The sequence below is a fragment of the Thamnophis elegans genome, chromosome 6 (assembly GCF_009769535.1).
Source record: "Thamnophis elegans isolate rThaEle1 chromosome 6, rThaEle1.pri, whole genome shotgun sequence".
NCBI classification, from domain to species: Eukaryota; Metazoa; Chordata; class Lepidosauria; order Squamata; family Colubridae; genus Thamnophis; species Thamnophis elegans.
Genome location: NC_045546.1, coordinates 81977405 through 82049493, shown reverse-complemented (window position 1 = coordinate 82049493; position 72089 = coordinate 81977405).

Sequence of the window (72089 nt, the reverse complement as noted above, 5' to 3'; positions counted from 1 at the left end):
GGGGAGATCGTTCCAGAGGGCCGGAGCAGCCACAGAGAAGGCCCTCCCCCGGGGAGTCGCCAGCCGACATTGGCCGGCAGATGGAATTCGGAGGAGGCCTAGTCTGCGGGATCTAATAGGTCTTTGGGAGGTGATTGGCAGGAGGCGGTCTCTCAAGTAACCATGATTGAATCATTTTCAATGAAAATGATTGAATCATTTTCCAATAATTTTTTGCCTCATTGCACGTCCACCACATATGATAAAAAGTGCCTGGTGTTTTTTTTTTACACTTCCTAATTGTTGCAAAAGTTGATTGTTCACAGTGCAAAATGGAAGAGAATGGACATTTGGTACCCTCTTGGTCAGAAATTGTAACTTTATGTTGGGGATGATTTTGGCAGATACGCTTCCTCCTGTCACCCAAGGCCATTCCCACATATCATCCCAGGGATGCAGAATTGTGGCTGATAGGATAACATCCTCCCCTATCTTATGCATATGGGGCATATTTGAACAGGTCTTACATTTCATGAAATTTGGAAGAAGTGCTTTGGATTTCATGTGAATGTATCCCCTCTCTAATATTTATTAAAGCAGTCCATTTTTTTTTCCAGATTCAAAATAACTCTGGTTGAGCCAGTAAATGCAACTAAAGTGTGTGTCATTGCTTTTTTATTTCCTTTGTGACCTTGTTTGTGTTTGCTATTTCACCTGACTCCTTCTCTCAGCCGGCCTCAAAGACATATGAAGTGTTAATTTTCATAAGTGTTGAGGTGGGAAATATGTGTAAATACAATCTAAAGCTTTATATGTAAAGGCCAACCTGCCATTTGCTTAAGTGATAATCTTGTCAACATCTGATATTACCATTTTCTCCAGAATGGGAGAGGTGTTTATTGGCATTTGTATCAGAGGTTCCAAAATAATTTGTCTAGTTGTGGATATTGGATCTCAAAATGAGCATCATTTATTGCTCCATCTTAGTAACCCAAAGTGGTTACTAATTATATTTCTTTCCTTATTATCAAATAATTGATAATTGATAATTGATACTTGATACTTGATACTTGATACTTGATACTTGATAATTGATACTTGATACTTGATACTTGATACTTGATACTTGATACTTGATACTTGATAATTGATAATTGATAATTGATAATTGATACTTGATACTTGATACTTGATACTTGATACTTGATAATTGATAATTGATACTTGATACTTGATAATTGATAATTGATACTTGATACTTGATACTTGATACTTGATACTTGATACTTGATACTTGATACTTGATACTTGATACTTGATACTTGATCATTGATCATTGATCATTGATCATTGATCATTGATACTTGATACTTGATACTTGATAATTGATAATTGATAATTGATAATTGATAATTGATAATTGATAATTGATAATTGATAATTATTAACTAGCAATGTCAATATTTTTCAGATTGTTTTAGATTTTAAATGGTTATTTTGTTAACACTTATTAATACATTTCTGTTTAGAGACAGTTATAAAGGTAACCGTCTTGGGCCTGTGGAGAGGAGACGTGAGGGAAATAGTAAATAATAATTTTATAATAATAATAGTAAATAATAATTATAGTAAATAATTTTTAGCTAACTACAGTAACAATAAAGAAATGTTAATGGACAATATTTAATGATATATACAGGTGTGTTGTACTGGTAGAAGTAAAACGGACAGAAGTGTTAATCTGTGAGTCTTGGGGGGGAGGAGAGGGAATGTTAGATAACCTTTTAATCAACCTTTTTTATATAATATGGTATAAAGATGTAAAGTTATGACAAATTCATTGAGACGGGGGGGGGTTGTGTCCTTAAAACCATAATTAAATGAAAATTGTGGTATAGTGATAGTAAAATATATAAATTCTATAATGTGAATGAAATGTATGTAATGTTTGTGGAAGAAACACACGAAATGTACCTGTAACCAATGGATACGCTTTCTACAAGATGTAATGAAAGATAGTTTTTTTTTCTTTTGTGTTTCTCTTCAATAAAAACAATAAAAAAATTTAAAAAAGAAAAGCAATTAATTACATCACAGGGATAAATTACTACACAGTCTGACACCACAATCACAAGAAGCATACAAGGGATAGCATCAGGCGAGAATATTTAAAATTAAACAAGAAACTGAACTTGCCAGCAACATAGAAACCATATTTAGATGCCAACATCACAGCCTTCTTGGAGACTCAAAAGTTTTATTTATTTTTTTTCTTACTCTTGATCTTAACGAAAAGGCTGGAAAGCGATTGTTGCTAAATTTACCAGATAGTCATTCGGCAAGCTATCTTTTTCAACGATCCTAATCATCTTCAGGCCTCATTTTTGTCAGCCATCATACTGTACGTTGGATTTTTTTCTGACTAATCTTGGAATAAACTTCACCACCTCATTTAAGGATTTTTTCCTGAAACAAACAAGACACACAGTTGGATGAAGTCTTTCTGGATTTTTGAAGGAATATTTACTCCAATCTGAAACTTTCTCATATAGGTAGTCCTCAACTTACACACACACACACACACACACACACTCTCTCTCTCTCTCACACACACACACACACTCACACTCACACACACACACACACTGTTTCCCTCTATTCATTTCATATAATGAGATTTAAAAAAATAAAAACCTGCAATCATCATCCTTTCTGATTTACTTGGTTGCAAATAACAAGCCACAAGGTGGAGCTCGCAGGTAGTCAAAATTAATTTAAACTACCATTATATGCGGGAGGAGCCAATTTAAAGCCAGTTTCCTTGGGTTCGCCTCAATCATGAATATTATCAAAATAGAGTTCTCGGTTTACGACTTGAATTGCCACTGACATATTCGGATCATGCCTTCTAATCTCACAGCTCTGGTAATTTAAATGTTATTTGTTATATAAGGCCTTTTTGTTATTCACAAAGATTCTGTTGTTGGTCTTGGTCATTGTCAGGGCCGGATTTTCCTATAGGCTAACTGTAGTAATAGCAATAGCAGTTAGATTTTTTACCGCTTCATAGGGCTTTCAGCCCTCTCTAAGCGGTTTACAGAGTCAGCATATCGCCCCCAGAGTCTGGGTCCTCATTTTACCCACCTCGGAAGGATGGAAGGCTGAGTCAACCTTGAGCCGGTGAGATTTGAACAGCCGAACTGCAGAACTGCAGTCAGCTGAAGTAGCCTGCAGTGCTGCATTTAACCATTGCGCCACCTCAGCTCCCCTCTTAAGGAGCCTAGGGCCTCAAGATCAAGAGGGGCCTACATTCAAATTGTTAGCAAAATTAAAATTACACTATTCTAAAAACAGTGAACACTAAAACACTGAACCGAAAATAAGGAGAAATTCTACGCATATGACTAATAAACAAACATAAAAATGTATTGGTTAAGATCGTTCCAGCGCCGCGGCAGTTGGGGAGCCCGCCCACATTCCCGGCACTGGCGGTCGGGCGAGAGGCACGGCCGCTCCCAGTAGTAGCTGCCCCGTCGACGCGGAGCCCACCAGCGGCCAGGCAGGTGATGGCGAGGGGGCCGAGCCGGGCAACTGAGCGCAGCAGGAGAGGCGGCTGGCCTCGCTGCCTTTGCCGCAGAGCAGAGCCGCCCTCCGTCGGGAGGCCAGCTATATATATTGATCTATATTGATATATATCACAGTAATGATGTATTTTATTGTCTCTCATGTAATTTACAAACTTAAAAATGGGAGGTGAAAGGGCCTCATAAGTGGAATAGCCTAGGGCCTCTTTTCATCTAAATCCGGCCCTGGTCATTGTTTTTGCTTTTAGTGTTTGTATTGTTTTAGGATTTGGTTAATTTTGCACTGTATTTGCCCAATCCTTAAAAAGAAACTATTAAGTATATGAAGTGACAAGGGAGGTTTAAATTTAGCAGCTGGCTTCTCATAGAGTCTGAAACCAATTTGGGTTGAGAGGCGATGACTGGTCCAAGCAACCCCCAGCTGGGTCTCATCATTCCTGGTTCCAGCACTTTTATCAACTCTGGCTCTCAAATTTGTTGATTCTAAAATATCCGAACTAACAATAGTCTAAATACCCATCTGGCAAAATTTGGAACCAAATTACTGGAGACTTTTTCATATAGTTTCCTTAATTCCTCTCTTTTTAGGAATGTCCAAACCTTGGCAGCTTTAGGCCTTGTGGGTTTCAATTCCCAGAATTCCCCAGCCAGTCATACTGAAAAGTCACCAAGATCCTTCCAAGCAGCAGACGTGCCCACTGAAAATCAAGTAGAGATGCCCCCTGGAATCGTTACAATAATGTAACAGCTATCTGAAACTTTTCTCACTGACACTTAAATTTCCATGGGTGGATGCATTTGTCAGGGAGTAGCATAGCAGCTGAAAAGCGAGATCCTGGAAAAATAAACTCAGAGTGACATGTGAGATCAAATTCTTACCCAGAGGACTGTTGGAATGGGAGACACGGCTTAATTCCTAAGTCGTGCTTTGAAATCTTACCCCATTTTTCCAGAGGGATTTATTTTCAACGTATATTTTTAGGTGCAAAATTTGATAATTGGATCTAGAGAAAGGACCTCAGACTTTTACAATGAATGTCATGCATGCCACCAGCTGTCTGATACGGTGAAAGAAAGGAACATCTAATAACTACAGCTCATGCCTATATAAGGCAGAGGGCAGACCTGATTCTAATTAAGACTCTTACACAGGTCTTAAACACATCAAACTACCAAGCTATTTATAATATTACATTAATAAAGATAAATGCATGTATTCTTACACTCTCTTATTTTGATTGTTAATACGCACACGTCATTAGAAAGGAAGGGAACAGAAATAATCAGAATATATTTGATAAACTATGGTAAGCAGCCTGCAGATTACATGCAATTCTAAAAGCCGTTTCATTTGGCATGCAAAATTGGAAGGAAAATGCTTGGTAGCCATTTAGCAGTTAGTGCTGTGTTGAATATGATATAGAAAACAAGCTGTTGTATGAAATAATCTAGGGAAGTATGAAATTAAAATTTACGAGCGGCTTTTCTATTCATTTTTCAAAGCTATTGGGCAATTTATTTCTTTTAAATTTTGCATTTTCCTTGGTAACGCAAGGGCTGTAAATTTTATGCACACATAAAGATGGACAGAAACGCACCATTAACTAATACTGGCAGACATATATATGAATTTACCTTGTTTATCCTTGTTCTGGTGCTCTTGAAAGCATATTGCAGGCCAAAGCTATTAGGGTATCTTTATGAATGTATATCTCACCTACTTCTCTTTGTATCGTAAGTAGAATGGCACAACAGCATTTCAGGGAAGATACCTGGCGCGTGCCAATCTAGCTGAGCAGGTGAAATGGGCAAGTTCCCACAAGGGGAGGTCATTCTATAAATAACTTGGCACCATGGCATGGGATTTTAAAGGTAATAACCAACACTTGGAATTGCATCTTCAGATAAACTGGAAATCAATGCTGCTGTCACAGAAGTGGTGCAATACTAGCAAACTGCGGAGTGCCCAGAATTGAGCACGCTGCAGCATTCTGGACTTGTTGCAATTTTTGGACAGGACAGACCCCATGTTGTAATGGTATGTGGGGAAAACCTTGGGAGACCAGGTGAAGGGAAGAGTCAGATGAAAACCCGTAGCTGCATAGTGGGTAGAGCAAGAGGCTCATAAGGGACCCTCCCTGAGAAATTTGGGCTGTCAAAGTAATAGCAAAGGATTGTGTTTTCAGATTGTATTGATCAGCTGGGAGATTCAAATCCAGGAAGCCCCCATTGACACTTGCACAACATCTGCCCAATAACTTTAACACCCATTCCAGTGGTGGGTTTCAAAAATTTTTCGAACCTACTCTGTGGGTGTGGCCTCCTTTGTGGGAGTGGCTTGCCAGCCATGTGACCTGATGGGAGTGGCTTGCCGGCCATGTGTTTTCTTTCTTTCTTTCTTTCTTTCTTTCTTTCTTTCTTTCTCTCTCTCTCTCTCTCTCTCTCTCTCTCTCCTTCCTTTTGTCTCTCTGTCCCTTTTTACTTGAGTATCAAAGGAATTTTGTTATTCATCTTTTAGTTACTAGTTGCTCAGAGTTATTTTATATAACACAGACAGCTATTCAAACCAAATCAATAAATAATAGCAATAGCAATAGCAGTTAGACTTATATACCGCTTCATAGGGCTTTCAGCCCTCTCTAAGCGGTTTACAGAGTCAGCATATTGCCCCCAACAACAATCCGGGTCCTCATTTTACCCACCTCGGAAGGATGGGAGGCTGAGTCAACCCTGACTTCACCCACTGTTGTCTTCTTAGAAACCATGGTGCTAAGTACACATAAAAGTTGAAAAAAAGGTGCTTAGGGAACAGGGTTCCTAAAAAAGGCTCAGGATGGGGTTCATGGAGTAAACAGTTCAAAGTTTGATTGGTTGCTGTTGTTTCAGCAAAGTCCATAAGATATAAATCCATCCTCTGTCCAAACGTTTCAATTGCTCATCCTCAAAATCAAGAGCTGCCGACTTTCCTTTAAAAGCCTTCTGCAGTCATCCTTCCAGCAAAACCAATAGGTGTGCTTATTCCTTCCAGTTCAGATCAGTAATAGGATAAGAGGTTTTGAGCTCTGCAAAACTCTTGGATCTGATTTAGTCATTCGTGTTGACTTAGAGCCAGATAGATCAAAGGGGATACACAGGTCAGGAGGTTTTCTTTTGCTACCTGCTAGTTGAAGTCACAAGATGTCAACTTGTGACTTGCCACTGTTGCAACAAGATGTATTGCAAGTGCATTGAAGATGTTGTTTAAGTGACGTGTTTTGCAAAATTCGCATCACCCCGAATGCCTGGAAAGGATTCTTCACAGAAAGCATACATTAATTTTAACTGTGCGCTTCAGATTTCAGCTGAAATGTGCCAGAGAACATCTGGTTCTCAGGATTACAAGGGTGGAGAGAACTTTTATCAAGGCCATCGTGGCTGCAAAAATCTGGACATTCACTAGATAGCAGCAGAGACAGGAAACAAATTCTGGTGTTAGCCTTAACCCACATATTCAGATTTGAAACCCAAGGGTTGAGGAATTGGTAGAATAGAGGAAAGAAAATGATTCCCAGATAGTGAACTGTCTCAGGAGTTTTCATTTAATTATGCTATTTGTAGAACTTGCACATTAATTGCAAAACTTATCTGTTAGTAACAACTTGGGTATCATTCTCTTCCTCTCCATCTCATTCCTATAGCAAACCATATTACATTTGTACCTCTTGGTTACTTCTACACACTTAGTATTCCTGGTTCAAAAGTTTTATTTCTTTTAAAACAAACATTTCATCATTCCTCAATCAGTAAGACATCGAAGTACGATTTTTTTGTGTGTCAAAATAATTCTAGTTTACCACCAAATTCTTGTCTAGCCTAATGTATACCCCTCCCTCTCTCCCCCTCCCCCCCAACCCCCCTCCTCCTCCCCCCCCCGACTTCCCAGAACCCGTACACGGTATGGATTTCTAACAAACACAGTCTAAAATCTATTGAGAAAAAAAAGAAATAAAGAAATTAATAACATTCTACATTGACCTTAGCTTCTTCTTGCTGAACTAACTTTAAACAATTTAAATCATTTCTGATCTTAAGCATAGGCTAACTGGAATTTCTTGGTCCCATATTTATTTTGTATATAGTCAATCCAGTTTTTCCAGTCTCGTTTATATCTCTCATTTGAGTGATCTTTAATATATGCCGATATTTTAGCCATCTCGGCTAAGTTTGTGACTTTCAATGTCCATTCTTGAATTGTAGGCAAGTCTTCCTTCTTCCAGTATTGCACCACCAACAGTCTTGCTGCCATTATTAGGTGCAGAATCAAGTTAGTCTCTACCACTGTAAAGTCAGTACATATACCTAGCAAAAATAACCGAGGAGTAAACTTTATCCTTCTTTTAAAGATATTTTGCATAACCCACCATATTTTTATCCAGAATGCCTTAACCTTTTGGCAGGTCCACCATATATGATAATATGTAGCATCGAGAGAACCACACCTCCAACATTTAGGCTGTACATTCGGATACATACACACTTAGTATTCCTATAAACAAAAAGTTATTTTGTATATTGGACAGCTATTACCGGTATAAGATATAAGACCCTTTTTATTTAGGAAAAAAAGTAAAACAACCAACTAATCTGTGTTGAGATCACTACTACAGTTACTGTAAGAAATTTAAAGGAAGAATTAATATCTGAGTGTGTTTGTGTGTGTGTGTGTGTGTATGCATGTGTGTGTCTGTATGCAAATCTAGCTTGGAACTGTGTGTTTTCTACAAATATATGTTGTTTCTGCCCCTTAGAAAATTAAATTAGAATTAATACTATTGTATTTGGACCAAAATCCCCCTGATCAAGACTACCAGCCAAATTGCAAAACAACAATCAATTGCAAGATGGTAGTAAAGAGATTTTAAAAAAATAATAATGATATTGCTCTCTGGTTATAGTCTAGCCTTTTGCAGCTCAGATCCAGTAGCTTTAACATCAGACCATAAAACATTGACAAAACTTGTTGTCTTTCTTACGTGTTTGAGAAGAATAAGGTTGGAAAATATATAAACAGGAAATTCCTTCCAGAAGATAAGCAGCTACTCAATTCCAGCATTCAGCTATCGTGCAATTAAAATGCATGGATTGCTTATGCTCCACTCTCATGAATACTCAGCATATTTCATATATACCCAAAGGAAATTCTTAGATTACAATCCACCAAAATGTTTTAAGAATTCATATGCTCATGAAAAAGTAAGATCTTTGTCAAATTTATTTATTCCTTATCTGCCCATCTCACTTTTATGTGACACTTAACGGTTATGTTTTTTTTACCACATAAATATTTGTGCCATAGGAGAGTATCTAATACTTAAGTCTTATTTACATTAATTCATTCACTTCATTTACACAATTCGTTTCTTTTTTAAGGTTGGAGAAAAATATGACTAAACCTCATCCATAAATTATGAGTTAAAATTTACTTTCGTGAACAAGTTTATGTTTAGAAAAAGTTTTCAACCTGCGATTTTTAATTTTTATACTTTATCTTATTCCAAGGTTTAAAAAAGAATCCCAGAAAAAAACTCTACAAAAATATGGATGTATTAATTATAATTCTAAAGGTAAAGGCTTCCCCTGACCAGTCATGTCCAATTGTCAGGGGTGGTGCTCAACTGAGGGAACCAAAGACATTTTCCAAGGTCATGTGGCTTGCATGACTATATGCACAGAATGCTGTTACCTTCCCACCAAAGTGGTACCTATTTATCTAGTCCCATTTGCATGCTTTCAAACTATTAGCTGGACAAAAGCTAGAACAAGTAACAGGAGGTCACCTATTTTAAACCAAGAGAAACAGTTAAGGTAGTAGAAAAAGAAAAATAGAGAAAAAAAGATCAGTCATACACTTCAAACGGAGAAATGGGAAGCGTTGCAATCACTTCAATCCACAAAACATTGTTACAAGCAGGAACAAAAAAAACTTTCTAAGGCAGCCCAATAGGGATTAAATTCGCCGCTTTGTTCTTGCTTAGAGGACTAAATTATTATTTTTTAAAATAATTTTTAAAAAGGGTTTCTTAGGGCAATCTTGAGAAAGAAAGAAAAAAACCTCACCAGCTTTCACTTCTGCTTTTCCTTCGGGAGCTGTCTCCAACTATGTCAGCCTGGGAGCTGTCTGTTTCCCACCAGTTGGAAGCGCTACCCTTGGGTCGATCAGGGACTTTGCGGTGTCCCTGCGACCAGCAAGGTTTTGTCTTCCCAGTCACCGTCTCTTCGGGACGGTTTAAGTCCTGCTGGACCGTCCAAAGACAAAAGTGTCATCGGCGGGGTTGGACAGTCGAGTCTGCACGATGTGCCATCGCGACGTTGGCTCCTTCTTCCATGAGGTCATCTATTGTGAGGTGCTCAGGTCTTGTACCTAGGTTTCAGCTTTACAGATGTCAAGCTCGATGTCCCTAACCATTGAGCCATCATGCCACACACACCCCCAGTGGTGGGTTTTAAAAATTTTTGGGCCTTCTTCTGTAGGTGTGGCCTGCTTTCCGGGTCCACTGGTGAAACCTCTTCTAACCGGTTCGGTAGATTTGACGAACCGGTTCTACTGAATAGGTGCGAACTGGTAGGAAACCACCTCTGCACACCCCCATTATAATTCTATTCCTGCTTAATTGAGAGTACATCCTATGAGATCTAATCAACATGGAGACTGAGTTATAAAAGTATCAAACTTGATTTTAACAATTTTGCTATTTTGGGTTTCAGCAAAAGACGAGCAAGAAACCACAAGTGTAAAGGTCTTCCTGACTGATGATTCTTCGTTAGGTGAACACCTAAAAATATAAATCACCCTTGCCACAAGCATGACAAATTTAGGTCCAAGGTTCCAGTGAGCATCATTTTTGAGGTATCGGTTGCCGCTATGCCTGTGAATATCTTAATCTCACAGAAGCAAGGGGCATCTGATATAGATCAAAGCAGGTAGATCAATCAAAGTCAAGTCACAGCAAGGGGGAAAATATCAAGGAAGCAGCAGATGAAAACAGATCTTTGCACAGCTGCAGCCGTGTTCGGCTGCTTGAAAAGCTGTGTCTGTTTGTTTTATTTGGTAATATTTATAAGCCACCAATCCATGCAGACCTTGGGTGGCAGGCAACAGCTCAAAATCTGATGCATTAAAAGCATTAAACGATCAGTCACTCAACTGATCATGATGATCTCCAAACCAAAATTATAAGCCAACGGTTGCTGAAATAATATCAATTACTCTCAATTAACAAGGAAGGTTGGGTCCATCTATACTTTTATGAGTGAAACTTCTTCTCAATTGGGATCACAACTGAGAAGGCCTCGGCAAGGAGCCAAAGTCAATCCAATTCAAGTTTATTTTAAGTATGACCCATTCATATATATTGGTATCCAATGAGTTAATTAGACGGTTAAAGAGTCCTCTTATCTGATTCTGTGAGTAAGAAGGAAATTCTGCTGGGTTCACTAGCTGAACAAGAGATAAATGGCAAAGTTTTTCCTTCGGTCTTCTAGGATTTTGAATGAGAATGTAACATTCCCCTTGTACATCGGAATGCTGAAACATACCCTGAAGATTATTATTTTTGTGCCTGTTAAATCATTACAAACTCCAAGATAATAAACATTCTAAACTAAGATAATTAGCAAAATTAAAGGGGGTGCAAGATAATACACGTTCTAAGCTAAGATAATTAGCAAAATTAAAGGGGGTACAATTTCAAGTCAAGAGGCCTTTTGAATTACTTGGGGGTTTTTTTGTGTTAAGTGTTTATGCAATTTGACCAATTCCACCAAGGGAAGAGAATTCTTTGGGGTAGATAATGATAGTGTGGCTAGAAGCAAATGAATTGCACAAAGCCTTAGACAAAGGCTTCTCCAAGAGTGATTAAAATACCAACCGACATCTGCAACAGGCCTGTGCTGAGCAATAATGATTGGGCATTTGATTCATTCATCCATCACTGGAAACACCACTTTCCTTAAGGCAGGAGAATGTATGCAATCATTAGCCTTTGGATGATAATTTAATTAGTTACGGGTAAATTGTAACCTTTACCATATGAAGCCTCACTCAATGAGTCACAGTTGGAAATCCTTGTAATTCTTGTTTGGAGGTTGTTGTCTATTCAGCCTGAGAAATAAAAGTTTCTTCTTATTAAAAGAACTATCCATAGATATTCAATATGCGGGTTGTCAGTGCAATTTGTGGATATTAGAAAACACGTGTTCAATATCCAGGATAAAATGAAATTATTTTAAGAATCTATCCCTTCTATTTGTAATTAGACAAAGGAACTTTAAATGTCTAAGTTCCAATGCATGGAAATATGCTATAAGAGGCCTGGTATTTACACACCCCTAATCTAGGAATCTTATAGGATTAGTAAAGCATCCTTTCAACAGGAAGTAGAGAACAAGGAGCAATTCTTACAGCCTAGGCAATCTTTTAAATCCAAGTGATGAAGAACACAACTGAATTTTGTCAGCATTCCTCTATGTTTAATTTGCTAAAATAATGTTGGGGAAATTTTGATTTTTGTATTGCTCTGCTACAGTGTTCACTGTAATGTAGAAAAACTCTTGTTAGTTTAATCTCAATCATAATATTTAAAATCTGGGGTTTTTTATTTAAAAAAAAAGCATTTTCCAGAATATTGATATAGAAATAAAAATATTGGTGGAGTACAATAATGATAATTTTCCATCCTCCATAGACAGTATTGAATGTGCATTTTTCGACCTTCAGTTCAATCTTGACGTGGCAATTTCAGAAGTTGCTTGCCATTGCTTTTCTTCCTTGGACTGAGAGAGAGTGAGTGGCCCAAAGTCATTCTTTGTGCCTAAGACAGAATTAGAACTCATAGGCTCCTATTTTCCAGTCTAATCTCTTAACCTTTACACCAGTGGTGGGTTTCAAAAATTGTTCGAACCTACTCTGTGGGTGTGGCCTCCTTTGTGGGAGTGGATTGCCGCCCATGTGACCAGATGGGAGTGGCTTGCTGCCCATATGAAGATGCCGACAACACTTGTCAGAACCACCTTAAATTACCTCACACACAGCACTGGCATGCATAAGAATAGGATGCAAACTTGTTTTTTAAAAGGCATCTTTGGTTTGCGTTAAAACAACTTCAACACACGCAATGTTCTGATTGCACCACAAACGCAGTAGTCATCCTTACCTTTCACAGAGGCACTGAGTTTTATAAATATGAGCATGATAGTGTAGAATAATCATATCCAAGGACCAGTGGTGGGTTTCAAAAATTTTTGGAAGCTCTTCTGTAGGTGTGGCCTGCTTTCCGGGTCCACTGGTGGAACCTCTTCCAACCGGTTCGGTAGATTTGACGAACCGGTTCTACCGAATAGGTGCGAACTGGTAGGAACCCACCTCTGGTTTACACCAAACTACCTATCAGAACCATGGCTGCTCTGATTTTGCCTTAACTGAAAATCATGTCCTACTAGATGTTTAACTACTGAAAGGATCATTTATTGCAAACTCACAAACCTCACCCAAAAGAGCAGAGATTCACACCAAGATTAACATTTGACCAACAATCAAGAACCAAATAGTACCCCAATCAAGAAACTGCCAAACAAGCTACAGTAGTAGTGAACAGCCCAACCAAAGAACTACCAAGACAGAGGTGGGTTCCTACCAGTTCGCACCTATTCGGTAGAACCATTTCGTCAAATCTACCGAACCGGTTAGAAGAAGTTCCACCAGTGGACCCGGAAAGCAGGCCACACCTACAGAAGAGGTTCCAAAAAATTTTGAACACCCCCCCCACACACACACAGACAGACAGACAGACAGACAGACAGACTCACTCACACAGAGAGAGAAAGAGAAAGAAAGGAAGAAAAGAAAAAAAGAAAGAAAGAAAGAAAGAAAGAAAGAAAAAGTGAGAGAGATGAAAGAAAAAAGGAAAAAGGGATTGAGAGACAAAAGGAAGGAAAGAGAGAGAGAGAGAGAGAGAGAGAGAGAGAGAGAGAAAGAAAGAAAGAAAGAAAGAAAGAAAGAAAGAAAGAAAGAAAGAAAGAAAGAAAAACACATGGCTGGCAAGCCACTCCCACCAGGTCACATGGCCGGCAAGCCACTCCCACAAAGGAGGCCACAGCCACAGAGTAGGTTCAAAATTTTTTTGAAACCCACCACTGTACCAAGACCTCTCCCACCAACACTGACAGGGCAAAGCCACTAGAATATAAAATGAGAGCAAACCCCACTCCTTACTAGCATTGATGATGTTACCTAGTTTGGATAATGAAATGTCTGCAAGAAACCAACCAAGCTCACAGAACACCAAGGAACCGGCGTGACAAACTTTTTGGGGACTTCAAATCTTCAAGGAAAGGGGTTGAAATACTACCTTCCGAAAAGAATAAAAAGCTTGGTGAGTCACAGCAGGCATGCCAAGAGGTTCCTATCTACAAGGTTGATTGTCTGTCAGTTTGGATGAGATGACACTTAAGCAGTCCCATGATGTAGAACCGACTCGTGAAATGTTGATGATCATGTGTGCCCTAGTTGACAGAAACCTGATCATCTAATTTTGAGAGGCTAAAGTTATTAGAGAATGTTTATTTCCTTGTTTATCCCTGGATCTGTCACAGATTCCTGACATATATAACCCAGCCAAGTTCTGATCTTGTGTTACTAAATATGTTGGCACTACTCTCTCTCTCTCTCTTTTTTTTTATGCCAATATAGAACATGATACCCACTTGCCTGGCCTGTCATATCACATGTACTGCTATCTTGATAGGCATCCACTTCAAAGTCACAGCACTATTGTTGCTTAATACTAAATTTATACGGAAATGACAAGGAGTGTGAAAATTGATTATAATCTTTCTTGGAGCTACTACTGTAGGGAATTTCCCAGTTTACCTTACATCATAAGAAATCCTGGAGAGAGGATTTTTTTCCCCATCTTATTTCTCTAGCCTCTCAATGTGAACTGCTGTAATATCTTTGTTTTAAAATTATCATAGTCGCCTGTTCTGACCCCCCCCCTCGTCCCACACCAACACACTCCAAGCCAAAGATAAGTTACGGCATTTAATGAACAGACAGACAGGTCCTTGGCAGCAAACCAGCACAGACAAGCTTGGGCAGCAATCCAGCACAGATAGGTCGTGGCAGGAATCCAGCCTGCCAAGCTCACAATAATGTTCTCCAACATTAGTTCCTGTGTTGACTTCTGCAAGAGGGGCGTGTGCACAAGCAGTCCTTTTATAGTCTGGAGAGGAGCCTAATTACCACCAGCTGAGTGCAATTACCTCCTGTAACTGTGCAACTGTTCCTGACACCTATTAGCTCTTCAGTGCCGGGCATCCAGGAACAACTCACTGCTGACCTCAGGCTCACACTCCCTTGTCTCCTCCCCATTGGTCCAAGGCTCAGGCACCTCCTGATGGCCAGCCAGCCTCTCTGTGCCCTGCTCGGAGTCGGAACCCTGTCCAGGGTCCTCCACATCCTCCAGAGCTGACTCAGAGGGCCCCTCGCTGTCGGAGTCTGGTGGCAACTCCAACGGCTCCTGCTGGGCCACAACAGTCACCCATTTAAAAATCCATACTCTACATTACTCTTTATTAAAATCAACTTAAAGCTTGCATGCGCTTTGGCATCCTTTTGTATGATCCTAATAAAAATGTCAAAGAGCAAATCTGGTGCAATGGCTAAAGCACCAGGCTAGGGACTCCCACTAGTGAGTTTTAGTCTCACTTTAAGTAGAAAGCCAGCTGGGTGACCTTGGGCCAGTTACTCTCTCTCAACCCTAGAAAGGAGGCAATGGCAAACCCTTCAAAAATCTTGCTAAGAAAATTGCAGGGACATGTTCAGACACTCGCCAGGAGGTACGCACACACAGACACATGTTCTGTCCCCCCTTCTCCGCTCGTTAACAGACGGTAGGCAAACAACTTAAAAGGAATTTTTTTATCAGTTCTCGGCTCAGACTGGCTTCGAGCCCAAAAATAACATAAATACAGTCTCTGACCAGATAACAGAATACAAAACAAATCTCTCTTATGGCAACACAAGTTGAACAAAACGAAAGCAAAGCACTTCTTCCAAAGTCTCTACGAATCAGGGTTACAGAAATCAAAGCACTTCTCCAAGTGTATCTTCTTGAATCAGGGTTACAGAAAACAAAGCACTTTTCCAAGTGTATCTTACATAAACCACGACTGATGATCAATCAATGTTGAACGAACCAAGGAACGTTGACTCCTGCAACTAGGGCATGGCACCATCCGTCCTTTTATCCCCCGGAATATCCCCTAACGAGCCCCAGCTGCATAGTTAATCTTGCATCCTGAAAAGACTCACAGAAGACTGCTGCTGAGTCACAACAGACACATATCTTGATTTTTGAAGTGTAACATGTAAGTGTCTACGTGCTTGTGTATACACAGTATATGTAAATGACATCTAATTAAATGGATAAAGATCCAGAAAGATTTTATCTGTATTATCATAGCCTGAAGAAGGTTTCATATCTGAGACCAAGTGCTTCCTGATTTGGGATTGATTAAATTATCATCTGAATTAATACTGTAATCAGCAACACGATCTTGGAAAGATAAAATTAATCACAATTACATCAACGCAATGGAATAAATGAATTTAGATAATGAAATTAAGCCAGACTCCCCTTGCAGCCCTAACCCTAAACTTTGCCTAAATCATGACTATATTTCCATCAGCAACAGCAGTGGTAAAATAATTCTCTCTTGTCATTGCACATTGCTTGCCCTTATTTTGTATTTTGATTTTTTGTACAAGCATACATATAGGGACACAGGATGGGAGAGAAGGTTACAAAGTTGGATTGACATTTATAGTACAGAGCCCTTTTTTGGAATTTGAATGTTATTTGAGTGTCATGACCAGTGGTGGGTTTCAAAAATTGTTGGAACCTACTCTGTGGGTGTGGCCTCCTTTGTGGGAGTGGCTTGCCACCCATGTGACCGGATGGGAGTGGCTTGCTGCCCATGTGACCGGATATGAAAGGAAGGTCGGTCCAAGTAGCTATTCAGAAGTTAGTGGTTAGGAGCAATGATAAAGCAAGATATGGAATTAAAACCAGAAATATTTTGTTGGCTATTTGAAAGGGAGTATAATATATATTTAATTTTACACATGTTAGCAGCTGCTGGAATTGTGTTTGCACAACAGTGGAAAAACAGAGATATGTAAATGAATAAATATTGCAATGTGCAGGAATAAATAAATTGACAATGAAAACCAAGAAGGCTTTGAATACCTTTTCACGTGGGATTGGTTTTAGCAATTGACAACTAACGGAAACAGAAATTAGAAATCCAAAAGTATGAAAGAAAACACCAATTATGTAAGGAAAGGTCCCTAAAATGTACAAGGAAATATTACTAGATCATTATTAATGCGTAGATAACTGTGGGACATTACACACCCACCCACACCCATACACAAACTATGACAGTGCCACTGTGGGACATTACACACCCACCCACACCCATACACAAACTATGACAGTGCCACCCAGTGGTGGGTTTAAAAAAAAATTGGAACCTCTTCTGTAGGTGTGGCCTGCTTTCTGGGTCCACTGGTGGAACCTCTTCTAACCGGTTCGGTAGATTTGACAAACCAGTTCTACCGAATAGGTGTGAACTGGTAGGAACCCACCTCTGGTCATGACCCCCATCCCATTGGCCTCACCACCTCTGGAGATTACAGAAAATGAGATGCAAGAACTATTTCACAAACCTAAGCCAGGAAAAACACCAGGCCCAGACAAGATAACTCCTTCTTGCTTAAAAGCCTGTGCTGACCAACTGGCTTCCATCTTCAGACGCATCTTTAATAAATCACTAGAGATGTGCTATGTTCCTTCTTGCTTCAAACGCTCTACTATCATCATCTCAGTGCCAAAGAAACGCTCCATCAAGGAACTGAATGACTTCAGACTGGTTGCTCTGACATCTGTAGTCATTGTCAGGGTGGAAATTCAGCCCTGTGCTTAATGGAGGATGAACCGTGGTTTTACCTTGAAGTATACTCTATAATCAAGAAAAATAAATCTGAGATATATTCTAAGAAAACACGTTTTATTGTAAAATAAATAACAAACAAACTTACTAGCTATGTTTACATTTTGGCAGAGTTCCTCACCTATCTTCTTGGCAGGCGAAAAGAACAGAAAGAGAAAGAGAGAAAAATGCATAGTGAGTTTTACAGATAAGAGTCAGTCTACCGTATATCTCAGAGTATAAGCACAGCTGGCAAAACAAAAAAGTGCAGTGAGAGTTGTGAAAAACTTTGAAAAGCTAGTGCTGGCCAGAGGTGGGATTCACTTACCTTTCCTACCAGTTTACAAATGTGAGCGCACCTGTGCCTCATCTGTGCATGCACACCGCCTTCTGCATATGCATAGTGCTTGCACATTACGTCGGGGTGGGTGGGCGGAGCCTCCCGCAGCCACCACTACAGGTTCGCCCAAACCAGAGAGAACTAACTGAATAACTACCTATGCAGCTGGCCCACCTGAAAACCATCACAGACCCGCTGTTAAGACCCCTTGCAATTTGCCTACCAAGGAAATAGATCAACAGATGATGCTGTTCATATGACTCTGCACTACATCGTACCACATCTTGAATCTCTAAAGACCTACGCAAGAGTCCTCTTTATAGACTTCAACTTCAACTCCACATTCAACTTCAACTCCACATTCAATACCATCATTCCAGATATTCTTCTAACTAAACTAAATCAGCTAGCTCTACCTGACCACACTTGTAAATGGTGTCAGCGTTCCAAGTATCATGTAGAATTAAATCAGAGTCCAAGGCTTAACGATCCTTAAAGTTCCAATTTAATAAATCAGACATCTTAGCACATCTGTGTTAATCCCAATTCTGGAAATGACATCATAATCCCACCCAGTTAAAAGTTCGTGATCTTGTCCCCACACCCACAATCCATCACATGGTCCAATCTTCTTCTTCTACGCTGGCGTCTCCACCCAGCTGCTTCCGGTCAGGTGTAAAAATGCGGAGACAAAAGATGACCTTGGTCTTCTAGAAAAGAATGACAATAACACATTCCACATTCTGGTGGAACCTCTTCTAACCGGTTCGGTAGATTTGACGAACCGGTTCTACCGAACTGGTGTGAACTGGTAGGAACCCACCTCTGGCTTCTAGTAAAGAATGAAAACAATACATTCCACAATCCTACTCCTGTCTATTCCCCCCTCCCATCAACTGTACTAATGAAACAGCATAATGAAATAAGAGAAAGTGTGGCAGGCCAAAATTCTAAAAGGAATATAATTGCAGGCCTGACAAATGGATCATAAGCTTCCTAACAGACAGGAAGTAATAGGTGAAGTTAGGCAAAATCACAGACGTTACCTATACAATTAGCACAGGACACACACACCCTCCCCCAGGACTGTGTGCTGTCTCCGTTTCTCTCTATACATCAATGACTGCATCTCAAAAGATCCCTCTGTTAAAGTACTGAAGTTTGCAGATGATACAACAGTGATTGGTCTCATTTGAGACAACAACGAATCTGCATACAGGCAGCAGGTTGAACAACTAGCCTGGTGGGGCAACCAGAACAATCTTGAACTAAACACACTCAAAACTGGACAAATGGGATCTATACTAATCCTCCTATACCGGTGATGGCGAACCTTTCTAGCACCAAGTGCCCAAACCAGACTTCACATGCATGCTTTCATGCCCAAGCCCATAGACAAGACAATTAAATCCAACTTAGTCCTTCATTTATTTACATCCAATGGGCAGAATCTTGCCAAACTAAAGCTGTAACTTTTTAAGTTACAGCCTCTTTCTGAGAAATTCTATGGTGTGGTGACCCTGATCCTCTTCCTTCCTCCCCCATCCAACTCAGGACTGCAATCCTTTGATTTGGGTCTCCTTCTAGAAAAGGTCTGACATACAAAATTTTCCCACTCTGCCGCCGCAGGTGCACATCCCATCACAATTACAGAATAATAAACACATTAAAATAATCCTAGGAGCCATAACCCAAAATTTATTATATAACAGCACTGGATTCACAGGGGTAAATTAATGATAAGGGACATAGAAAGCTAGAAGGAAATTGTTTATTACATTCTGGTCATTTTTTTTCTTTTAGAAGTAGGCAATTCTTGGGTAATCAAACCCATTTTTAACATGAGAAGCCGAGGACCCAGAGGTGGTATCTCATTGCTTCAGCATGGTTTATGAGAACCGGATTTTAAATTTTCATATTACGGCTAATCAAAAAATACTTCTTTTTTCTACTTAGTGGGGCCAGGCCTTTCAGTGATAGCTTTCCTTTGCTTGCTGAATCCTGAGGCGGGTGGATGGATGGAATGTCAGTAAGAAGGAAGCCTGACTGGTACAAGACATATACCATATTTTTCGGAGTATAAGATGCACCAGAGTATAAGACGCACCAAGGTTTTGAAGAGGCATTTTTAAAAAAAATGTAGGTAGATAGATAGAGGGATAGAGAGGGAGAGAAAGAGAGAGAAATACAATAGGTAGGTAGGGAGAGAGAGAGAGTAGGTAAGTAAGTAGGTAGATAGAGGGATAGCAATAGCAATAGCAGTTAGACTTATATACCGCTTCATAGGGCTTTCAGCCCTCTCTAAGCGGTTTACAGAGTCAGCCTATCGCCCCCACAGTCTGGGTCCTCATTTCACCCACCTCAGAAGGATGGAAGGCTGAGTCAACTTTGAGTCGGTGAGATTAGAACCGCTGACCTGCAGATAACAGTCAGCTGAAGTGGCCTGCAGTACTGCACCCTAACCACTGCGCCACCTCGGCTCTAGAGGTGAGAGAGAGAGAAAGAGAGAGAGAGACAGAGAGAGAGACAGAGAGAGAAATACAGTAGGTAAGTAGGGAAAGAGAGAGTAGGTTTGACATACAAAATGTTCCCACTCTGCCGCTGCAGGTGTACATTCCATCACAATTGCAGAATAATAAACACATTAAAATAATCCTAGGAGCCATAACCCAACATTTATTATGATTTTAAAACAATATTTACAATTAGTCCTCACTGTGTCATTCTGTGTTATATGCCTATGTAGTTCTCGGGCAGCTCTGTTTCAAGAGAGCAGAGTTCATAAGCCTGCCTGCAGAAATCCAGAGCCATCTGTTTTGATCCTCCTTCAGAGCTAAACAGAGATAAAGTCATAGATCAAGGACAGTCTGTCTGAAGAGAAGTCTAGAAGGTGAAAACGAAGTTGGATCATAAAGGAGAGATGGGCAGTAAGTGGAAAATCTTCAGTTGTTAAATCAAAAAAAAAAATTGGCACAGATGAATTTGCAAAAGTAAAAAGATTTCATCTGCTGATTTCCAGTCAACCCAGTGGAATCCATGAAGATTTAGCTTTAGAGCTTAGTCTGTTTTATCAGTATTTTTTTTCCTTTTGATGACCCTCCAATCCCTTAATTAAGATTAGAATCAGGTCGACTGAATGAAGCTGGGTGTTTACTGGCTGGAAGCCTTTCCTGACGCCAACATGGAGTTCACAGCAGATGTTTCCGCTTGGTGCCCTGAAAGAGAAACATCTGCTGCCATCTAGGATTGAACTCTCATCCTTCTGAGGGGGAGGCGAGTGCCTTCACCACTAGGCCATCATGCAGCTCTGTGTTTTACTATATTTAAAAACAAATAGTAGGTACGGGATGCTCTAGAGATCTCCAAATTAATGGCCTACTTTATATATCCTGAGCTGGTACTTTCCAGGTGTGCTGATATTATAAATGTCCAGTCATATGTAAAAGGCACCAGGAAGGTGGCCCACACAGTGGCCACAGTATTATAAAATTTATTGTGATAGTTATGTTGCATAAGAGATATGGTATGACTCAGTGGTAGGTTTCAAAAATTGTTCGAACCAACTCTGTGGGTGTGGCCTCCTTTGTGGGAGTGGCTTGCCGCTCATGTGACCGGATGGGAGTGGCTTGCCGCCCATGTGACCAGATATGAAGATGACGACGACACTTGTCAGAAGCACCTTAAATTACCTCACACACAGCACTGGCATGCATAAGAATAGGATGTAAACTTGTTTTTTAAAAGGCATCTTTGGTTTGCGTCAAAACAACTTCAACACACACAATGTTCTGATTGCACCACAAACGCAGTAGTCATCCTTACCTTTCACAGAGGCCCTGGGTTTTATAAATAGGAGCATGATAGTGTAGAATAATCATATCCAAGGACCAGTGGTGGGTTTCAATTTTTTTTGGAACCTCTTCTGTAGGTGTGGCCTGCTTTCCGGGTCCACTGGTGGAACCTCTTCTAACCGGTTCGGTAGATTTGACGAACCGGTTCTACCGAATAGGTGCGAACTGGTAGGAACCCACCTCTGTAGTGACTGGAATAGTAGGAATTACTTTGCATAAAAGAAGAAAATTGAAGCAGATTATTCCTCTGAGCAGCTTTTCAGCTGATCTCCCTATTCTTACATGCTGTACATGATGACCTCACAAGTTAAGGGCATGGATACTATACACCTGTCTGTCTTTTTCTTAAATCTATGTGTTGGATAGTAAAAGAGCTTTTAGGGGGGCGAGCAAATTTATTACAGGTGAAAAGTGCCCTTCATTCTTTCACCCTATATTTCTCTAGTCAAGACGAATTCCACTTCTAGCAAGTATAAAATAAACACTCTGGATTTTGGATTTGATGTCTTCCAACTTGGGGGGAAAAAAGCATGAATGTTTGAATTTGTAGAGAGGATACCTGATGGAAATATTTTATTCGCATGCTTTCTTGACTTGGAAAGCCGACAGCCCAAGTTTGAGACCCGAGCATCATGCCAAAGGGGTAAGTGCCGTTTGCCTAGCTATCTTTGCCTAGCTCCTGCCCACCTTGTAGTTTGAAAATTGCAAATTGTGTGTAGATGAATAGGTACCACTTCAGCGGGGAGGAAACAGCGCTCCGCAACATCATGCTGGCCACATGATGGTGGAAACATCTTCGAATAGCGCTGTCTCATTGGCCTTGAAACAGAGATGAGTGCTACCCTTATAGTCGGCAATTACTAGCGGAGTAAAATCTGCAGGGACTCCTTCCCTTCCCTTTTTTTCTTAGTGGGGCCAGGCCTTTCAGTGATAGCTTTCCTTTGCTTGCTGAATCCTGAGGCGGGTGGATGGATGGAATGTCAGTAAGAAGGAAGCCTGACTGGTACAAGACATATACCATATTTTTCAGAATATAAGATGCACCAGAGTATAAGATGCACCAAGGTTTTGAAGAGGCAATTTTTTTAAAAAAGTAGGTGGATAGATAGAGGGATAGAGAGGGAGAGAAAGAGAGAGAAATACAATAGGTAGGTAGGGAGAGAGAGAGAGAGAGTAGGTAGGTAGATAGGTAGATATTTCCAGGTGTATTTATCCATGTGCTGGAGAAGGAAATCGCTGACAATCTGCAGCACCTAAGATTTTGTTTCTGCTGGCACAGCACTCATCAATCAGTTAAAGAGCTTTCCAAAAAGGAAAAAAAGTTTTTGTACTCTGCAAACCTCCCCAAAACAGCCCATTTTTCGCAAAAATTGACACTTTTTAAAAAAAGGCATGAATAGCCTTGGGGGGAGGAGAGTGCTCCTGGGGGGAGGCAAAAACGAGCAAAAAATGGCCCATTTTTTGCGAAAACGGGCCCAGTTTTTGTCAAAAACATTGCATGCATAGCCTTATGGAGGCTTATAGAGTGCTGCTGGGGGCTGGAGGGAAAAAACAGCTCTTTTTGCTCATTTCTGCCCTCCCCAGCCCCCAGGAGCTCTCTGAAAGCCTCCATAAGACTATGCACGGCCATTTTGGTGAAGGGGGCGGGGCTTTGGGAGGCAAAAAATGCTGTATTCAGTGTATAAGACGCACCCAGGTTTTCAGCCTCTTTTTTGAGGAAAAAAGGCGTGCCTTATACTCTGAAAAATACGGTATGTGCATGCTTCCACCCACCAACATCGCAGTAACATTGGCAGCTTTTCCAATAAATGTGGTTAATTCAAAGAAGTTTTCACATATCAATCATATTTACAAGAATTCTAAATGATGGCTGGAAATGAGAATTGCTTATTCTAGATACACGGGGAATCAGATATACTGGCCTCATGGTCAACTGAGACCCCCTGTAATTCGGAGAAGCAGCCATAGACTTATCAAGAATATTGTATGAGAAACCCCAGACAAATGTAGCTTATTGTTCAAATCATAGCAGGCTGTCTTACTAAATGAATTATTTCTTCTTTTATGCCTAGCCTTTTAAGCTCAGAGTTGCACATAGAAAATACACAGCTGCCTCTGAGCTCCAAATGGACCAAGCTCTGTCTTAGCTGCTTTTGCAGTCATCAGATTCATAGTATTAAACATACAACACAGGAGATAGGGACTATTTCTTGTGAATGTCCTTACAAAGCTGCAGATAATTCCAACAGATGGTGGATATTTTAATTTGCTTTGAAGTCCATCCCCTCCTATGAAAAAGAGATGGAATCTGCAAAGCAAGAAATTTTCAAACGTCCAGAAAGTTACCGCTTGTTTTGTTATGCACTTAAATACAGTTTTCCAAAAGCTTCACAGAAGCACACGGAGGAAAACTTGGCTGTTGATCGCAACCAAGCAGCTCTATTTCTCCATTTAATGGCTCGGGCTATTTTAAGTTTTTCCAACAGGGAGGTTGACAAATATTTTCCTTGGCTTTAACTCTTTTAAACATTGCCATCCATTCAATTTTTTTTTCCCCAGCCAATTTTAGCTTTCGGATATCAGTTGATTCATAAAAGGAAGATTAACAAAAACATTTCACGTCGGACTAAAAAAATAATATATTTAATGATCCCAAAGCTATACTCCTAGCAAACAAAGATAAACAGAGACAATAGCTTTCTGTCTAAAAAGGAGATTTCTCTCTCCAACACAAGCCTGCAGCATGCCAAACCTTCTTCTTCCAGCGACTTGAATCTCTCTTTGTGCCTAAATCGGAGTCAACAGGATGCTGCTTCGTTATTATCCCCTTCCTGGAGGCAATTTCCTTTGATTGCAAGGTTCTTCGGGTGCTGCGAGCATCTGTCCTTCTACTTCTGAAGTCGATCCTTTGTTGCTCGGCCCTTAACAGGACAGTCTTCGAAGCCGTATATGGTATTATTAATGGAGCTTTCAGAGTTGTTTACTGGCCTTGTGGATTCCAACCAATTCTGTTTGTAAACGAGGGGGAAAGTGAAGCATGAAGACCAAGTCTGCTGCGACAGTCGTGTCTAAGGTTGCAGCAGGGCCATTTTAAATGAGGGTGAAAGGGGCAAAGGGATCCCGTAACAGTGCTCTTATAATTTCAGTGTTTACTTTATTGCTTGAATGAAAATATAAATCTGTTCCGACCCCCCTTGTTCCACACCAAAGCATACTCCGAGCCAAAGATAAGTTACGGCATTTAATTAACAGACAGGTCCTTGGCAGCAAACCGGCACAGACAAGCTTGGGCAGCAATCCAGCACAGATAAGCCATGGCAGCAATCCAGCCTGCCAAGCTCACAATAATGTTCTCCAACATTCGTTCCTGCGTTGACTTCTGCAAAAAGGGGCATGTGCACAAGCAGTCCTTTTTATAGTCTGGAGAGGAGCCTAATGACCACCAGCTGGGTGCAATTACCTCCTGTATTTGCGTAATTGTTCCTTATGCCTATTAGCTCTCCGGTGCTGGGCATCTAGGAACAACTGCCTTGGCTCCTCCCCACTGCTGATGTCTGGATCACTCTCCCTTGTCTCCTCCCCACTGGTCCAAGGCTCTGGCGCCTCCTGGTGGCCAACCAGCCTCTGTGCACCCTGCTCGGAGTCAGAACCCTGTCCAGGGTCCTCCACATCCTCCAGAGCCGACTCATAGGGCCCCTCGCTGTCGGAGTCTGGTGGCAGCTCCAACGGCTCCTGCTGGGCCACAACATAAATCCAAGAGACATTTCATTTTTGGAAATTTCCCCTCACTGGACAAAAAACAATGGAGAAAAATTCACATTGACACGGACAGCAAAAAGGAGGAAGGTTGCAGATTTCATTCCACCCTGGACTTCTCCAAGTATCAAAAAGGATCTGAATTATAGCCACTTTTCTCAGTTTGTTTTCATTTCACTACTCTTAAATTTTCTAATCCCATTCTGCACATCCACAAGGCCCTGGATTACATGGACAAAACATCACAGCTTTTTTTTTTTTTAAACCCAATACTTTCCAAAAGATATGAGAAGTATTATGAGTAAATTGCAACGATTTGTGTATCCATTGCCAGAATGGCTTACTATGATATTAAAACTAGAGAATCCAGGTGATACAGTTTTGGAAGCAAGAGGAGATGAGTGTCATACACAATGAGACCCAATTTTGACTGCAACTGTTGGATGTTTGCTGAAAATAGCAGTTAGGGTAGGGCAAGGGCCAAGATATTTTCACAAACAAGATTTAGCATGTTCAAAGGGCATGTTTTACAACTTTCCGAGAACACATTGCGTGAACAAAAAGTGTGAAGCACTATTCAAATTCAAAAAGCAGAATTATATTCTGGACTCCAAGCGAGTCCTATTTCCTGGGAATCAAACTGATTTTAGTGGAGGCTGAATGTTTTACTCTTCCCCGTACCATATGCAATGTGTACTTCCAACTAAAATAATGTTGCAAGATCTCTTTCTCTAGCTTCCTTCAGGAAAGTCATTCTGTTGTTTCTAACTCTGCAATGTCCTACTTCAGGGAACTGTGGGGCCAGAGAGATAAATCTGCCACAGAAACAGTTAACCAGAGAAATGATTATTTAGAAATGGCTCTGGCAGCTTTCTGCAATGTGGTATCCTCCAGATGTGGTGGGGTTGCGACATCCAGAATTCCCAACTAGCATCTCTGTTGGTGGAGAGTTGGCCATGGCGACAGATTTGTTATTTGAGTACGGACTACCCAAAAACAACTGCAGCAAGTAGCAGAGTTGATTATGTTCCGTTTTCTCAGAACTGAAGAAGAATTCAGGCCTTTAGAAAAAAAATCTCTCTAAAATACCACAGGCTGAAAGAAGAGTTTAAGCAGCCTGCTCGCCCCTTGCTCTGGGGCAATCGAACCCATTAACCAAATAAACTTGTTCTTGGTGGACAGAACTGGTGATCAGTGAGGATACTGGATTAGTCTTTGCCAGCTACCAAACTATATTATGGAAGGGAATACATCCCTGTTGCCTTGCTTCTAAATCAAACTCAGTTTGTAGTGGTGAAAGAAATGTCCTTCTTGGTTCGGCTCCAAATGGGGAAAAAGATACTGGAGACATGGAGGCTGCTTGGAAAGATGGTTTATTGGTAGACAGGCCCACAAGGCTTGAGCCCTGAACAGAAAAGGTGATCACATGCTTCAATGTTGGTGGAGAAGAAGCGAAGGAAAGACTGAGATGCTGAGTCCCTGGTTTTATGCCCTCTCTGGCCTTTGATCTTGAGCGTGTATCTGATTGGTTGTGCAGGGGCAACTCTCTAGGCTGCGTTTTGAATCCAGGTTTGGTTGAGTTCTCAGATGCCATGTGGTCAATTGAGCTAAGGGCCAATATTATCATGCCTTAATCCCAATCCCCGGAGTTGAAGGGGAGAACTCTTTATTATGTAAAGGGCCTGGCTTGGCTTTCTTAATGGCCCATTGACAAAGTGGGTGGAGGCAGGAAGCTACAGGGAGCTATTCTCTTTATAAAACATTTTTCTTCCTTTTCACATCCAGGGAAATATAATGTTCTGCCTTTTCAATATTACCTAGGATATTTCATTTTTTCTGGGAGAGGGCTGGGTGATAACTTTCCACAGTTGCTTAAATTCTACAGTTGTACTTATACAAAATAAAGTTGGTTCAAATCTTTAGTGACATGCCTTCACCAATAGTCTGTATTCCCCATCTGTATGAGTCCATATCAGTGGTGGGTTTCAAAAATTTTTTGAACCTACTCTGTGGGTGTGGATTCCTTTGTGGGAGTGGCTTGCAGGCCATGTGACCTGGTGGGAGTGGCTTGCCAGCCATGGGTGTTCTCTCTCTCTCTCTCTCTCTCTCTCTCTCTCTCTCTCTTTCCTTCCTTTTGTCTCTCTGTCCCTTTTTCCTTTTTTTCTTTCATCTCTCTCACTTTTTCTTTCCTTTTTTCTTTTTTCTTTCTTTCTTTCTTTCTTTCTTTCTTTCTTTCTTTCTTCCTTTCTTCCTTTCTTCCTTTCTTTCTCTTTCTCTCTCTGTGTGACTCTGTGTGTGTGTGTGAGTGAGTGAGTGGTGGGTTTCAAAAAATCTTGGAACCTCTTCTGTAGGTGTGGCCTGCTTTCCGGGTCCACTGGTGGAACCTCTTCTAACCGGTTCGGTAGATTTGACGAACCGGTTCTACAGAACTGATGCAAACTGGTAGGAACCCACCTCTGGTCCATATAACAAGAAGCAAATAACCGTATTTGGACTCTCGCATGATTTCATTTCCGGTTGAAAACCAGGGCTGCATTTGCTAATCCTGTCTCATCTTTCTGGTGTAAAATGTTCAACATGACTTCAGTTCTATTTGTTCCTTCAGGGTGTTCCCCCCCCCTTCCTCCCCTATTTCTGCAAACCTCGAGCTTCCCACAAACAAGCAAATGTTTCTCTTATTTCTCTACAGCCCCATTTTGGCTGCAGTCCCGCTGGCACTTATTAGGTGAGTTTGCTATTGGAAGGAGTGATGTGCTTGGCTGAAATTAAACTGTTTCAGTGAATTAGGTATCAGTATGAGACTGGGAGCAGAATGTTAGACATAAACTCAACTGACATTAACCAAACATCTGTGTAATAAGTGGTTTAAGCAATGCTGCTCTTTCTGTTTGCTAAACATTGAGTGAACTTCAAAACCCAGGCTCTCCTCAGTGCTATCTGGAAGGTTGCTTTTTTTTTTTAAAAAAATTCTCACCATTTGTTTAGTAAGGTCCAGAGGTGGGTCCCTACCAGTTCGCACCTATTCGGTTGAACCGGTTCGTCAAATCTACCGAACTGGTTAGAAGAGGTTCCACCAGTGGACCCGGAAAGCAGGCCACACCTACAGAAGAGGTTCCCAAAATATTTTGAAACCCACCACTGGTCCTTGGATATGATTATTCTACACTATCATGCTCATATTTATGAAACTCAGTGCCTCTGTGAAAGGTAAGGATGACTACTGCGTTTGTGGTGCAATCAGAACATTGCGTGTGTTGAAGTTGTTTTAACGCAAAGCAAAGATGCCTTTTAAAAAACAAGTTTACATCCTATTCTTATGCATGCCAGTGCTGTGTGCGAGGTAATTTAAGGTGGTTCTGACAAGTGTCGTCGGCATCTTCATATCCGGTCACATGAGTGGCAAGCCACTCCCATCTGGTCACATGGGTGGCAAGCCACTCCCACAAAGGAGGCCACACCCACAGAGTAGGTTCAAACAATTTTTGAAACCCACCACTGGTAAGGACCATGCATATTGATTAGGGTTGAAGTAATAACCTTAATTGATATTTAACTGTGACTTTACTTGTTTAGAAATGAATCTGCATTTTACAAAACGTTTTTCTTGTAAGGATTGACTAGGAATACAAGATATGATAATATGTTTAAAGAGCTTCCTACAGACAAATGCACCGTTTTATGGAACATAGAATCATAGGGGTAGAAGGTACCTTGGAGATCTTCTAGTCCAACCCCCTGCTCAAGCAGAAGATTCTGTATCTTTCCTGCTTTTCAGAACAAAAATCCTCCCGTGGATATTTTATTTTGTAATGGCAAGTTTGTTTTCTATACCAATGACTTTGTCATTCAACTCTGAGGAACATATGGGAGATTTATTAAAACAGAAGCGGTTCTGTTAGTGAATGTCAGGTGGTGGAAAACACTGAAGAAACAGTTGCAAGAAAAAGTATGCGAACCCCTTGGGATTACGTGGAGTTTTGCATGAATTGGTCATAAAATGTGCTCTGAACTTCATTTCAGTCACAACAATAGAAAAACACAATCTGCTGAACATAATACTACACAAACATTAGATGCTGCCATGGTCTGTCATACCGTGGACACATAAACATCAAGGCTTTTGGAGATACTTTTGTAACCCTTTCCAGCTTCATGCAAGTCAACAATTCTTGATTGTAGGTCTTCTGAGAGCTCTTTTCTGCGAGGCATGGTTCACATCAGACAGTGCTTCTTGAAACCAGTAAACCCAAAACAGGTGTGTGTTTTTAAAGGACAGAACAGCTGTCAGCAACACATCCAATATCATCACACTGATTGGAGTCAAGGTTGGCTCACTCCTGGCTCCAATTAGCTCTTGGAGAAGTCATTAGGCTAGGGGCTCACATACTTTTTCCTCCCTGCACTGTGAATGTTTAAATGTTATGTTCAATTAAACCATGGCAACATCTAATGTTTGTGTAATATTATGTTCAGCAGACTGTGTTTTTCTATTGTTGTGACTTAGATGCAGTTCAAAGCACATTTTATGACCAATTCATGCAAAACTCCACGTAATCCCAAGGGGTCCACATACTTTTTCTTGCAACTGTATCTATTGGTTTTTAAAATTTGCCAGAATGCTTTACAATGGCAAGATGTTGTAGTTCTCTAACCAGTTACACTTGAATGTCAGAATTCTACTTTTACCATTTGAGGGAAGGGCAGAATATTAGCAAAGAATATATGCTCACAATGTAGCTTTGAAATATTTTTGCCCAGCAAAAATAAAAAAATAAAAATCAGAAGAGACATATACTGGTAGTCCTTGACTTACAACGACAATTGAGCCAAAAATTTCTGTTGCTAAGTAAGACAGCTGTTGAGTGAATTCTACCACATTTTATGACCTTTCTTACCACAGTTGTTAAGGGAATTGCTGCATTTGTTAAGTTAGTAATACAATCTGAACCGCCAAATTGCCGACCTTTCTGATTGACAAGCTCAGCATCTTAGCCACTGAGCCACCGCATCCCTTAAACCAGTGTACCATACTGTAACGCAGTATGTGAGGACACTTTTTATCGACTTAAAGTTGAGTTTCAAACATCAGTACTAAATGAACAAAGATCTTTAGGGTGTGTAGAACAGCTGGGTTTGTAGAGTTGTTGGGAATCAAACTGGTGCTCTAATGTTCACCTGCCTTCCAGGTAAGAAAGTTAAGAACAGAAATGAACAGTATGAATAAAACAACTATCAGCATTCCAGGAAATTCCATAATTACAATGGGAGTGTTCTTACTTGCAGGCAGGAGAGAGTCTGCCTTCATCAGAATGTAGTTTTATGATTTCATTATAATTTCACATTGCACAAGGCAGACAGGAGTATTTTTTCTGGCTCAACTCCCTGTTCAAACTCAACTCACGCTGAGAAAACGAGCTTGAGTATTTCTACTTTATTGGCTAGAGATAGATTGTTCAAATTACATGCAGTCACTTTGAATCCTATCTGGGGATAGCCAATACTAAAATAAAAATGCGCAGAGGCATTTTAAGGAAAAAATTATGGCTACCAGAGAGCAACTTACTATCTACCCATCTCTGAAGTATTTTTTTTTAATGGCAGTATTGGTCTCATTGGTGATTTGGGATGAAAATCCTAGATCTGTGAAGAAGATTGATGACTGCTTCATCCACCAATAAATCATATACTGGGTGAGGGGTTCCATCCAGTTCAGCCTCTGGTGGAATGAGAACAATGTTGCATTAAAAAAAATATTTGCAGTTTCACGTGTTTTGATAATACAGATGTTAATTCTAAAACAAAACCAACCAAGAACCCAGAAGTCTTATAGTTAAACAGCTGGACTCCACAGGGAGAAGATTTCCAGACATGCTTGTCCCCCTTCTGAAATGCTCCGAGGCTCAAAAGTGCTGGAGTTCGGCCTTGTGTAAGCAATTATGCCTGGCACTCAAAAATGTAGCGGGTCAGGGGGGGTAGGGAGACATTCCTGACCTTGGACTTTAAAAAAAACACTGTGTTGAGTTCATTTTAAAATGACTGTTCCCCAGAGAAGGGAAAAAGCTACCCAAAGTTCCGTCTGCGGAAATCATAGGGACGGATGAAGTTTCAGAGACCCCCCTTGGTGAATTCTGACTTGACATGTTGTATTCGCAGGTAGAAATATTCAAGCTCCAAAAGAGTGGATATCTGGATCTCATTGGTTAGGAGAAACACTGGCATAGAAAGCTATTCCTCATTAAAACAGCCTTGCAAATGAAAATGTCCTTTTTTTTCTGATTCTGTTCTTTAACGTAAGTAGGAAAAAAACACACAAGGGTTCTAAGTCATGACTAAGTGTTCTGACCCCCCTCGTCCCACACCAAAACACATTCTGAGCCAAAGATAAATTACGGCATTTAATTAACAGGCAGACAGGTCCTTGGCAGCAAACCGGCACAGACAAACTTGGGCAGCAATCCAGCACAGATAAGGCTTGGCAGCAATCCAGCCTGCCAAGCTCACAATAATGTTCTCTGACATTAGTTCCTGCGTTGACATTTGCAAGAGGGGTGGGTGCACAAGCAGTCCTTTTATAGTCTGGAGAGGAGCCTAATGACCACCAGCTGAGTGCAATCACCTCCTGTAACTGCGCAACTGTTCCTTATGCCTATTAGCTCTTCAGTGCCAGGCACCCAGGAACAACTCACTGCTGATGTCCGGATCACTCTCCCTTGGCTCCTCCCCACTGGTCCAAGGCTCAGGCGCCTCCTGGTGGCCAACCAGCCTCTCTGCACCCTGCTCGGAGTTGGAACCCTGTCCATGGTCATCCACATCTTCCAAAACCAACTCATAGGGTCCCTCGCTATTGAAGTCTGATGGCAGCTCCAACAGATCCTCTTGATCATGGTCACATGATCAAAATTCAGATGCTTGGCAACCGGTTCATATTTGTGATGGCTGCAGTGTCCCCGGGGTCATGTGATCACCTTTTGTGATCATCTAACAAGCAAAGTCAAATGGGGGGAAGCCAGGTTCGCTTAACAACTGTGCTACTAATTTTGTAGCAGCAGATTGAGGTTTGGTTTAGCAATCTACTTACGAAAGACCAGGACTCGAGACCACAAAGGTGCAAGAGAAACAGCTTTATTGATGCATCAAGAGCTCAAGAGTGTTGCACACCAAAACTGAGCTGCCTGGGCTACTCCCTGGCAGTGATTTTATACCTTTTAATCAAACTTCATAAATCAGTAAGCGTTACAATAGGTGTATACATTTGGAATGTCCAAGCCCCCTGCTTAGGACAGGGAAATACATTTTGGAAAAATACAATGGAGAAGTCAAAAAGTTACAATACAGAAGTGAATCTGGTTAGTCATAAAAACAAGACAGAGAAAGTGCTGAGAGGATGCCCGCATTTTTTTGTCATCTGGCTATTTTAAGTATCCTTACACCCACATTACCTCCGTGTGCCATCCTTGTGCAAAAGCTTGCGCCATGTCCCCATAATATTTGTAAGACTTATGAGGAAGTCAGAAGTCAAAGTTGGAAACTAAAAGTCAAAGTTGGAACTCCAGTGCACCAGAGTGAAATGTCAAGCCAATATAAGTTTACAAGGCCCATCCTATTAAGACCACCTAACCTGGCCAGCCACTGGTGGGTTTACCTGTGCACCCCCTCCTGCCTCAATTTAACTACAGTGATTCACTTAACAGCTGTGGCAAGAAAGATCATAAAATGGGGCAAGAGTCATTGAAAAAAATGTTTCATGGAGCAACAGAAATTTTGGGTTGCAAATTGAGGACTACCTGTATTATGGGCAGAGTTAGGCATAGGGATATGGTACACCTTCAGATTCAAAGAAGACGTGCCATTTTGCAGTTCATCTGTAGTTTCTGCAGTCTAGAAGAGAAGAGTCTGTCGTAATGGGGACATTGGAAGTCCATTGTTGTACATGGACTTTAAACAACCTAACTTGAATAGAGCCGAGGTGGCGCAGTGGTTAAATGCAGCACTGCAGGCTACTTCAGCTGACTGCAGTTCTGCAGTTCGGCTGTTCAAATCTCACCGGCTCAGGGTTGGCTCAGCCTTCCATCCTTCCGAGGTGGGTGAAATGAGGACCCAGACTGTGGGGGCGATATGCTGACTCTGTAAACCGCTTAGAGAGGGCTGAAAGCCTTTGGAAGCGGTATATAAGTCTAACTACTATTGCTATTGCTATTGAAATAAAAGACCCACAGATCCATTGTTGAGCAATTGATTCTAAATTCCATGAACACTTCCCACTGCAACCAAATCCTTTGAGATCATTATCCTGAATACTTCATGAATGGCAAAGAATTAGATGGTGGAAGTGATCCTCTTAAGTCCTGCTATGCTGCCCAGGGAGATGTTCCTGGCAGGGATTATAATCAGAACACATCTGGCTGGCAGTAGTTCAAATCTCAGTAGTTTAGATTTTTTTTTGAAAATAGTTATATAGCTGTTACTATAATTTCTTTACTGACGGGGCTCATTCAATACTCAAGTCAGACCTTCCTTACCACATATACAAACCCGTTCTGCTATAGGTGTTCTCTTATACCTGCCCTGGAAGAGCGTTGAAGGAAGAATGTTAAATCTGGCTCTGAAGAAAGCTATTCTTTGTTTTGGGGAGATCAGGTCATTTAGATATCTTGCCGATTCCCACACACCCTGCTTGATTCTGTCCCTACTGTGGAGAGGCAACCTATTTAGTTCTTCTTGGAACTCCATGTCCCTCATTCTATTGATTACTACTTGCTTTGCTTGCTCAAAGCCTAGGGACATTAAGAATAACGGTGAGAGCCCATAAGAGCCCAGCTTGTGATCAATTGATTGTTTCCACGGGGAAGTCAGACCAACTTTACGCTATCTGGAACAAATGCTTATAGTTCCAGTCCATCCTGTTGGCCTGCATCCTTCGAACTCTTTGGCATGGTTTTATATCTCTCTTTTCGTTCCAGATCCCTCTTTTTATTAAGACTGGCTTAATTCTCACCTCCAAATGAAGTGAATTTATATCTAATGCGTATATAATACATTTATGTTTTAAAAGCTTGAAGCAACCTGTGTATTTATTACATAACAAAAAATAACCCAAACTCAACTATTTACTGGAATAATACTGTAAAGCACCCAGGTAGGAACAATTCAATGGCATTTAACAGCCTTTGATAAACTTGAACATGATAAAATGTTTTTCCTTTGGGGGGGTTTTTTTGGATGCAGTATCACAGGAGACCTATTCAGTCTTTTACAATGCAAACTAAAGGGCAAATCTTGCGATCTCAAGCAGTTACTTTTTTAAAGGAATATGTGTATTCAAAAGATAAACCAGGAGATTACAAATTCGCCAAAATGGTTAGAGCAATTACTGCAAACACAATGCATTCATTCTGTTTGATTAGTTTCCTTGTATAGCATAGTGGCTTTTATCACTTAACCTCTAACTGTTAGCAGGGTATTTGCTCATTAAGGAAATATATGAAAAAAAATATATGTTGAACTGAACACAACTCTAGCAAGTAGATTAACGTGAGACTTTAACAAATTCATTCTGGTTCCTGCTAGAAGCTGAATTTTTCTCCTTGTCTTCTCAAAATATAGAAGAGGAGGACACCACTTGAATTGCAGCAGTTATAATTCTGTTTTTACTGATACTACTAGAAGTCCTTGGTGGAGTTATGAATTTGAAACAGGGATGAATTATATCAGGTGTAATGACATCAACTATAAATGGAATCTAATTATTAGAAGGATTTTAAATTTGTAATCCTGGTGTAATCCAAACACAATATAGAACAATAATCACTTGTATTATAAAACTTTACTTTTGCATTTCTACAGTATTAAGAAGGAAAATAAATGATGCTAAATGAGGAAGCAGAAAAAGCAAATAAGTGAGTCTTTCCTATTACATTTATAATTTGATCACGAACGTGGAATATCAGTGGATTTTGCATTTGTTTTTTCCTCCTCACCCCAAACCTTTTATTTACGCTACCTAGCAAATCATGAGAAATGTAGTGCGTGGAAATATATTAATATTTCTAACAGTATTCTTGGGAGCCTCATTACATTACAACTCTCAAGGTACAAGGAAACAAATTGATATTAGTACTATTAGATCAAAGGCAGTCTAGGAAATAAATGTCTTTGAAAACTCTGTAACAAGAAAATATTTAGCTTCCTGTTTCTCTTTCCCTGCAATTAGTATTGAATAATATCTGGCTCATGATATTGGATATAAAAAAAATAAGTTTAATCAGACATTTTCACCTTTGTAAAATGCCCGATATTTAAGTAGACCCAGGAGTATTTTGGGATATTCGAGGTACTTATGAAAAATCTACACACACTTTCAAAAATAAAACTTGCTCAAGTTTAATGCCACCGATGCTTATAGGAAAGAACTTTGATCAGGGTAGACAAAGTACATAGTTATACTATTGGATGATTGATTGGATTGCAACACTCATCAAAGCTAATCACTTAAATGCAAGTGGAAGAGGACAGAATACTTAGAAAGCTTTGTATGAACTTGTTTCTGAATCAAGAGCCTACATTAGATAAACACAATATAAAAGTTTGGGGTTTTTTTATCAGTACAAAATGTTTTACAGATGGCACCTGGCACCAACAAGGTTAGCTAAAATCTTAACAAATACCTCCCCAAAATGTTGGAAATGCGAATCAATACACGGAACATATTACCATTTATGGTGGCCACCCAGAGTCCCAATGGGAGTGGGCAGCATACAAATTTTATTAAACTCGAAACTCAAAACTCGGACCTGTGAGGAGGCTAAATTTTTTTGGAAAAGGATCAAAAATTGGCTGGAGGCAATAACAGTAATAAATAGAATGGAAACCTGCAGTTTTTTTTTATTAGGAATTATGTCTGCAAAATACAAAAAAGAAATCCAGTATTTAATACTACATATAATTACGGTGGCAAGGATTGCCTTTGCCCAGAAATGGAAAAACAAATTAATTCCAAATGAAGATGAAAAAGTAAGAAAGGTTATGGACTGTGCCGAAATGGACAAACTAACTAAAGAAATCCAGAGAAAAGAAGAATCAGAATTCTACCAGATATGGGATAAACGGTATAGGTGGATGGAGGAAAGAAACAAAAATCAATGAAGGAATATAACAAAACTCAAAAAACAATAGTTATGAGTAAAATAAGAGGGTTAAGAATGGTGAAATCCAAATGAAATACAATAGAAGGGGAAATAATATAAGGTGAGCGGTATCGATTGATGATTGCTATTATAAAGAATAGGAAGTTCCTGTTCGTATTGTATAAATGTGATGTATGTCTAATTTTTTTGTGTGTGTATTTTACATGTTTGCTAATAAAAATCTTTTTTTAAAAAGTTTGGTTTTTTTGACCAGCCAGGAAGAGAAAAAGAAAGAAAATATTCTTATTATGGATTAATTTGTGTCTTAAATGCTATTTCTCTAATAATAATAGTGCCTTTCTCTTTCTTATCCATTTTTCATGGATATGTTTTGATTACCGTATATATGTTTCTCCCCCCCCCCAAAAAAAATCCTATCTCTTTTGCCATTTTTGAGATCCTATTCCATTTTTAAAGTATGGAATTAGCGACTTAGTTAAAACATCTTGCTTCTGTTCCGATCCCTGCTAGATGGTGTCTGTGTAACAGCATAAATATCCATCAGTTTTCTTCCTTTCCATTACAGCTTTTTAAAGAAAACAGAACATTTAAAATACGAAAGATATTTTTTTTCTAAAATTCTGTTCAAATCAAAATGTATGTGCTTGGCCTGGAATCGCTCTATCTGTCTCTGCATACACAGTGTTCTGAATATATAACAGGTCCTTGCTAGACAGAAAATTGATGCTTGCCAGATTTTATATGAAAATCTAGCCAGGAAACGAAACCGTTGCAGAGCTGTAACTTATGATAAGCTGCTTCTGAGGTAGCTTTCTACCGAGTCATACTTCCAGCAGACAGAAAACAGGTGGTCCACTGGATTAAAACTAAAAGTAGATGTTAGTCCTCCCGCCCTTCCGAGTCTATTTATAACTTACTAACTCCATTTGTGGAAGGGACACTGCAGATCAGCTAAGCATGTTTAGTGGCTCTGGAAGGTTTAACCAGTAACTACCTGGCTTCTCTGAGGGAAACTTGCAGGGAATAAAATTTCATTCAAATTGTTGGAAGTGTAAAAAAAAACACCAGGCACTTTTTATCATATGTGGTGGACGTGCAATGAAGCAAAAAAAATATTGGGAAATGATTCCGTCATAGAACAAATGGTGGGAGACCAAATCTTGTTTAAACCGGAAATTTTTCTCCTAGGTATAATACCGGAAGGGTTTAAGAAAGATATACTTTATTTAATTATTCATGTACTAACTGCGGCTTGCATAACCTATGCACAATATTGGATAAAAGAAAATACACCATCAGAGCTAGATATAATCAGAAAGGTGTTGGCCCGTGCAGATAGGCTCACTCTTGAACTTAAAAATAAAGGGGAATCAGAATATTTTGAAGTCTGGAATAGATTTTATGATTGGTATAAGACAAGATGACAAGACTGGGACAAACTGTATATACTGTGATTGGACAGAAGGATTGATAATGTATTAAGTAGGCTAATTGTCAATAGTTGTGACTAGCTGTATATAATGTGAATGTATGGTCACTTCAACTTCACGGTACTGCATTGTTTTAAAAGGAAAAATAATAAAAATATATTGAAAAAAAATTTCATTCATGTGATGGAGTAGAACCATTAGAAGGCAAAATCTGATGCTGGGACCTAGGAACCCAAAAGGCAGGAAAGCAAAACAGAAATTAAACATTAAGTAGGTAATGGTACAGCAGCAAAGCTGTGATAGGGAGTGGGATGTGCATTTTGAAGGAAACAGAAGGAGCAGGAGGGTCTATTAAAAGAAAGTTCAGGAAAAATATTAGTGTTTCCATTTTAGAGGAATTATAAGGTAGGAGGAGGGAAAAAATAATACTGGGAAAGCTGGCCAAAATATTCCCCAATTCTTGGCAATTGTGCTACCTAAATTTAACAGCAGAATTACAGGATTTTCTGAGAGCTCAGAAAAGATGTTCAGAATCAGTGGTGGGATTCAGCCAGTTCGCACCTATTTCTAAGCAGCTCAGAGAACTGGTTGTTGGAAGAAATCTCCTTTTGGTTTTTTTCCACTTTGCAGGGCTAATCCTGTAAGGAAGGCAGGAAGGAAACATTCTGGTGTTGAATTGAATTGAATTGAATTGAATTGAATTGAATTTTATTATTTGTATGCCACCCTTCTCCGGGAGGACTCAGGGCGGCGAACAATTCAAGGGGGAAAAAGGGTTGTTTCTAGCCAAATCTTTATTGCCCTGCTTCCAGAAACTGCCTCTCCCATTAACCCTTATTACATTCTAACAGCTAAGACGAAGCGCCCATCGACATGAGTGACGTTGAGTTGGCCATGCCCACCCAGTCACATGACCACCGATCCCCGCCTACCCAGCTGGTCATTAGGGCAGAGAACCGGTTGTTAAATTACTTGAATCCCGCCACTGTTCAGAACCATGCCTTCCCGGAATTACCAAAGAGGTTGAGTTTACACAATAATAATGAGAAGCTATCAAATCAGTGTCCACTTTTAGCAACCACAGATATTTTCTCCAGGATGAGAATTATACAAGACATGGTACATGATGCAAGAATCCAAGCACAGTATGATGTGTAAACAAACTGAAATTAATTATGACGAAGTAGAAATTAGGCTTGTAGCAAAATGTGGGGATGGGATTGTACAGAAGAAGAATTTGGGAAGTTGGGCCTATAAGTCCAGGGATCCCAGATTCAGCCTCTTTGATGCTTATTCTTGTTTTTACAGTAACTGCAGAACTGTGAAGGGCAGAAAAAGTCAGAGAAGGGGGAGGAATGAGTTTCACGTATTTCAACCAGCTTTATCAATTTTTGCTTGTAGACTTATATTTAACATGAGTTGTTTATTTTACTAAATCTTTAAACCAAAGCCTGCATGATGTGATGACCTTGCCCAGAGTTCCTCAGATAAAAGTATTTTCTTTCCATTAATCATTTGTGTACATACAACTGTTGTGGAGACCTTGAAGTTTGTTAGATAAAACACACCATTAATGAGGATGCGAAAGCTGTTTTAACCACCTGAACAAAAAAATTACTGTTGGTTTGTTTTTTTTAAGGAGTGAGAATGTGAACAAAAATATAGAATTCCTATCTGAGTGTAGTAGGTTTTATTGCAAACAAAAATCTTAAACCCCCATGCTTTGTGTCGATTTAAATTTGTCCGTTGTATCCTTGATTTCATACAGCCAATTTGTATGCAGTTACAGCAAATGATTTTAATCAGTATGTCTATAGTGGAAAATATGTGGAACACTATTTTATTCACTAAGTGAATAAAAATAGCCTTTAAATGATGACTAGTCACAATATGCAAGATTTTGTTCCATTTTTTTGCCAAGGAACAGGAGAATTTTACATATCCCATAGCCATGTTCTGTTCTTATTGCATTCATCTTAATATTAGCCTGCATCCTCCGCCCTGCCCAAGACTTTCAAAGCTAACAACCAATTTAATTATAGCTATTTTTAATATTGTGAAATTGAAGAGTTAATTTTAGGCCTCTGGGATTTCTGAGGAGTTAATTTTAGGCCTCTGGGATTTCTGAGGAAATGCTTGTTATTTGGAGTTAGAGCAGAGGTGGGTTCCTACCAGTTCGCACCTATTCGGTAGAACCGGTTCGTCAAATCTACCGAACCGGTTAGAAGAGGTTCCACCAGTGGACCCGGAAAGCAGGCCACACCTACAGAAGAGGTTCCAAAATTTTTTTGAAACCCACCACTGGTCCTTGGATATGATTATTCTACACCATCATGCTCCTATTTATAAAACTCAGTGCCTCTGTGAAAGGTAAGGATGACTACTGCGTTTGTGGTGCAATCAGAACATTGCGTGTGTTGAAATTGTTTTAACGCAAACCAAAGATGCCTTTTAAAAAACAAGTTTACATCCTATTCTTATGCATGCCAGTGCTGCGTGGGAGGTAATTTAAGGTGGTTCTGACAAGTGTCGTCGGCATCTTCATATCCGGTCACATGGGCGGCAAGCCACTCCCATCCGGTCACATGGGCGGAAAGCCACTCCCACAAAGGAGGCCACACCCACAGAGTAGGTTCGAACAATTTTTGAAACCCACCACTGAGTTAGAGACAGATAATGGATTTGGAATGAGAGCTAACAATGAAAGAAAAATAAAATGAAATTTGTGAAAAGGATTAGTTAAATTAAAATACCCAATATATGTATATATTTTATTCGGTAAGAATTTTGTCAGGGCTTTGGGAACTGTTATATCTGCCTCTTCCATTTTCAAATGATTATTGGGCCAAGTTAATCTGTGACAGGAAAAAAAAAACCTCATTCTAATACATGGAGTGTAAGGTAATTCATGAGCTTCATAAACATAGAAAGTAGAACCAGTAGTAATTACATTAATATCAGCAAACATTCATAGATTAATGCTTAGGTTTGTCATGGTCTTCTATTTTCTTCCTTCCTTTTGTTTTAATGTATTTTAAATTGTAAGCCTGGAGTTGGGCTCTGCCTTTTAGTGTCTCTATACAAGAAACTCATGGAACCTGTTTGACTGAAGAGTAGGAGAACATGCATTTTAAAACAGACCGATATGCTAAATTGTAAATTAATTTTCTATTTAAACTTTCTTCTGCTTAGGCACGGTAATTTCCCATAATAAATACCGTAGTGCTGAACAAAGATTATATTTACTCCTCAGCTTCCCTGTTTTCTTATAATTTTTGCAAGTAGGAGTTAGGATTATGAATTCTACCTTGTGTGGCCAAGTGACACTTGTAATGCAACATTTTGCAGTCTGTTGCAGTCTGTTCAGCGCAGAACACCACCGTCACATCAAGAGGTTGCTGCCATTTTGAAGTTAAGAGCCGAGGTGGCGCAGTGGTTAAATGCAGCACTGCAGGCTACTTCAGCTGACTGCAGTTCTGCAGTTCGGCTGTTCAAATCTCACCAGGCTCAGGGTTGACTCAGCCTTCCATCCTTCCGAGGTGGGTGAAATGAGGACCCAGACTGTGGGGGCGATATGCTGACTCTGTAAACTGCTTAGAGAGGGCTGAAAGCCCTATGAAGCGGTATATAAGTCTAACTGCTATTGCTATTAAGTCATGTAAAGCTAAATTGACAGGGAGCAACAACTGCCTAGAGACCAGCAGAAAAAATGGAAGATGATATTATACTCCAGTTCAGTATGCCTCTTTCTATGCTTCTCCAGCATTACATGCTAAATAATGCCATCGGTTAAGAAAAAATGCAAGCAACTTTCAAGAGATAATTTTCCTTTCAACAGCTACAGTGTTGACTTATAAAAGGAACTATACTGGACTCAGAGGTGGGTTCCTGTTGCATATTCAATATGCAAATACCAGCTGCGACCTGATTGGTTGGTCGTTTTGACAGTTGGTCTGAGTGCTAGTATAAATACCCTGACAGTTGCAGGGAACGTTTGAATCGCTTGTCACCTGTGTTATAATAAAGATCTGTCTTGCACCATGGCTCCTGCGTGTCAATTCCCTCACAACAACAACCCACACGTTACAATACTGGCGACGAGGATGGGATTGATATGCGATTCCCGCAGAGCCTAACAACATCAGCCAACGTGAACGCAGTGAACGCAGGAAAAAAATTTTCTTTCCTACATTGAGGGCCTGTCAGGGCCGCCGCTTTGGCCAGCAAGCGACATCAACAGCAGTACCCACCGCCGTGGGCCTCCGGTTGTAGCCAACCTCAGTAAGCTCCCAGGCGCGGCCTCCATCCGTCCGAGGGACGGGCTTCCTACGCTTAACCTCGACTGGAGCCGCCGCCGCTACTCAGGGACGAGCTATGGACCGTGATGGCTAAACTGCGCCAGCTGTGCCTGCCTGCCTGCCTGCCACCAGCTGTTCCTACGGCATGCCTGCCACCAGCTGTTCCTACGGCACTCCAACCGCTGTGTTCAACAACAGCCTCGTTCTCCAAGCTGCCACCTAGCACCACCGGCTACGCTCTCTCAGCCTGTCTAAAGCCTCTCCAACACTAGCACACTCACAACATACACCAGACTGTCCTCTACACCATGAGCACGCCCTACTCCTGTGCAATCCACTTGCCTCTGCTGTGCCTCCTTCCACTGCAAAGGCCACCGCTTGCTTCTCGAACCAACGAGAGCCTCCCTAAAACCAACGAGAGCCTCCCTACAACACAACGAGAGCCTCCCTGCTGCAAAGATCCCAAAGGACCTGTTTTTTTTTTCCTGGTTCTAAAATTTAGCTACGAAGGACTCACCACTATCTTGAAACAGCGAGGCCGGGCATGCGCAGAACTGGGGGGAAGGAGAGAGATTGAATATGCAAATACCAGCTGCGACGTGATTGGCTGGTCATTTGGTCTTTAGAACTGGGGGGAAGGAGTGTTGCATATTCAATATGCAAATACCAGCTGCGACCTGATTGGTTGGTCGTTTTGACAGTTGGTCTGAGTGCTAGTATAAATACCCTGACAGTTGCAGGGAACGTTTGAATCGCTTGTCACCTGTGTTATAATAAAGATCTGTCTTGCACCATGGCTCCTGCGTGTCAATTCCCTCACAACAACAACCCACACGTTACAATAGTTCCTACCAGTTCGGTCCAGTTCGGCCAAACCGGTAGTGGTATAGCGGTGTGGGTCGCTGGAACCAGCGGTGACCAGGCCTGCCACACTCCCAAACTGGTTCTCCAGTCAGTGCCATCCACGGCGCCATCTTGTTTTTAAGTTCTGCATGAAGCACGCGCACAAGGAAACCGGCAGTAAAGCCAGCCAGAACCCACCACTGACTGGGCTTCTATATTGATTTTGGCAGATAAATTCTTCCATATAAAGTGAAGCTATAGATTTTGTCATTAGATCTGGCTTTGAAAAGTATTTGGTAAACATATTGTTGCTTTAAGTGGAAGCCAAATTGTGGCTTTGGCTTCCACCCAATGAAAGGATGGTCATAGGATGGCCTGTGGATTGCATAGTCTGATATATTGGAGATTGTGGGTCTAATTTTCTAGGAGTTATTGTTTGGAGTTTTATTATTGATGTGATTTGCCCATAGCTGTGTTTAATAAGTTGAGTGAATGGTTATATAAGTATTTTAAACAAATAAATAAATTGGCACATAATGATTGTATGTGATAAGTAATCGTATATGTTGCTACCCACAGTTCACTCTAGATATACCAGAAATCCAATAGCATTCTTAAAACAATTTATCCATAACTGAAAAACAATAAGTATTTTCCCAATACTGTGGGAAAAGTTATTACTATTCATTGGAACTTTTTCCGGCTTTTGACAAAAACTGCTAGCTGTAGATATCACCCTGCGTCAATGTTATGAGTGTATTGTTTCTCACAAAGAGCTTGTATTGCACTGTTGTGTTGGACCTGTTTTAAAGTATTACAGTGTGCAAGTATTGTTTAAAGGGTAAGGTAAGATATGAAGGCTATTTATAGATAAGAAATTGGCTGGTAAGAGAAAAAAGAGGCTGTTCAATCTATTTTTGCTATTCTGTAGCTTAACGAGACAGCAACTGCTTTCTCAAATTGTTATTGTCAACAATGAGCAAAATGCTGCAATCTAATTTTAAAGGGGAAAGAGTGTCAACTATAACTATAATACTTATGAACTTTCTTTTCCCACAATATATAGGATTGTTTCCCACTTACAAATAAAAAAAAAGGATTGTCAAAGAGAAAAGAAATGAAATGAAGTTATAATAGGTCCCCACTATTCAGGGATCGCTTATTATTCTGGACATGATTTTATATATGTATGTACATATATGTATGTATACAGCAGAGGTGGGTTCCTACCAGTTCGCACCAGTTCGGTAGACTAGTTCACAATATGCAAGATTTTCTTCCATTTTTTTTGCCAAGGAACAGGAGAATTTTACATATCCCATAGCCATGTTCTGTTCTTATTGCATTCATCTTAATATTAGCCTGCATCCTCCGCCCTGCCCAAGATTTTCAAGGCTAACAACCAATTTAATTATAGCTATTTTTAATATTGTGAAATTGAAGAGTTAATTTTAGGCCTCTGGGATTTCTGAGGAAATGCTTGTTATTTGGAGTTAGAGCAGAGGTGGGTTCCTACCAGTTCGCACCTATTCGGTAGAACCGGTTCGTCAAATCTACCGAACCGGTTAGAAGAGGTTCCACCAGTGGACCCGGAAAGCAGGCCACACCTACAGAAGAGGTTCCAAAAAATTTTGAAACCCACCACTGCCCCCCCACACACAGAGACAGACAGACTGACACAGAGAGAGAGAGAAAGAGAGAGAAAGAAAGGAAGAAATAAATAAAGTAAGAAAGAAAGAAAAAAGAAAGAAAAAGAGTGAGAGATGAAAGAAAAAAGAAAAAAAGGACAGAGACAAAAGGAAGGAAAGAGGGAAAGAGAGAGAGAGAGAGAGAGAGAAAGAAAGGAAGAAAGAAAAAAGAAAAAAGTGAGAAAGAGATGAAAGAAAAAAAGGAAAAAGGGACAGAGAGACAAAAGGAAGGAGAGAGAGAGAGAGAGAGAGAGAGAGAAAGAAAGAAAACACTCCCACCAGGTCACATGGCCAGCAAGCCACTCCCACAAAGGAGGCCACACCCACAGAGTAGGTTCGAAAAAAATTTGAAACCCACCACTGGTATACAATATGTGTGACATCAGCAAGGATTGGGTTAGAGCTCAAGACTATATTGGCTGGAAAAATGCAGGGTTCCATCCTGCAATGGATAGACAATGGCTAAAATGAGTTTGTATGTGAGTTTGTACATATATGTGTATGTGTGTTTGTATGTGTATATACTGTACATATAGACACATAATATATATAGCAGTAGCAGTAGACTTATATACTGCTTCATAGGCCTTTCAGGCCTCTCTAAGCGGTTTACAGAGAGTCAGCATATTGCCCCCAACAATCCGGGTCCTCATTTTACCCACCTCGGAAGGATGGAAGGCTGAGTCAACCCTGAGCCGGTGAGATTTGAACCGCGGACCTGCTGATCTAGCAGTAGCCTGCAGTGCTGCATTTAACCACTGCGCCACCTTGGCTCTTATATGTGCTATATAACAATAGCACTTAGACATATACTGCTTCATAGTCCTTTACAAAGCTTCTTGATGGTAAGGTTGCCATCTTTTCAAAATCTTAAGATTCTACGAATGGTTTGCTTTTTTTTAATTATTGTCCTATTGTATTTTTACTACATAAAATTGTCATATGATGACACCGTTTACCCTACATGGTTAGAGCAAACGCTCAAAATCATAAATGGAATGTAAATGAAATATTACTAAACTTTTAAAGGAAATGAAAAAAAAGAATAATATATTTGTTCTACTTCATAAGAGTTAAAACAGAATTATTACACAACTGAACATTCATAAGATCCCAATGCATAAGAGAATAGTTTCATATGAATAAAAGAATAGGGGTTTTTTTTATGAATACACCATATGCTTACATAGTCTCCCCAATTATAAGCTTCCATTGATGCCTATAAAATGTCTACATTAACGTGCCAAAAATATAATATAAATAACAGAACAAAACGTATTAGTAATAATTGCAGACTGCACACGTTATTGTAATTTAGATTAATAAAAAGAACATACATCAAAATTAGAGACCGCCTCCTGCCAATTACCTCCCTACGACCTATTAGATCACACAGATTAGGCCTCCTCCGAGTTCCATCTGCCAGTCAGTGTCGACTGGCAACTACGCGGAGGAGAGCCTTTTCAGTAGTAGCTCCGACCCTTTGGAACGATCTCCCCGTGGAGATTCGCACCCTCACCACCGTCCAGACCTTCCGCACAGCCCTCAAGACCTGGCTATCCCGTCAGGCCTGGGGATAAAGATTCTAATCCGTCCCCACCCGAATGATGAATGAATGTTGTGTTCTATTTTTACTTATGTACTGTCTCATGTCTTGTCTTGTATTCCCCTCCCCATAAATTGTAAGCCGCCCTGAGTCCCCTCAGGGAAAGGGGCGGCCTATAAATAATAAACAAATACAAAAAATACAAAATGTCATCAAACCGATGGAACATAATTTCTATTTGAGAATTCACTTTTTAAAAAATGAAGGGAGTATACTGCATAACATTGGAATGAAATTAAAAAAAATATTGCAGTATATTTAATTATAATCTGATCAATATGCTTTGACTATCTCAATTTGCATGAAGCTTTCAGTTTCTTTCGAACTAAGATCTTTTCAGAGAGAATGGGGGGAAAAGAAGGCATCTATTCTAAAGGTTTTGTTTTGAGTTTGGGGTTTTTTTAACCAGGGGTAACTAGGTCACTATGTCAGTTTTAATCCAATGAAGTGGATTATCATCCCAAAGCTCTTTATCGGCATATGAATATAAACCATACAGCCACGAGTTCTCTGTTCTCAAAAACATTTTAGTGAATTCTACAACTTGGACACAATCCAGAGAGTTTTAGTAGGTTTTGATGTACACCCAAAACTGCACAGATAAAAAGGAATTTCCCGTTCCTTTCTAAAAGTCAGCAAAAAATAAAAAAACTCCAATCTTACCTCACATGATCCTATGAGTGAGTAAGTCAGGATATTTGAAACATGTTAGTGGTTCTAGCCAAGGTAAATTCATTTGTTTACAATACTAATTACACAAATAACCTATCCTATTTTACTGATTTCTTTGTAGTTTTCCCCTTTGATGCTAAGGTCTCTGAATTCTCGACTTGTCTTTTATAAGAAGCCAGTGCTGCAGAGGTGGTATTCAGCAGGTTCTGACCAGTTCTGGAGAACCAGTAGCAAAAATTTTGAGGAGTTTGGAGAACCGGTAAATACCACCTCTGGCTGGCCCCGCCCCTATCTATTCTCTGCCTTCTGAGTCCCAGCTGATCGGGAGGAAATGGGGATTTTGAGTTTGAGTTTGAGTTTATTAACATTTATAGGCCGCCCTTTTCCCTGAGGGGACTCAGGGCGGCTCACATAAAATCAGGAAGGGGAATACAAACAATAACGTAGACACACATAAGTAAAAATAATAGGCAACATTCATTCATCATTCGGGAGGGGCGGCTATCTTTGTCCCCAGGCCTGACGGGCTAGCCAGGTCTTAAGGGCTATGCGGAAGGCCTGGATGGTGGTGAGAGTACGAATCTCCACGGGGAGCTCGTTCCAAAGGGTCGGAGCTACTACTGAAAAGGCCCTCCTCCTTGTAGTTGCCAGCCGGCACTGGCTGGCAGATGGAATTCGGAGGAGGCCCAATCTTGCAGTAACCTTCCCCTGGAGTGGGGTTGGCATGGACGTTTTACAGTATCTTTCCCCTGCCATGCCCACCAAGCCATGCCCAAGCCATGCCAGGTCACACCCACCAAGCCACGCCCACAGAACCAGTGGTAAAAAAAATTGAATCCCACTACTGCAGTGCAGACTACTGAAAATAGAGAGGTTTTATCCTTTTGGCTGTCTATAATGCAAACGAGATTGGTAGTACTTCTTTACCAGTGGTGGGTTTCAAAAAATTTTCGAACCTACTCTGTGGGTGTGGCCTCCTTTGTGGGAGTGGCTTGCCGGCCATGTGTTCTCTCTCTCTCTCTTTCTTTCCTTCCTTTTGTCTCTCTGTCCCTTTTTTCTTTTTTTCTTTCATCTCTCTCATTTTTTCTTTCTTTTTTCTTTCTTTCTTTCTTTCTTCCTTTCTTTCTCTTTCTCTTTCTCTTTCTCTCTCTCTGTGAGTCTGTCTGTCTGTCTGTCTGCGTGTGTATGTGGGTGTGTGGGTGTGGCTCTTTGCCTCTCTCTCCCTCCCTCCCTCCCTCCCTCTGTGTCTCTTTATGTGATTCTCTCTCTGTGTCTGTCTGTCTGTCTGTCTGTCTCTCTCTCTCTCTCTCTGTGTGTGTGTGTGTGTGTGTGTGTGTGTGTGTATCTCCTCCAGTGGTGGGTTTCAAAAATTTTGGGAACCTCTTCTGTAGGTGCGGCCTGCTTTCCAGGTCCCCTGGTGGAACCTCTTCTAACCAGTTCGGTAGATTTGACGAACCGGTTCTACCGAATAGGTGCGAACTGCTAGGAACCCACCTCTGTTTTTTACATACTCTTTGCTTGCTGCTAGAATGGGATTATGTGCGTAAACCTTTTCTTAAAAGTGTGATAACATTGAACAGTTTATCACCCCTAATTCTACAGCTTTTTATGGTGTACTTTACATTAGGGTGGGTTTTATTTTTACCTACAGGCCTGCATCATGCTTCAAAGAACTCTATAGGGAAAGATACAGGTACCCCTCGACTTATAACAGTTCATTTAATGACTGTTCAAAGTTACAACAGCACTGAAAAAAGTGACATGACTGTGTTTTACGCTTATGACCATTGCAATCTCCCCATAGTAATGGGATCAAAATTCAGATGTTTGGCAACTGGTTCATATTTAGGACTATTGTAGTGTCCTGGGATCCTGGGATCAGTTTTTGTGACTGTCTGACAAGCAAAGTCAACGGGGAAGCCAGATTCACTTAGTAAAAACCATGTTACTAACTGCACAACAGCAATGATTCACTAACAATTGTGGCGAGGATGGTCATAAAATAGGACAAAACTCATTTAACAAATGTCTCATTTAGCAACATACATTTTTGGGCTCAATTGTGGTCAAAAAGTCAAGGACTACTTGTATCGTTTATGAAAAAATAGCTTTCAATCAGGAAACACATTTAACTATGCATCAATATCACCAAATCGGATATGTGCTTATGTGAGCAGTCAGCTATGAGACTGATAAAGCCACTATCTTGATTCTGTCCCGAGGCCTTTTTTTTACTTCCAGGTATGTTGAGCGACTCACCCAAATGATCAAATTGACTGGCCGCAATGAATACGGTAGCTTAATACAGCCGAGTAGGAGTTTGGAGGGGAAGTTGTCATAGTTAGTTAACTAGGATATCATAATCTTTGATCAGACACATCAGCAGTGATTATGCTGTTGAAGTAATCAGAACAACGAAACTGCTGTTCTTGGGATGAAGCAATATTCTCTCAACCCCCAGAGTCCATAAATAAAGATGGATATTTAGTCTGAATATTATTTCTTTAAAAAAAATCGAGGAAGCTAGTTTACCCAACTGTTTTTTAAAGTAATAGGGTGGATGTGACTGAGACTTTTTGTGAATGTGACTTTTTGAAAGCTAATCTTGAATCCTGGTTGAAGCCCGGTCAGCTAAAGGAAGGAAATCTTTGTTTCCTCTTTCTGTTGATGAAAATCTAGTGCTTAAAAGGCAATCCCAGAGAAAGGGAAAAGATATTATCACAAATGTTGGAACACATCCCATTGCTGTGGCATTACTTTTTCTACAGTTGCAGCCGTCCACAGATCAAAAGTTTCTCAAATAATGCTACAATATTCTGTCTTTTTTTAATTTCAGTGTTTTGGTTTGTACACTAGAAATACAAATATCAAGGAAATATATATGATACATATATAAGAGCCGAGGTGGCGCAGTGGTTAGGGTGCAGCACTGCAGGCCACTTCAGCTGACTGCTAGCTGCAGTTCAGCGGTTCAAATCTCACCGGCTCAAGGTTGACTCAGCCTTCCATCCTTCCGAGGTGGGTGAAATGAGGACCCAGACTGTGGGGGCGATATGCTGACTCTGTAAACTGCTTAGAGAAAGGTGAAAGCCCTATGAAGCGGTATATAAGTCTAACTGCTATTGCTACATTAATGTTTTACATTTCTGTTTTTATGTTGTGCAGAAATTATCCAATCTTAATTTTAAAGCCTGGGTTTTATTGAAAAGCCAGTTAGAAACAAACTGGATATAGACATCAGAAATGTAAACATACCAACCAACCATAGGATAACCATCTAAATCCATAAGCGGAATAATTTATAATCCATAGCTGGGCTATATCTATTTCTAGGTCTGATGAATTCCAGGTCTGGAAAATTCAAAAGCTTCCACATATTTGGAAATGATTCAAATGCAGGTCACAAAGGAAGGCCTCTCTCGCAATTAAATTAGCAATAGCAATAGCAGTTAGACTTATATACCGCTTCATAGGGCTTTCAGCCCTCTCTAAGCGGTTTACAGAGTCAGCATATCGCCCCCACAGTCTGGGTCCTCATTTCACCCACCTCGGAAGGATGGAAGGCTGAGTCAACCTTGAGCCGGTGAGATTTGAACAGCCGAACTGCAGATAGCAGTCAGCTGAAGTGGCCTGCAGTACTGCACCCTAACCACTGCGCCACCTCGGCCTTCATTCCTCTAAGCATGGAGTCAACAATTTAAAGTCCAGCTTAAGGTCGCAATTGCAGAATGAATGGGTTACTAACATGTCCTGGACGTATCCAAAAGCTATCTTGTCCCATTCTAAAAATATAGAAACTGGCTGCTTCTCAAAATAGAAATCCAATTAAACGAACAATGTTTATATCAGCCTAAATAAACATTAATTTTGGGGAACGTATTAGAACAGCAACTGCTTTAAAACTGCTCTAAAGGCTTAAAACATTCACAGCATGAGATGGAAGAGAAAGAATCAGATAAAGTTTCATAAACTCCTTTGGAATGTAATTTCACCAACTTGTTTTTTTTTCCTGTCATCTACAAAAATTTACTTATTATTTAAGCTCTATATTAATCAATTTTATATTACAGGCTGTAACTGATATTTAGATGTTACTTATAGTCAAAATGTTCATCTGAAATTCCTGTTGCTGTCAAGGAAATTTTTAAAAAATGGTTACCGCTAAAGTTTGTTTAAATTTAGCACATAGTATTGAATAATAAAACTAACCTTGTTTGAATTATGATCCCCACTACAATGTATTTAATTGTTTGGCACTATAATGCTGTGAATGGGGAAAACCCATTGTATATTAAAGTCCTAGTGCTTAAGCGGTTCAGCAGGAAGTATTGTGCTACTTTAGATCAAATGTTACTTGGCTAAAGAACACCAAATAAGGAAAAAATGATATTTAGAGATCATTGTGTATCCCAACAATTCAAGTTAAGCAAGAAAGGTTTCCTTTGGTTTTTAATTAAGGGCAATATCCAGTACTGCATGAATAAACATCAGTAAATTTGTAGCTTTCCTTCTCTTGTTACTCCTCCAATTCTCAGGAGCAGACTAAAGTCTCCGAGGGATTTCACAGGAAATCAGTTGCAAAACGGGTTGGCTGAGACAATTAGCATACCCTAGAGTCCTAGAATTTATGAAAATTCAATAAAACATGTTTGGTGATGACTTATCTATAAAAAATATTCAGCTGCCATAAGTTGTGTCATTGTTCCATAACAGAATGACAGAGTCAGAAGGGACCTTGGAGGTCTTCTAGTCCAATCCCCTGCTCAAGCAGGAAACCCTCTATGATTTCAGACAAATAGTTATCCAGTCCCTTCTTAAAATCCTCCAGTGATGAAGCACCCACAACCTCTGGAGCTGAGTCTTTCCACCGATTAATTGTCCTAATTGACAGGAAATTTCTCCTTAGTTCTAGCGTGGTTTTCTCCTTGATTGGTTTCCATCCATTGCTTCTTGTCCTGCCCTGAGGTCCTTTGGAGAATAGATTGACTCCCTCTTCTTTATGGCAGCCCCTTAGATATTGGAACACTGTTCTGACATGATCTCCCGGGGTTCTCTTAATAACAAATTCAGAACAACTCAATTCATTTTACTAAAGTATGGCTGCATCTTCTACCATGCTAATCCATAAACCAGGAAGGCTTTTGGTGGCTGCAAGCCACTTTAGCTGATGTGCAAAATAATTGTCCCTACATTTCTACCTTCTTGCGAAAAATGGTCTTGCGATTATGTGAAACGTTATTTAGCAATGAACAACTTGAAAACATTATTAATATGAAAGACTAAAAAGTTCAAATGGTGAATAATGCAAACTATAAAAGATTTCTTCTCTGGTAGCTAAATATGTATTTTAGTTAGTCCTGAAGCATTTTGCCATTTACATGAATAAATACTTCAACAATTTAGAGAATGAGTGGATGGATGTGCCTGTTTTTTTTTCTTGGATTAGATTGGCAGTATTTATCTTCCTATATTGTATGGGACATGAATGAGGACTTAAAAAACGTAGAACATTTTATCTCTCATTCTTGTAATAGTTTGGTTGTATTTCATAAGACTGAAATAAAACTGAACCCAATATAGCAATAGCAATAGCAGTTAGACTTATCTACCGCTTCATAGGGCTTTCAGCCCTCTCTAAGTGGTTTACAGAGTCAGCATATATCGCCCCCACAGTCTGGGTCCTCATTTTACCCATCTCAGAAGATGGAAGGCTGAGTCAACCTTGAGCCGGTGAGATTAGAACCGCTGAACTGCAGATAACAGTCAGCTGAAGTGGCCTGCACCCTAACCACTGCACCACCTTGGCTCATTAGCAACTCACTGTAGTCCACTCAGTGTGAGAACGTAAGAGAATAAAGATTACACACAATCACTTTCCCTGGACATATACCTTCTGAGCACAATGACCTGTCTCGGTTATGTCAGAACTTGTCATGTTACATAACAAACTTGGAAAGAAACATCTATTTGCATTCAGATTTACAATGTAGAAATTTCTAATCTGCAGTCCTACTTTTAGTGGGCTTTGTTTCCTCACAAAACACATTTGACAATTTTTAGATAAGCCAAGCCACATTCAGCTCCAGCTTTAAAACTCTCTGATGTCAAAACAAAGATAATCGTAATGGGGGATACAGTACATTGTCAAAGAGAAGAGGGAAAAAATAACAACACATGAAAAGTGCTTTAACAAAAAATGTGAAAGAAATACAGCAAAGAAGTGTACATTATAGCAATAGTTTCAATTCAATGTGTGTGTGTGTATATATATATATGTGTGTGTGTGTGTGTGTGTATACACGTGTGTGTGTATATATATATATACATACATACACACAAACACACACATACACACGTGTGTGTGTGTGTGTGTGTGTGTGTGTGTGTGTATTGGTTATTTGGGTTTTCTCCCGCGTAAAATTGGAAGTGTCTTGGCGACGTTTCGACAAAGTCTCATTCGTCATCTTCAGGCTGGTTTGCTCGGCTTCATGCTTCTAGGAGCAATGTGAGATCGCAGCTGTTTCTTCCTTTTAACTGCCAGTGGGGGTGGGAGCTGATTGGGTGGGAGCTTGGCTGTGTTCTGATTGGGTGGAGGTGTGTTCTGATTGGTTGGGGGTTTTGTGCTCGGCTTAGTCTGAGTTGCCCGGGGGATTTGAGCTGGTGAGCTGCGTTGCTGTTGTTGGGCTTCGTGTTTCAGACTAAGCCGAGCACAAAATCCCCAACCAATCAGAACACACTTCCATGCTGGTTCTATGTATTAGCTTCCCTCTTGTGGTCTTGTTTTATTGATTTTAATGGGTTTGTAAAACGTTTTAATTCTTGGCTTTATTGTGCATCACCAGGTTTACGTCTGGGTGAGATAAGCTATCATATAAATTTGATTAAATAGATAAGTATTTTAATACCCTGAAAAGCAAACAATATTGACAATGCAAAAAATGAGCACATTTAAAGCTAAAACATCTGTTTACTGCAGTCTTAGGAAAGCAGTAACCTGCTTCATCTTAAGCTAGCGTCTAAACTTTAGCTTAGGAATGGTTCTCTCATAATCAATGGTTTAAAATAAAGATTGGCATTTGTATATTAATGGCTGCAGTTGATGTCACAAAAGCTCATGTGCCTCCCTCAAGTAGCAGCGTTCAAGAGTTTTCTCTTCATGTTGCCTGGCAAGGGGAGGCAGAAAGGGATATTTGGAAGGTTTCTTAGCGGAATTGGCAGTTTTCCTCAATTCAGTTTTTTCTCCTCTACCCTTTCATCCCTCAAGACGGTTCTTTTCCTCATTCCTGTAGGCAAAGCAGTTGCAAAGGTGAAGGAGGCAAACATTTGCAGATTTGTAGAACGTTATATTGACAGATTCTTTGGTTAGATAATACGCGTCAGTCTGTTCTAGCCAGGATTTCATCAGGATTTGGCAGGCTTTAACTTTAATTCACTTTGTACCTACCATTTATTTAACTGTTCTCGTTCTTTCCTTCCAGCTTCCTGTGAAAACGATTACGTATATGAAACCATTTTTCCATTAGCACTTTAAATATGATCGTGTATGAAAGCACCTGGCTTGGCTTCAAAAGCTCTGTATCCTTTCAACCCTTTCATTCTTCAACCCTTTCATTTTTAATTATGACAAACAGCACTTTATGATGGTCCCGAAGGCATGCTTTGATGGCTCCTGACTTGAAATGCAACATGCGTTTACCAATGTATTCAATCATAAGGATTTTTATAACAGAAACAAGACGCATATACATACGGTTCACCGACAAAAGGGCAACTGACAAAAGCGCGACCGACTAAACCGCGGTGACAAAACTGAGAGTTCTAAACCGCGCGGACGAATGAGCGCTGAAGCGCGCCGATAACAACGCGCCGATAGAAGCGCACTGTAAACCTAACCCTAACCCTAACCCTAAACCTAACCCTAACCCTAACCCTAACCCTAACCCTAACCCTAAACCCAACCTTAACCCTAACCCTAACCCTAACCCTAAACCTAAACCTAAACCTAAACCTAAACCTAAAGCTAAACCCAACCCTAACCCTAACCCTAAACCTAAACCCAACCCTAACCCTAACCCTAACCCTAAACCTAAACCTAACCCTAAACCCAACCCTAACCCTAAACCTAAACCTAAACCTAAAGCTAAACCCAACCCTAACCCTAACCCTAAACCTAAACCCAACCCTAACCCTAACCCTAACCCTAACCCTAACCCTAACCCTAACCCTAACCCTAAACCCAACCTTAACCCTAAACCTAAACCTAAACCTAAAGCTAAACCCAACCCTAACCCTAACCCTAAACCTAAACCCAACCCTAACCCTAACCCTAACCCTAACCCTAAACCTAACCCTAACCCTAACCCTAACCCTAACCCTAACCCTTACCTTAACTTAAATCGCGCTTCTGTCAGCGCGCTTTAGTCGTGCATGCATTTGTCGGGTCACGTATACATACAGTATGTGCTGCCTATCAATAATGTGGGCCAGAGTCAAGAAATTGGAAGGCAGTGCAGAAATCTTTGGACCCCAGGCCCCATAAACTCAAAGAATCCCATGATAATACAGACCTCAGCTGATTCACATGTTCCAGATATTTTGGATTCTGCCTAGAGAACCAGGCTGCATGAGACAATGCATGGAAATGACTACTTTGTTATGGATCTGTATACAGACTACTGACAGAAATGACAATGACCAATAGGTCCATGTGGTATATTGTACCTCCAGTTAAAGCTATTATGACTCAGGTTTTGGAATGCCAGCAGCATGCACACAGCTGCAGAAGGGAGGAAATGAGGGGATTTTATAATAAAAATTAGAACACAACATCCTCAGGTGGATCTTGAAAGCCCTATTTTACACTGGTGCCATGAATGTTCTGTTTCTGTTATATAAAATCCAAATAGTTCTGCACAGAGCTACTTACAGAATCGCTTTCTCAGCATAAGCATAGCTAATCCACAGGTGAGGACGTGTCACCAACTTCTCTTAATGATTCCCCAGGTACATTAGATGAAGTGGGCAGGAGTTCGCAGGCAATGTTTCAGTTGCAGCCCCAGAAGATAAATTAGAAACGTTGGCTTTTCAGCCGGGATATTGTTGTCCAAAACAAGCAATAGAAATTATCAAACAAATAATCATGAATACAGAATTGTTGTGGCCTAGCAGGTGCCGTTGGAGCTGCCACCAGACTCCAACAACGAGGAGCCCTCTGAGTCGGCGCTGGAGGATGTGGAGGACCCTGGACAGGTTTCTGACTCTGAGCAAGGCGCAGAGAGGCTGGTTGGCCACCAGGAGGCGCCTGAGCCTTGGACCAGTGGGGAGGAGACAAGGGGGAGTGAGCTGGAGGCCAGGAGTGAGTTGTTCCTGGATGCACGCCATCGAAGAGTTATGAGGCGTCAGAAACAATTACGCAATTACAGGAGGTGATTGTACTCAGCTGGTGGTCATTAGGCTCCTCTCCAGACTATAAAAAGCTACTTGTGCACACGGCCCTCTTTGCAGAAGTCAACGCAGGATTGAATGTCAGAGGACATTACTGTGAGCTTGGCAGGCTGGATTGCTGCCAAGCCTCATCTGTGTTTATTGCTGCCTGAGTTTGTCTGAGTTGCTGCCAAGGTCCTTATCTGTTTGTTCTGCTTGGCTTTCAGCCACCAAGGTTTTGGTGTCTTGCTATTAAAGTACATTCCAGTTAAGCTTGTCTCGGCATTCGTTACTGGACGGAGGAGGGGGTCAGAACACAGAATTATAAACAGGCTACCATAAGTTTCACTCTCAGAGTCCCACTGGGTTACAGCAAATTTTACTTCAAAAAACCTGTGTATTTGGACCGTCTTACAAACAATAAATTTTGCAGGGGGGGTGTCATTTTTGCCGTTTGGTTATTTTTGTCATCAGCAGTTGGTAGAAGGAAAAATCCAGAAAACTTCCAATGCTGAACAGCTTTGCCCTTGTGAATTTGGGAGTATTATATCTTGCGCTCGTGTTTTGCTTTATAGTAATTTTTCCCAAGATGTTTATAACGAGCTGCCAATATTTTAAGCCCATTTCCCAGATGGATGCAGAGAAGTTATGGCTCAGTGCCTTAAAAAATGCCGGAGAGCGTCTGTACTTCAGCAATTTGAGTCCTACCACTGCATGATGGAGTGAGCTCTGCCACTTGCCTTAGTGCCGACGTGGCGCAGTGGTTAAATGCAGCACTGCAGGCTACTTCAGCTGACTGCAGTTCTGCAGTTCAGCTGTTCAAATCTCACCGGCTCAAGGTTGACTCAGCCTTCCATCCTTCCGAGGTGGGTAAAATGAGGACCCGGATTGTTGGGGGCGATATGCTGACTCTGTAAACCGCTTAGAGAGGGCTGAAAGCCCTATGAAGCGGTATATAAGTCTAACTGCTATTGCTATTGCTATTGCTATTGCTAGTTCCTGCCAACCAGTTCAAAGCATGTTAAAACAAGTAGATAAATAGGTACCACTTTGGTGGGAAGGTAACAGCGTTCTGTGTTTCTCCATAAGCTTTGCGCTGTGGCGTGATGTCATGCTGGCCACGTGACTACAGAAATATCTTCAGACACTGCTAGTTTGATGGCTTAAAGAAATGGGAATGAAAGTTGGCTATAACTGGTGGAGTAAAACCCATAGGGACATTCTTTTTCCAGATGGATAGAAGAGATCCACCTGAGGATGGATATATAGCTTCATTTAGCAAATGAGGATAACTTTTGCCATTGGCGAGTTTGTAATGTTAACCTGTGGAATTCAAACTTTGTTGATCGCAAAGGAAATTGAGCACGATCGCAGCTCTTCCTACCATGTGGTTTTGTATTGTCTGGGTTTATGTCCTAAAGATAATTCATTCAGTTACATACCCACCTTTACAGATAAATTCTTGTCTCTTCTAACAGTTGTCTATAACATTGTGTTAAGTTCCTTCCTGAGATTTTTATCTTTCTTGGCGTTGGTTTCTCTCCTCTTCTTGGAAATTCCCAAGATAGGTTGTGAAATTCAGTTTGCTTTCTTTTGTTTATTCATTTTTGGCAATCTCTTTTTCACATTCATCCTTAATAACTTGTTTAAGTTCATTCCACAGTTCCTCCTTTTCTCTGCTAGTAGAGTTCAGATCTTCAGAGCAATATCTGATATTCTTCTTGAAAATGGTGGGTATGTGCTCAAGCAGGGGTGGGTTTCAGGTGGTTCGCGGCGGTTCGCGGTGATCCCCGCGAACCGGTTGGTCGGCGAACCCGGAAGCAAGTAACTTCTGGGAACGCCAAAGGATCCGCCCGCCTGCCCGCCCGCGTTTCTTATCCGGTTTTGACGAGTTCTGCACTTCCACGCATGCGGAGAACGCATACAGCGCCTGCGCGATCCTCCAGGAGCAGCTGGAGCATCGCACAGGCGCTAGTACGCATGCGTGCACTGCGCGTGTGCACGAGGATGCCGCCCAAACCGGTTGGAACGGGGCGAGAAACCCACCCCTGTGCTCAAGAGAATATCAGTGAAATTGGTTGGCACCTAGGCCATGTTTTTAATACTATAACTGAGGTCCTCTACCATCTTTAAGCAATAATATAGCAAAATTGATTTGGCGATGTCTCTATATACAGGCATAGTTTTTGGCTGTCTGAAGACAGTATTGTCTACGAAGAAATCACTGGAGTAAGAAAAATGGATAGGTATTCTCCTGCTTTCTTTTGGTTTCTTAAGTCATACAATCGACATTATCTTCCTTAATGTTTCCAACTTAAGGAAGAGGTGGCGCAGTGGTTAAATGCAGCACTGCAGGCTACTTCAGCTGATTGCAGTTCTGCAGTTCGGCTGTTCAAATCTCACCGGCTCAGGGTTGACTCAGCCTTCCATCCTTCCGAGGAATTTATTCATTTATTCATAGTTGAGCTAAACTAATCAAGAGTTCCATAAAAAGCCCCAGAATGTGAACTATTGATGCATAGAATTTTGATATATTACTATTACCTGAGGATGACTTTTTATTCCTCTGGTTATCAGCTTCCTTCATAAATATTGTTCAGAAAGTGCAAAGAAATTTTGCAGTTCTCTTGCTCTTTTGCTTTAAACAACAAGGAGTGAATATATATCAGTTGCATTTAAACCTTTGGCATGAGTCTTGAAGATACATGATTGAGAACCTTGAACATACAGGATTGTTCATAAATCTTAGTGGTGAAGATACGTAATTTCTCAGAGAATATTGTGGGGTGGGGGAGTTGAAAGGGCTGAACATTAGATAGAATGAAATTTTTGCCAGATTTTTCCTTTTACTGATTGCAAAAAGTCCTGCTGTACTTAACTGTATTTCTAAAACTCGTAACTCACTTTTATGAGTAAGTTATAAGTATAATCCTGCCATTCTCAATTGCACAAAAATATCCAGCGATACGGAATCCTGTGAGAATATTTTATTACAAATCTCGTAAAACCAGTGTGCATCTGCTGCTGATTTTCCATTGTGCTGCTAAATGAAATATACATGCACTTTTGAAAGCAAAGAATTCTGGGTAAGCTTACCCAAACTACTACAATATTCTCTTTGTTGGCTTATTCTGTAACTGAGAACTAACCAGTCCCTATGTTTCCTGCAGGGATTGGATTTAAAAAAAAATATCAATCCAGTCTTTGTAATTTTCTTTTCGAAATTAAAACAGTATTAAGAAAGGAAAGTTTTGTGAACAGGCTGGATGCAAAAGATTGAAATGGTTGATGGGGAGCATAGAAATGGACAAGGGGAGGGGGGGAAGTTGCCTGGGGCTATGCATGACTTGTTTATATCACATGCTTTAGGACTGGGGGAATTTAAGGACACCATAAACATGAGACTATGTTTTGTTAAAAAACAGAGTTTTCCTTTTCTTTGATGTTCTTCTTACAGACATGAGCATGGCTTCTATGTGTGGGAATTTAGAAGAATTATGCTATTTCTTTTTTTTTTTTTCTTCAGGAATATGTCGTCTTGTCCTTGTTGGTAGAAGGGATTAATTGCAGTGCTCTGATACAACAGGAATCACCAAATATTCTCTCTGAGGTGTCATGACGATTGATTGACTTAGCATCAGAGTCAATTTTAAGTAATATAAAAAATAAAATTATCAATGATACAATGAAAAACTGATACATATATGAATTGAATACTTTAGAACTTTTTGTTTTTTTTCCCCATTTATATACCTGAGTCAATTCTAAGTAATATAAAAATTAAAATTAACAACGATACAATGAAAAACTGATACATATATGAATTGAAGTAATTAAAAATTGGTATATGTTCTGACTCCCCCTTCTTCGCTTGTTCACAGACGACAGTCAGACAGACTTAAAAGGAAATAACTTTATCAGTCCTGGCTCACGCTGGCTGCGAGCCCAAAATAAACATAGATAAAATCTCTTGCAAACAAGGGTTACGCAGCAGAATGCAGAAACAAAACTCTTACAGCACCAGGTTTTCAGGAAGTAAAATCACTTATCCAAGTGTCTCACAAACTCAAACAGGAATGGAACTGAATTCTCCATAAACGAACGACAAACCACGAACGAACAAGTGAACGTTGACTTCTGCAACCAGGATGTGGCACCATCAGTCCTTTTATCTCCAGAAGACGATACTGCATTGTTATTCCTGCATCCCGACTCAGCTCACAGCAAACTTCTCCTGAGTCACAACAGGTATATATATGTAGTGACTATTTAGAATATTTTGTTGAAAAATGAAGGAATAATATTTATGTTTGATGTACAAGGACAAAAATTAACATAAGCATACTCGATAGTTGATTGGTGGAATTATGCATAATTGAAAACAGTAATATGCAAATATAAATGGTTGGTAAATCTCTTTCATATTGGGATTTGTGATTATATAAAGGTACACTGTTATCAAATAGACAATCAAGAATGTAAGGGAATTAGGTTTATTGGGAAAAAATAATAACAATTACAAACAATTGTAATTGAACATACATTGTACAATGAAAGTGAGGTATTTAGTTATACTAGATGAAAAATCTGTGCTATTTGAGAATATGGATGCAAAAACACTTGTAACCAAACGACAATAGAGTCCCAAATTTCTGTTGCTAAGTGAAACATTTGTTGAGTGAATTTTGCCCCCCTTTATGACCTTTTTACCACAGTTGTTAAATGAATCACGGCCATTGTTAAGTTAGTAACATGGTTGTTAAGTAGACCTGATTTCACCATTGACTTTGCTTGTCAGAAGATTGCAGAAGCTAATCGCATGATCCCCAAGGCACTGCAGAATGTCGTTAATATGAACCAGTTGCCAAGCATCTGAATTTTGATCATGTGGCCATGGGAATGGCTGCAATGGTTGTAAGTGTGAAAAATTGTAACTTCAAATGGTCACTAAATGGGATATCTGTACTGCTTTGTTCCCATCTCACGGAACTCTTCTTTCTCTTCCTGTTTCTTACTTGAGGCAATTAATGGGTTAATCCCAAATACTACTTTTTACACAGTATATGATTTGCATCTCCTTAAGAATGAGGAGGTTAATAAATCATGGTTTAAAGATGGCTATAAAAGTATAATATTGTGTGGGCCTGTGGAGAGGAGAGGTGAGTTAAACAGTAAATAACTTTTAGTCAACTACAATAATAACAAAGAAATGTTAATGGATAATATTTAATGATACATATAGGTGTTTATGAGGAGTGGGGGAATGCTTAGATATCTCACTTAACTGAATTTGTTTTAGAATGTGTCATAAAAAATGTGTCATTAAAAAGAGCCGAGGTGGCGCAGTGGTTAGGGTGCAGTACTGCAGGCCACTTCAGCTGACTGTTATCTGCAGTTCAGCGGTTCAAATCTCACCGGCTCAAGGTTGACTCAGCCTTCCATCCTTCCGAGGTGGGTAAAATGAGGACCCGGATTGTTGGGGGCAATATGCTGACTCTGTAAACCGCTTAGAGAGGGCTGAAAGCCCTATGAAGCGGTATATTTAATCTAACTGCTATTGCTATTGCTATTGCTATAAAGGTGTAATGTTATTGGAGATCTATCAAAACTGCAAATGAAGGCCAGTAGGTGGTTGTGTCTTTAAATATAAATGATTCTAGATAAAAACATGTTTAAATAATGGTAACCAAATGAGAATTGTGGTACAGGGATAGTATAAAATACACAATTTTTCTTTCTTGACTTAAAATGTACAACTCGATTTGAATGAAGCATATGTAAGGATGGTGGAAGAAATGCACGGAATATATTTTTAACCAATCGACACGCTTTCTACAAAGATGTAACGAAAGATGATTCTTTTTTTGTGTGTGTGTGTTTTTGTTTAGCTAATACAATTTTTAAAAAAAAATTAGAAAAAGAATGAGGAGATACATTTTTCATTTGTCCAGTGTCCAATGGCATTCTTGTTCACCTGAACTCTCTCCTTAAGAATAGGGGGGGGGGAAATGTTTGACCACGTATAACCCAACCCCTTCACCTATGTTCATCCAGCTATCTGTATAATAGAATGAAAATATGGGAATATGGCAAGCTCCAGGACATAGATGGCACCATGTGCTGTGCTATTTTGAGGTTTTAGAACATTCCACAAAGGCCACCTCCCCAAATTTAGTTCGATTTTGAAAGTGTCAAAAGGAAAATAGGAGAAATTCCACTCCGTGGCCAGGCTATGATTTCTTTTTAATTATTTTATTTTATTTTATTTCTATAGCCACCATCTCAACAAGTGACTGTTTTGTAAACAGAATTGTAGATTCCTTACATTTGTTCTTATTATGGAGAACATATTATCTTTCATCAAAGTGTGGGAAAAGATTCATATGCCTACACTGAATCAAGGCCATTGTCTTTAAAATGACCAAAGAAGGATCTATCTCCTTATATAGAGATAGGGTGGTATAATCTGCCTGAATTAAAGTTTCAGATAATTCTAAAGAGCTGTCATAACGAGTATCTCAGGGTAACTTGCAGTGTAGTATAGAAATCCTCTCTCATCACAATATGGAGGTACTGAAATAATTCTTTGGACTATTAAAGTGTCTCCCCTTTTTAATGTAAACAGCTGTAGGAAGTTATCATCCAGCCCTCTCCCAGAAAAATAGGAAATATTGAAAAGGCAGAATATTTCTCTGATGTGAAAAGAAAGAAACGTGTTTTAAAAGACAGAATAGCTGCCTGTAGCTTCCTGCCCATCCCCACTTTGTCAATGGGCCATTAAGAAGGCCAAGCTAGTCCACTTTACATAATAAAGACTTCTCAACTTCAGCTACAGGGAAGCATGATAATATTGGCCCCAACTGACCACATGGCATCCGAGGACTCAACCAAACCTGGATTCAAAACGCAGCCTAGAGAGTTGCCCCTGCATGGCCCCATGGGAGTCGGACAACCAATCAGAATACATTTCTTACACAGGAACAGGAAATAGATGGGTGGGGCCGAACAGATTATAAAAAGCCTAGCAAGCCCCTCCCTCGGCCCTTCTCTTCTTCTCCACCAACATTGAAGCATGTGATCACCTTTTCTGTTCAGGACTCAAGCCATGTGGCCCTGTCCACCAATAAACCATCTTTCCAAGCAGCCTCCAGTGTCTTTTTCCCCACTTGGTGCCAAACCAAGAAGGACATTTCCTTCATCACAGCCTTGAACAAAACAAATAATTCTTTTTTTTTAAAAAAATGTATTATTCTACATTACGCACATTCCCCCCCCCCAACACTCCCCTCCGACAAAATTGCCTCTGTAGAATACTGTTAATACTTAGAAGCCAAGAGAAAAGGCAAATAAACACAAATAGCATAAAAGCTTCTACATTTGTGAGCAAGTCTCCGATTAGGAAGATTAAAGGAGTCGTCCCACTAAGCCTTACCACAAATGTCATTCCTACTTAACATGAAAGCCAGCCAGGTTGACTCCTTTTCGATGCATCAGAAGATGACACGCTACGCTGACGGCAGCTGAAGCTACTTGAGGTCCAAGCAACTTCATGGCTCATAGGGTGAGCTACAGCCGTGTTATTTGTTCTAAGTTTCCAGGTTTCCAAGTTCAAAACGAGTCTTTGTGATGAAGCGCCAGAAAGCAAATGATTCAGTCAATTACTCCTTTGTTACACACTGATGCAAATCAACCCCAACGTTTTACAGTTTCATTAACAGTAAGAAAAGAGAGCGGAGTTACCACGGATGCCGTCGTTCCCAGGCCAAAAATATTCCCAGCCACGAGTACATCAGTCATCGAATGAGTCAGTATCACCACAACCACTAACGATATGGGCATGATAAGCATAGGCAAACAGATTTAGTGTACATTCCCATTGATCTAAGTTTACTGTATGTTTTACTGTGTGTGTTTTTGTGTGTGTGTGTGTGACTTTATAGGCCAAAATCTATTTCCCAAGAAATATTTTGAAAGGAAAACCTCACCCTTTGCATTTCCTGTAAATAAAAATGAAAAAAAGATGTATATTACGTATTTATTTCGAGAATTTGATGCAGTGGTGGGATTCAAATAATTTAACAATGGGTTCTCTGCCCTAATTACCATCTGGGCAGGTGGGGCTCGGTGGTCATGTGACTGGGTGGGCGTGGCCAACTCAACATCACTCACGTCGATGGGCACTTCGCCTTAGCTGTTACAATGTAATAAGGGTTAACCAGAGAGGCAGTTTCTGTAAGCAGGGCAATCAAGATTTGGCTAGAAACAACACCAGAATGTTTCCTTCCTGCCTTCCTTATGGGGTTAGCCCTGTAAAGTGGAAAAAAACAAAATGAGATTTCTTCCAACAATCGGTTCTCTGAACTGCTTAGAAAGTGACCAACCGGTTCTCCCAAATAGGTGCGAACCGGCTGAATCCCACCACTGATTTGATGGTAACCAGAAAGGTTTCTGCTCTCAACATGCTGCCCTCTCTGATCCGTCCTCCCTCCCAAGATCATTGATACCATAAAATATCTCTCTATTCTTAATTTTCCTCACCCTTTCCATATTGTACATTTCTATCACTTTATCACTGTTTACTGGGTTTGCCCAATTACGGAGAAAATTTTAGGAAAAAATCTTGGGGGAGGAAGGGAAGAGAGATGAAAGAAAGACATTTATTCTGAAATGATGAATTACAATACAACACATAGATATCCTAAAGTAAAGTAAAAGTTAAATTCAACTAAAGCTCCCATCAGCCTCAACCAGAACAAACCATGAACTTGTTTGTTAGGCTAAAGGAAGTCCAACGCCCTTATAAAGGCAACAGAGTAGGGAAGAGTAGTGTCTGAAAGGATGCTGATAACCAACATCAAATCTGCCCCATTTCCTCTATCTTTCGGTGGATTTTCATACCAATTATTAACAGGATATCTCGTGTCTTATTTCCTGCTGTCCACAACAAAAATTAAAAAACAAAGCCCCCCAATCCAATTGCTTTCAGTTCTGGATGAATACATTGAGCCTACACAGCAATGAGAAATGATTTCCCCGGAGAGGAAATAAGTCACTATAAAATGTTAAATCCTGTCATTTTACAAAAACGATACGCTTAAATGAAAATAATACCATTTAAGTATATTTCCTCTCCCTACTTTTCCTCGGTGTATACCTTTGATAGAGAGTTGCAGCCAAACCTTGGCTATTTGGATAAGTTTCATCAGAATATTTCCTTCAAAATCTAATTCTCTTTTCCTCCACTAACTTTTCTCCACTTTAAATTCAATATAGGAGAGCCGGGCTCTCATATGGAATCTGCCGTCTCTCCTCTCAGTTTAGCGGGAGGGAAGTGGTCATCAATTCAGGAAAGAAGGTTTTCCTCTCTGGCTTGTAAAGGCTGTTTCTTCAAGGCCACTGTCTCCAGCAAGGTCTGAAGGGTGCCAATTCAAACCTGGCAGAATATCATTTGGCTCAAGGTTACTCAGCTAGTGTCAGGCCTGCAATTATATTCCTTTTAGAATTCTGGCCTGCCACACTTTCTCTTATTTCAAGATGCTGTTTCTTTAGTATAGTCGATGGGAGGTGGGAATAGACAGGAGTAGGATTGTGGAATGTATTGTTTTCATTCTTTACTAGAAGCCAGAGGTGAGTTCCGACCAGTTCGCACCAGTTCGGTAGAACCGGTTCGTCAAATCTACCGAACCGGTTAGAAGAGATTCCACTAGAAAGCAGGCCACACCTACAGAAGAAGTTCCAAATTTTTTTGAAACCCACCACTGACACACACACACACACACACACACACACACACACACAGAAAGAGAAAGAGAAAGAAAGGAAGAAAGAAAAAAGAAAAAAGAAAGAAAAAGTGTGAGAGAGATGAAAGAAAAAAAGGAAAAAGGGACAGAGAGACAAAAGTAAGGAAAGAGAGAGAGAAAGAGACAGTGCGAGAGAGCGCGCGAGAGAGAGAGAGAGGGAGAAAGAAAAAAAGAAAGAAGGAAGGAAGGAAAGAAAGAAAGAAAGAAGAAAGAAGAAAGAAAGAAAGAAAGAAAGAAAGAAAGAAAGAAAGAAAACATATGACCACATGGCCACTGTCTCCAGCAAGGTCTGAAGGGTGCCAACTCAAACCTGGCAGAATATCATTTGGGCTGGTCATCCAGCCAGTGCAAAACTCTGGCCTGGCTTGGAAAAGCAGAGGGGGATCTCTTAAAATAAGCCTTGTTACTGAGCAGCAACCATGCCAAGTAGCAACAGAGCGAGAAGGACAGGGAATTGTGGGTGGAGAAAAAGGAAGGATGACAATTGGGTGGGTCATTTTTCATTCAGAAAGTGTGGGGGGGGCAGTAAGATTTAAGGCGTGTCTTTTATAAATTATTTCAAATTGCTCGTAGGATATTTCTGAATATCCTCCATTTATTATTCTCCTTCATTGTTGCTCTTTTTTTTCCTTTTTCATCTCGAATATCCTTTCTCTATCTCCCTACTATAGTATTGTTTTAGAGGGCAGACTACAGAGCCAAGGTGGCGCAGTGGTTAAATGCAGCACTGCAGGCTACTGCTAGATCAGCAGGTCAGCGGTTCAAATCTCACCGGCTCAGGGTTGACTCAGCCTTCCATCCTTCCGAGGTGGGTAAAATGAGGACCCAGATTGTTGGGGGCAATATGCTGACTCTCTGTAAACCGCTTAGAGAGGCCTGAAAGGCCTATGAAGCGGTATATAAGTCCACTGCTATTATGATCTGAATACGAATTATTTTATTTATGGCAACAGAATTTCATTTTTAATGGGTGCCAAAGTGCCCACAGAAAAAAAAATGACAAAGGTTAACTTTTATTCTGATGGGACTTCCATCTCTAGGCTTCAATAATCTAGCCAACCCACTAAATGAAAGCAAAGAGATACAAAAATATCTAACCCATTTCTGGTGTCTAGTGGCCATCTCAGTTTTTCTGACCTGTAGGGAAGGGATAGTCCTGCTCCAGGAGCCCAGTTTCCCAATCCAAGATCCACGGGGCAGAGGGAAATGCAGAGGAAACACACGAGGCAAATACAACTTTATTCTATCTCTCAGTCTGGGGGGTGAAATTATACGCCCCTCAGAGAGGGTTCGCAATTTGGGAGTCCTCCTGGATCCACAGCTGACTTTAGATCACCAGTTATCAGCTGTGACCAGGGGGGTCTTTGCCCAGGTTCACCTGGTGCACCAATTGTGACCCTATCTGGACCGGGAGGCACTTCAGATAGTCACTCACGCCCTCGTGACCTCAAGACTGGACTACTGTAATGCGCTTTACATGGGGCTGCCCTTGAAAAATGTTTGAAGACTTCAGCTAGTCCAGAATGCAGCCGCGCGAGCGATTGTGGGTGCACCTAGGTACACCCACGTTAAACCTATCCTCCGCGAGCTGCACTGGCTGCCCATTGGTCTCCGGACTCGCTTCAAGGTGCTAGTTGTTACTTATAAAGCCCTACATGGCATCGGACCTGGGTACCTGAGAGACCGCCTCCGGCCGATTACCTCCCATAGACCGATTCGATCGCACAGGCTTGGCCTTCGCTGGGTTCCATCTGCCAGCCAATGTCGGCTGGTGACCCCCCGGGGGAGGGCCTTCTCTGTTGCTGCTCCGGCCCTCTGGAACGAGCTCCCCATTGAGATCCGGACCCTTACCACCCTCCCGGCCTTCCGTAAAGCTACTAAGTCCTGGCTGTTCCGGCAGGCTGGGGGCTGTTAAAGCACCCAGCCCCGTCTTAATTGTGACTGTTGTTGATTTTAAAATTGTTTATATTGTCTTATTTATTCCCTCCCCTGTTTATTGTGAGCCGCCCGGAGTCCTTCAGGAGTGGACGGCATACAAAATCAATAAACACAAACACCTAAACACAAACACCAACTCATTGGGATATAATAATCCTGGGTCCATTTCTTCTACTTGTGGAGGAAATCAGATCAAGCAACCACAGATTTCGCCATTATTTTCATTAATACCTAATCGGCCTCCAACAAAATAGATAATACCATACTCATATAATAGAGCAAATGGATAAGCTGTCGCCCAACACAAAGAACAGACAGAATATAAAACTGGCTGTAAAAGGTTTGTCTCCTGCTAGTTGATACTTGTGCAGGAATGTTGCAGGCTTCCCATTCTGGGGCTCTGCTATTTGCTATTTTAGAGTATACACACCTTGTTCTAAAGGGGCAAGTGGAGACAGAGATTTATTGCCAAATTGGCTACCAGCTGCCTTACGAAATCCCTGGTTGAGTCTAAGGGAAATCATTTGTTTGTTATTCATTGATAATATTTATAGACCATCCCAACAGAAATTGGGTGGAATACAAGCAGAAAAAGAAAAGTTGAAACATACAAGAAACTAAATAGGTTGAGGTTGAGGTTTGTTTTATTTATATGCCGCCCTATTCCCAAAAGGGACTCAGGGCGGCGAACAACTCAAGCAGGAAAGGGAACACACAAATACAAGACAAGCATTTAAGATAGCCAACAACCACACCTGTCGAGAGGGGAAGGGAACTCATCAACCCCAGGCCTGCCAACACAACCAGGTCTTAACGGCTTTTCGGAAGGCCAGGAGAGAGGCGAGGGTCCGAATCTCCGCGGGGAGTTCGTTCCAAAGGGCCGGAGCTGCCACAGAGAAGGCCCTCCCCCCGGGTAATAGCCAGGTGGCATTGGCTGGTAGATGGCACCCGGAGGAGGCCAACCCTGTGCGATCTAATGGGTCTTTGGGAGGTAATTGGCAGCAGGCGGTCTCTCAAGTACCCAGGTCCAATACCATGAAGGGCTTTATAAGTGATAACTAGCACCTTGAAGCGTATCCAGAGACCGATTGGAAGCCAGTGCAGCTCGCGGAGGATAGGTGTAATGTGGGTGCATCGAAGTACACCCACAATCGCTCGCGCGGCTGCATTCTGGACAAGTTGAAGTCTCCGAATGCTCTTCAAGGGCTGCCCCATGTAGAGCACATTGCAGTAGTCCAGTCTTGAGGTCACGAGGGCGTGAATAGCCACTCAGAACCTTCGCTCCAGTGGTGGGATGCTGCCAGTTTAACAACCGGTTTGGTGAGGGTGCACTTCACACATGCACACACGGTTTGTGCATGCATGTGCCTAAAGTGCTTGCGCACAGTGCTGAAAATGGAGCATTTAGAAGCTCAGCTGCTTACCTTCAGAGTCAGCAATGGTTAGTAAAACAGCAAGGGGGGGGGAATCAGCTTTGCCGCTGTGGGAAGTTATCATCCAGCCCTCTCCCAGAAAAATGAAATATCCTAGGAAATATTGAAAAGGCAGAATATTTCTCTGGATGTGAAAAGAAAGAAACATGTTTTAAAAGACAGAATAGTTGCCTGTAGCTTTCTGCCCATCCCCAGGTCCAGACCTGCTTTCCTTTCCTTTAGTGCAGTGACAACCTTTGTGACGTGGTGGCCCAAAGTGGGGAGGGGAGAGGGAAGTGGGGGGGGAACTGGTCGCATCCACGCATATAGTTCGACTTGCACAAGTGGCGGGCCAGCCCGTACGTGCATGCAGCTCGACTTGCGTGAGTTGAGCTGTGCATGCATCAGCACACCACTTGCAGACATTGAGCTCTGTGTGTGTGCATGGATGCTGGCTTGCCACTCATGAGGCCCAGATCCAAATAGGCCACAGCCTAGTAGTGGGCAGCAGCCCAAAGGTTTGGGGAATCCTGCTTTAGAGATTTTCTGTACGTGCGAACACCTTTGAATCAGTCATGACTCTTTGTGGCTGCCTGGATAAGTCTCTGCAGTTTTCTTGGCAACATTTTTAGCAGTGGCTTGCCATTACCTTTTTTGCAGGGGTGAGATAGTTACTGGCTCAAGGTCATTCAGCTAGTGTCAGGCCCGCAATTATATTCCTTTTAGAATTTTGGCCTGCCGCACTTTCTCTTATTTCAATATGCTGTTCCATTAGTATAGTCGATGGGAGGGGGGAATAGACAGGAGTAGGATTGTGGAATGTATTGTTTTCATTCTTTACTAGGAGCCAGAGGTGGGTTCCTACCAGTTCGCACCAGTTCGGTAGAACCGGTTCGTCAAATCTACCGAACCAGTTAGAAGAGGTTCCACCAGAAAGCAGGCCACACCTACAGAAGAGGTTCCAAAAAATTTTGAAACCCACCACTGACACACACACACACACACACACACACACAGACTCACACAGAGAGAGAAACAGAAAGAGAAAGAAAGGAAGAAAGAAATAAAGAAAAAAAGAAAAAAGAAAGAAAAAGTGAGAGAGAGATGAAAGAAAAAAAGGAAAAAGGGACAGAGAGACAAAAGGAAGGAAAGAGAGAGAGGGGGGGGAGAAAGAAAGAAAACACATGGCCGGCAAGCCACTCCCACTAGGTCACATGGCCGGCAAGCCACTCCCACAAAGGAGGCCACATCCACAGAGTAGGTTCGAAAATTTTTTGATACCCACCACTGCTAGAAGCCAAGGTCATTTTTGTCTCCGCACTTTTACACCTGACCGGAAGCAACTGGGTGGAGATGCCAGCGTGGAAGAAGAAGATTGGACCATGTGATGGATTGTGGGTGTGGGAACAAGATCATGAACTTTTAACTGGATGGGATTCTGATGTCATTTCCAGAATTGGGATTAACATCAGATGTGCTAAGATGTCTGCTTTATTAAATTGGAACTTTAAGGATCGTTTTGCCTTGGACTCTGATTTAATTCTACATGATACTTGGAACGCTGACAGCTAGCTTTTTATTTAGTGTGGGACTAGAAATCATGGTCTCCTGGTTTCTAACCTAGAGTTTTAACCAGCCTGCACCAAACTGATTTTCTCTTTCAGAAATACTGTAAAGATACTTCTGGGGTGGGGTGAGCAGCTATTAAACTAAGTCCCACAGGACATAGAGCATGTCACCAGTAGTAATTCTCCAATTAGTTATAAGTAGGACTAAGCCTCAACATCCTGCCATGCATCTCACAGCCCAATGATATCATCTCTCTCTATGAGGTTTGCAGGGTGATCTTTGGCCAGTCATAGCTTCTCTGTCTAGTCTTACAGGTTCTGTGTGAAAATGGGGAATGAGAAAAAGATAAGAGGGGGAAAAGCAATGAAATGGCAGGATATGACTGACACCATGTACAGATATAAACGAAAGAAAATGATGAACACTATCCTCTCTCGCAAATAAAAGCTTCTTCTCTAGATTTCAGCCACACAGTATGATGTGTTACAAATCTAGGCTCCGGGAGATTTTTTTTCATTTCTGTCAATCTGCCAGCTTTGCTTCCTGTTACCTAATTTTTGTAACTCTGTCAAGTATACCCTATCAAATGGCAAGAATTTGGCTCTTGCTTCCCTTTCAGCTGCCAAATAGTTTCTGCCCACTAGTGAATTTTGGCCACTTAGTTCCGCTGTCTTCCGTACGTTCTCTCAGCTATTCGACGTGATGTATCTGCAATTGATTTGCTG